The 71,484-nt window shown below is 34.8% G+C and overlaps 5 protein-coding genes and 2 pseudogenes across 5 annotated transcripts; 4 read left to right on the plus strand and 3 right to left on the minus strand.

Moving 5' to 3' along the window:
• Positions 1–6,754: 6,754 nt before the first annotated feature.
• LOC113763347 lies at positions 6,755–9,213 on the minus strand. Its single transcript, XM_027307121.1, has 7 exons — positions 9,117–9,213; positions 8,910–8,996; positions 8,554–8,775; positions 7,846–8,007; positions 7,697–7,750; positions 7,470–7,616; positions 6,755–7,360 (listed from the first exon to the last, which is right to left on the minus strand). The coding sequence occupies exons 1-7, from the start codon at positions 9,204–9,206 to the stop codon at positions 6,983–6,985; spliced, it is 1,140 nt and encodes a 379-aa protein (XP_027162922.1). The 5' UTR covers positions 9,207–9,213; the 3' UTR covers positions 6,755–6,982.
• A 6,736-nt stretch (positions 9,214–15,949) lies between these two features.
• Positions 15,950–18,066, minus strand: LOC113771687. The gene is made up of 7 exons (XM_027316259.1): positions 17,980–18,066; positions 17,773–17,859; positions 17,404–17,643; positions 16,842–17,003; positions 16,665–16,718; positions 16,430–16,576; positions 15,950–16,327 (listed from the first exon to the last, which is right to left on the minus strand). Exons 1-7 carry the CDS (start codon positions 18,064–18,066, stop codon positions 15,950–15,952), a joined length of 1,155 nt encoding a protein of 384 aa, XP_027172060.1.
• A 2,918-nt stretch (positions 18,067–20,984) lies between these two features.
• On the plus strand, positions 20,985–21,347 carry LOC113771696 (non-specific lipid-transfer protein 1-like). The gene has a single exon (XM_027316268.1). The coding sequence runs from the start codon at positions 20,985–20,987 to the stop codon at positions 21,345–21,347; it is 363 nt and encodes a 120-aa protein (XP_027172069.1).
• Positions 21,348–34,817: 13,470 nt separating this feature from the next.
• On the minus strand, positions 34,818–36,572 carry LOC113771707 (DELLA protein RGL1-like). Its single transcript, XM_027316279.1, has one exon. The coding sequence runs from the start codon at positions 36,570–36,572 to the stop codon at positions 34,818–34,820; it is 1,755 nt and encodes a 584-aa protein (XP_027172080.1).
• A 3,664-nt stretch (positions 36,573–40,236) lies between these two features.
• On the plus strand, positions 40,237–42,877 carry LOC113771717 (annotated as a pseudogene).
• Positions 42,878–51,614: 8,737 nt separating this feature from the next.
• LOC113771733 lies at positions 51,615–53,231 on the plus strand. Its single transcript, XM_027316302.1, has 3 exons — positions 51,615–52,789; positions 52,968–53,010; positions 53,085–53,231. Exons 1-3 carry the CDS (start codon positions 51,615–51,617, stop codon positions 53,229–53,231), a joined length of 1,365 nt encoding a protein of 454 aa, XP_027172103.1.
• Positions 53,232–54,428: 1,197 nt separating this feature from the next.
• On the plus strand, positions 54,429–59,063 carry LOC113771743 (annotated as a pseudogene).
• The last annotated feature ends 12,421 nt before the right edge of the window (positions 59,064–71,484 follow it).

The following is a 71,484-nucleotide window of genomic DNA, read 5'->3' on the forward strand; positions in this document are numbered from 1 at the left end:
AAATCAAAGTTTAAATACCTCCGAACCACCTCCAACTGGCATTCCGCAGACATTGGCTCTAATAGGATTAGTAACTTAACCTTGTTGTCGAAGCACAATTTCTTCAGATAGCGCAAAGAGTCCCTTCGCGAGGCCCCTCTGATATTCCACACTAGCATATTAATCGGATCTAACATGAGACCGCAATGAATAAGAAGCTTGCGCCAAGGGTACATTCATGCTATTACCCCCCCTTTCTTGGTCTTCCTCGTTGCCGTTTCAGAACAGTGGCGGTATCATCCTCCTCCAAGTCATTGCCTAAATCCCCTTCAAGAAGAGTTGAAGAGTCTAAAGCAGTTCCAACACCCTGGCCCCGTTTCGCCTTATCATTGAAAGCCCGTTGAAACGCCTTCAAATCTTCTATCGACACTGAGACATCTCTCACACTATCCACTGATCGCCCTCGCGGATGGCAGTCCCGTTTCCCACCTTCCGACGCTGACCGTACAGGGTTCCTGTCTCTCTGCTCCTCATCTGCAGATTCACCTTCCAACTCTCCCAGAGCAGCGAAAGTATTTGTCACACGTATGCTCCCCTCCTCTTCGATGCCCAAGCGAGACCCTCCTTGCAGCTCTATCCATAAGTGACCAGCACGCCCGTGGCTGCACTCGTCCCTCCCCATACCGGCGGACTGAAGAACTAGCGCATCCTCCATCCCCTTAGCCCCAATACTTCCCAGACTGAAGGACTGTACCATCTCATTGCCGTCTGCAACAGGCTCCAGAGACGATGCGCCCGCTGTCGCAAATGCTCCTTCCGACTGAAGCAGCACACAAATTCCAGAGTCGATTCTACCATCATGCAGTCCCTGTTCACCGTCCGCAGCCACCTGGTTACTCTCCAGCAACACCTGGTCCTGCTGCTGTTGTTTTGTTTGCAAGGTTAGTGCTGGCGATGCCAACCCACCCCATTCCACGACCCCTCCATCTTCCGTTTTATCCCCTGCCTCCGTGGCCGACAGCGCCGCATCTCCTTCCCCCTCCCCCAGCAATGGTTTGTCCTGCACCACCGTAGATTGCTGCAAGGCTGGCACAGGAGAGCCTGTCCCCTCCCCGTTATCCTTCGCCCCTCCCACCTTCGTGACCACCAGCGTTGCCTCTCCTTTCTCCTCCCGCAGCACTGGCGATTCCTCAGTGCCAACCGCATCTGGTTGCTGAAGGAGACGCTGTGGACCTGCTGTCGCCGCCATCCTTCCCGTCTCTAATATCACCCGTGGAACATATCTCCGCCGCTGCTGCTGGCCAGTAGCCGCTGGCCGCAGAGATGGGTCCTTCCGAAAGCACGATCCAACCCCATGGCCAAACATACTACAAAAGGAGCAGTACTCAGGCAATCCCTCCACCTCCACCGGCTGCCAAAACCCATAGTTTTCGTCACCTATCCAGACCCGCTGCACTGGCGGCGCCGATATGCAGAGTTCCACCAATACCCGCGCTACAGAGGGGCGCCTGAGATCACTGGTAGCAGCATCTACTCGCAACGGCCTCCCCAATGTTGCCGCAAGCCGCAGCAGTTGTTGTTTTTGAAAAAAGGGTAGGGGCAACTCAGGAAAGGCTACCCACACCGGAGCAATTGCAAGTTCCTGATTTGCTTTGAACTCCAAAGACCATTTGGAAATTGACATCGGAGAGCTGCGTACGTACCACACCCTTCTTGCGAAGAGCCTGGTGTAATCTTCCTCCAACGCCGGCCGAAGCAGCACATGCTTTTGATCCAGCAGTCCCACCGCACATTCCCCTTTCAGGCCTAGTGATGTGATGAACTTTCTGATGAAATCCATTGGAGGCCTGGTGAACGCAAACCTCCCTACAAGAGCATTCTGGAAAGGTTCGGCAAGCTTGGCGATGTCCTGTTTTGTGAGTCGGAGAGCAGGTTCTCCCCTGAAGGTGGATACCTCCCCCAACGCCTCTGAGGCTGCAACAACAGCCCCACTCGAGACAACCGCCGCAAACGACCTGCCCTGCGGCGGCCCTCCCCCTGGAGGCGATTCCGACGGCCCGATGGCCGCCATGCACAAGTTAAGTTAAACCCTAGCTGCCTGTTGAGATCCGAAGTTTTCGCCACTGAAGAGTTATTACTTTCACACAAACATATCCATGATACTTGTCACCTTGAACATATGCAATTGCATGCTACACAATTGCAAAAGAAAACAAATATACAACAAGATGAGACCACAAGTAAAAAAAGAAAAAAAATGAGAAATTCAGATTAAAAGAAGAAATAAATCAATTCAAAGAGGGGCAAATTACAATAAAAAAAAAAGGAAAAGAAATCCCCCCAAGATATGATTCTCACTTTATTCTCTAACATAATTGTTTGTTTCTCACTTTGTGAGACCCAAGACCATTAGTCAATTCTAACTTTACATAATGGCAACCTTTGAATAATATTTTTACTTAGGATAATTTAGTTGATCCACTTAAGGTGTGGTGTGTTTTGTATTTACCCCTTAAAGTCATCTTTTTTTTTTTCTATTTTTAACTCCAAGAATGTTATTGAACTCTAATATTTTATAACGTTCATGACAAATAATGTCCGAAGAATTTTCTATTACATTATACTATGAATAGAATAATATACTGATGGATTTGGATTTAGTTAAATTTTGTCCCAAGATTACACTTTTCCGAGATGAAGGCAACGTGTTGCTTATTTCATGTGAAAATGGGAAAAAAATCTAGAAAACCATAATCTAAAAAATTAAAATGTGAAAATATTATAAAAAAATTTATAAAAGCCTAGAAACGGTCAGCCTCACTTTCCAAGAATTTGGAACTAAAAAATGTGCATATGGGTGCTTGTATTTCTTTTAGTAGTTAGAGCACCCACTTTATATATATGTTTGTATGTACGTACGTATGTGTATGTGTGTGTGTATATATGGTTTTTGTATACTTAGAAAAAAAAAGGGAGAAATAAGTTTGTTTTTAATATACTGTGCCTATAGGTACTTTTGTCAAATTTAGCGGTTGATGTGACAAGGGCATTTTGGTCATATTGATGAGTTTATTAACAAAGGAAGCAAAGTGAGAAAGACAATATAAGGGCTGACTGATTCCACTTTGCATTTCCAAATTTATATCGCTTTTTTACTTTGTATTTTAAACTTTAATTTTAGATATTTTATACCATAAATTCTTAATTTTAAACACTTTGCATCTTAAACTTTTAAGTTTGTCTCATTTAAATTCAATCAATGATTATATTTACAAAATTTAAGAGGGGAGCGTTTTGTGATTAATTCTTCAAAATGCTTGAATTAGCATCATCTAATGAGAATTCACTCCTCCAAAGTTGCCAAAACTTTTTCAAATTTTAATACACTCAAAAAGTAAGAGTACTAAATATATGTAGATAGATATCTACGTATGTGCAACAAGAAAATAGTAACATAAACATAATATACTTTTGTCATTGTTTCAAGTGACTGCACCATATGTATCGAAACTTCACAATTTTATAAAAGCAAAAAAAATTCATGACATTATCTACAGAAGAATATTCCTATTGTTTGTGGTACCTCATGAGTGTACGGGTCAAGAGACTTCATATCATCATCTGAAGAAGACTGGGAAACAGTTTTGTTCTGCTTCATCACATATTTCTTGGTTTTTCTTGCATTTTGGTTTCTCAAAATAGGAATAGTATTATCCGGGCATTTCCCACTCAACTGCCATGACTGAGTAATTGAATTTGTATTCTCTTGGCCATGAGCTTTGAGTAGCTCTGAGCTTGGATGAAAACTAGGCCTCATCTGCAACATCCAAACATATATACATGTATGTAAATATACAGTTTTATATTCGTCCAATAACAAAATCATGTGTACATATTTGATTTTCTATGTGACAGGGGGATAAAAAGACTCACCAGAATGGTATGATTTTTCAGCAAAGGATGGTCAAATGCTGGTTGATCATAAATATGAATACAGTCAATGATATCACCATCTGGGCTCTGCCATTTCAAGGAACTAGATTTATGTGAACCCCCAAATATGAAAATCGTAACTTTTAAATTTATCGTGCCAGGAAAAAAAAAACAAGATTTGAAGATGCACTAAAAAAAAAAAAAAGCACATGGATCCATACAAGGAGGGACTACCTTGATGGACTTGATGGGGGTCTTGTTTGAAGCATCACATAAACTCATCACGAATAACAAAATGAAGCAATAGAATTCCTTCATTTTCTTCTCACTGCTAAACAGCCTATCCACGATTTTTTTTTTTTTTGGAGCTGCATAGTTGATTCAATTGGTTGGTAAAATATGTAACTATCCACCCCAAATACGGAAACCATTGTTGTCTTGTTCAATGTATTAAACATGAAAATAGAAGAACAAAGTACGAGGAACGCATACAAAAAACAGAAATAGAATCAAGAAAAAGAAAAAAGTCCACAATCGGATGACAACCCGTTGCAAGAACATTAAACTGTGAACAAAACGAATATTTAAAAAGTTGAAACCATTACTCTTTCCACCATTAGTGCGGATCATATGAATAAAATGATGGTTTCTATCGGAAAAAAAAAAAAGAAAAAGTTGAAATCGTAACTCTTTTTGGAACGATTGTCAATTCTAATTAAAGTAAGTTAAGTGATAAATATATCCAATGAACGTGAATAAATCCCTAGAATCTCATTACTAGTTCAACATTAGTACAGGTTGATGGATATAGTTCTAGGCATATATAATCAGATACAGACAGACACATATATGATAACAATTATAAAAACAATAATAAATAAACTCCACTCTTAAACATCAGTACAGGTGCAATAGGAATTCTAGCAAATGCAAATGGTCGTGTAAGCACAATTTTCTCTGTCAAAAGACATGAGATAATCAATCTGCCATTTTACCTTTTTTTTTTAATATAAAAAGGAAATCTACTTAATTTATCAATGAGGGGCATATCTGGTGCTGAAAATAACTAAGGCCGAAACCATAGAAAAAGAAAATCCTAAAGTTAAGTCTCCTAGTCTGAAGTTTGTAGCCCAATGAACATTATTAATCTCACTTTGTGACTGTCATTCCATATTGTAATCACCACACGCCCTGTTTTGGTCCTAACAAAAATCCATCCACTGTATAACTATCTCAAATCACAGTTAAAAATGTTGGTTCAGTGTAATTAAGTTATGCAACCATTTTACAAGGTAAAAAATGATCGAAAATCTAAGTTGAAACCAAAATTTATCGATTTGATTTTGTAAGAAATGTAAATTTACTATTTTAACAGTAAAGGATGATAATATTCATTTGATTAAATGTGAGAGACATTTGAACGATTCTTTTAAAGATTAATTTCTACATATAACATGAAATATATTTTAAATTGATAACTTAATCTGTTGGACTCTTTCTCAATTGTAGTAATTTCATCAAAGTATGTATAATTTGCTAATTATTATTTTCCGCACTATGGTGAGACATTTTTTTATTCTACTTTCATATCTCAAGTTTTACTTCCTTTTTAATTACGTATCTTTGACTTGATATAATGTAAAAGAAGATATTTAGTTTCTAGTTAGGTATACATTTCAATTGCATAGATGTACCATGTTGTCTTTGAACTATGCTCTTTGCACCTTCAGAGACAATGAATAATACTTCAATGGAACTTTTTGCCAGATATCATCCTTGTTCATTTGTTTATTCATTTTCATCTGTGCAGCTGAAAGTTACTTAACCAATTTGAGTTACAATGCATGGAACTTAAACAATTAATCAAAAGATGCAACTCTTTTAATTTATGCATCAAAGCAAGAATTCGAAACATAGTGCTAATAACCGAAATACTAAAATGTATCATAAAATTTTTCCAAATAAACAAAGAAAATAATGGGGTAAGACGAATGGATTTTACAATTGTTAATACAAAACTATTTTGCTGTTTTAACCTTTTAGTAAGACATACGAGATCCAGTATGCTACATAGCCACAAACACATCTCCAGATAATGGATTCGTTCCTCAAGAAAATTCAGACAGCTGAAAACATCATATCCAGCAAAAATGGAAATAGAGTTTAAAGCAGGATATTGGCATTTAATTTGGCAATAGAACATGGAATGAATAAGATAACATTTGAATCTCATACATGAATGCAGCATGTTAGGTTGCAAAGTGATTGCAAAAAAAAAAAAAAAAATCTTCATTCCCCTGTAAAGATGTGGAAACAAAAAAAGAATTTGGTTATAACGAATCGTATTTCTCTTTAAGGAAGAAATTTTCAATTTGATAGCAATGGATCCTCCATGTATATGTTACTGGACCGTATTTGCTCCAACAATCTCTCGATAAATATAAAAAGTTTATTTGCAAGTAGAAAAGTTGAATTATCCTATGACGGGAAGTGGAGAAAAAAAAAACCGGTTAATCCAACAAAAACTGAACAACTTAGAAATTTATTTTATCACATTCGATTTTTCAGTCCAGAAGAAAGAACATCTGCATGGGGTTATTAGTTTTTGAAGGACATCACCTCCTCACTAAGACTTGATGACAGGATTTGATGGTTCAGTTTGAATAAAATTCCTTGAACCATATTGGATACCGAGCAATTGAGTACCAAAAATTAATAAAGGAAACAATCCAGTTCTCCATTGGTAACTCTCATTTCCCCAGTCTCTATCATTTTATCATGGACGTTATTCGGTTTCATTTTACGTCTTAGGCGTATATGACATGGAAAGAGAAGGAGGAGGTTGAGAATAAGAAGGTTATTTATTCAGGCATACAGGTAAATATTATGATGATAATAGAGTAGTACAGTTTGATTTTTCTTGCTTCTGAATATGTGTATTGCTTTGGCATTGTTTGCCTTCTACAATTTGATTTAATGCCTAAAGAAATGTAATCAATTTCTGTATTCAGATGATCAAATGCATATCAAGATTCTGCCTCTCGCATATCAAGATTTCTGCATCTTTTGGTCATGGACAATTAGGATTTCTTCCTGGTCCACCAAAGTAAAAGTAATCTCCGGCATCATCACTCTTTCCAGATACTATGTTGTAGCAATTCGGCTTCTCAGATACGGTAGTGATATCACCAGGAGGGACTAAGGTGTTGGATTGATCAACTACTTGAAGATTCTTGAAGTAACTTGCCCCTCCAGCTTGTTCTTCAGCAAAATGGCCACTGCCCATTTGAGTTGTGGTGTGTTGCCCATCTTGAGCATTATTTATTATCTCTCCACCCCATTCAATTAGTGAAGCACTGTCTGCTAGGTCTGTAAATAAGGAAGCAGGCCAATAACCAATTACATCGTCATTCCCGTGTTGTAGCCACCACACATTTTGCTTTGGGTCCTAAACAAAATTATACCACTATATTATGAGTTTTTCAAATCCCAGAAAAAAATTAGGGTTATGTAGTACATAAGATGCTGGGATCTTAATCAATTTTGGCTGTCATTACCTTAAAGATTTGTAGGATGATTTCATGTTGAGCACCATGATAGGTAGAAACTGGTGAAAGCGCAACATCTAATGCAATTGAATTACTGGTATGAACAAAGCCAGGGCAGTCCAAGTTGTAGCACCCAGTGGATTGATAACCATCACTCTGTTAGTATTACCAAATTTTGATACATACATATGATAAAAATTTAGATTCAGGTAAACATATTATATTTTGTGACTTACAGTCCAGTAAGTGAAAAGTCTTGTGTTGCTATCTCCAAAGTGACTTGGAAATACCTATTGTATATATTAACAAACGAAATAAGTAGACTATTTATTGTTGATGAACAAATTGAATTGCTTATTGACTATTTATTATAGGGAAGAAGTACCATCCAACCAGCTTCAACGGTGTTCAGATCTGAATTAGCACCTGCAAGAACCCATATTTGAGCCAAGCTAAATTCACCACTGCCCTGAACTTGGGGTTGCCAAAGGTTTATTGTTGCCTTTGCTCCCAAATACTTGTTACTTTGGACATATGCATATGCATGCTAAAGAATTGAAGAAAAAAGGAAATGAGAAATCGATAAAATTAATAAGCTAAAAATGAGAGAGATTTAAACAAACTCAAAAATTTCCTTCCTGTTAAAGGAATTTTGATATATAATACTCCAAAGGAAAATTAGCAGACACCAAGTATTAAACCTATGTAAACATGCAGGCGTGTGTTGCTACAAAATTCTAGCAAAAATATAGTATGAGTAGATGTTTCGAGTGACTCTGTCACAGCCGTCGCACGTAGTAGCTCTCTTGCCTTCGCTAAAAAACGGCCTACCAACGATTCTCGTTGGTTCTAACCGCCAGTGCATGATACTCCGCTGACAACGTTAAGAAATGTACGACGATCGTTCTCATGGCTAACTAGTGAGTCGTGAAATGCACGACGGTGGTTCTACCCTTTGATGGCATGGTGTACGACTACGTGACACGGAATAGGTCATCCTTCCGATAACGGTGCATATCAACACTTAAAAAAAAAATTCTACAAGAGTCGTATTGTTTATGGTACACAACAAATTTCCAATTGTTTATGGTACCTCGTGATTGGAAAAGTCAGCGAGCTGGGGAAAGTTTCTGTGCTTCTTCTTTGCATATCTTGCTTTCTGGTTTCTTCTAATAGGAATAGTTCCTTCAGGGCATCTCCCACCCAACTGCCATAACTGAGCAATTGGTTTTTTATCCTCTTGGCCATGAGCATTGGATTTGAATAGTTCACCCCCACCAATTGGTCCTTTCCGAGGCTGCAAACTCGGCCTCATCTGCAAACGTGCAAAAATATATAAAATTTTTACTTTTAATTACTTGCACAATTATGTGTACAAATTTCAATATACACATGCACTTGTAGAGATTTTTCCCTTTTCTTGCTTTTTGGTGGGATAGAAAGTCTCACCAAAATGGTATGATTTTTGAGCAAAGGATGATCAAATGCTGGTTGATGATAAATGTTGATACAATCAATAATATCACCATCAGGGCTCTGCCATTTAAAACAATCATGCATCAGTTATTCAAGTACTCGAGTCCTAAAAATGTGGACAGCGTACTCAACTTTTCAATTAGTTATGTAAGAAAGTAGAGCAAAGCTAGCAGGAATGACCTTGATGGACTTGACAGGGATCTTGTTTGAACTGCTCAACGTTTTCCTGACCTGAATCTTCTTGTTGGATGCATCACATAAATTCATCATGGATAATAAAATGAAGAAATAAAATAGCTTCATTTTCTTCACACTTCTAAAACTGCCAATGCAAAATTGATTCACAGGTTGGTGGTATGTGTTTGATTTCATTACTGGGTGAATTTATAAGCTTTTAAAGTATCGTTCGTGGAATTCTACTGGTTTATTAAACGAAACCTCCCAAGTCAATTGACTCATAATTCTTCGGACCTCTTCAATCCTGGACCCCAAAACTACTAGACGAAAGTACGACTTTAATATGGATTGTGAATGGCCATATATTCATATAATCTTTCTTTTCCTTGTTACCATTATTAGGCGACAAACTTTCTTGTTTTTTCATGAACAAATATCGAAAGAGAATGCACTATCACTTGGTTTTCATATTACCACCAATTGCGGCTAACAAGAAGAATATATTCAAGAACAATAACTACGGAAAAAGTAACCAAAAATTAATCAAGAACAAGCACTCAGAACTCAAGTCAAGATGGAACTTCCAGAAGAGAGGGAAAAAAAGAGTTGAAATTAGACGTGTAGAGTCCAGTTTCTCTCATTGGATCCCACATCTTAAAAAAGTGTGATTTGTTGAATTTTACTTAGTAACAAAATTTCACTGACGACTTCAATTCGTGGACTCCAAAATTGATAGTTTTTTTTTTTTTTTAAAAAAAAGAAAGACTTGACCAATTAAGAGTTGATCATGACATATCAAAACCAGTTAATTTAACATTTATTTTGTGATATCTGTAGAAGATATTAAAATTTTGGTCAACATACACACTTTTATAAAAAAATGTATATGACAATTACTTCCAATTTTTTCCTCCTTTGCCTTTCCTTATTGCATAAATTATTATTATTATTTTTTTGTTTCAATAAGGGTACACATGATTACAATCGAAATCCACTGGGATAATACAAACGATCTACACTTGGAACATCATCACAAATAATTCAACAATAACTCACAAAAGGATGGGAATAACAACCCATATATAGTGAGGAAAATATTCACTTATTTGTTAGAATTGAAATTTGAACTCTGACCTTGGCAACGGGTAACTTATTCTTCATTTATAAGGATTACCCGCAAAATACGGAATCAATCAACTTTAGTGCTCTAGTCATTAGTTGACTCATGACTGCATTGCTTTGTGGAATGCTACAGGTCTATTATTATTGGAAAGTGAAAACCTCCCAAGCCAATATACTTGAGATTCCTTCCACACAGACCACTTCAATACGAGTAACGACTTGAGTAATTAAGATCTGATCTTGATGTATCAAAATGCTAAGTTAACATATTCATATGTGATATCTGTAGATGATAATGAAAGATTGTTTAATAACCACACTTCTATCAAACATCTGTATGACAGTTGATTCGAAATTTTCCATCTTTTGTCGTTGGTTACAAAGAATCATTTACCTTTTTTTTTTTTTTTTCCCATTAGAGTCCATCTGTACATGATTACAATCAAATGCCACGGTAGTGGAATGAATGTAAAAGAAGTATAATGGGACAGCAATACAGATGACACCAACTGATCGTCCATCAATAAGAGAAGTCTTAGCAATGCTAGATGGTGATCTTGATGTAGGTTTTTAATTGCCTCCCAAACCAGTATTTTATCCTCAAGATTTACCTCTATAGGTGCAAAGAAGCGGTTGTTGTTCTTCTGATGATTCAATTGAACCTTTTTGTGAAGGGATAATTTCAAAAACCTCCCTTGAGGTTTTGACAATTGCACTGAATCCCTTGAGATTTGAAAAATTACACATACCTCCCTTGATTTGATAGTTTTAGTAACAAAATCTTAAAATAATATTTGACTTGGTCAAAATTTTAAATGAATACTCAAAAATGCCCTTGTATAATGAGTTTTAAATTACTTCCCCATACAATTGTAAGATTATCTAGTATAATTAAAAGGAAAAGGTGCCAAATTTTTTATATCCATACGTACTATTTGATAAATAATTATAATAGTAATTTTATCACTATGATCGGATACTTTTGATGGTATTTTATTATTGATTTAGATTTATAAGATATAAAAGAAAATGTGGAAATAATTCATTTAGCGTTTATGAAATTTTTGAATAGTGGAATTATCATAATTTAGTAGTGAATTTGGGCCATTTCTTTTTGAATTATTGTTAATTTTAATACCAAAAAATAGAAAACAATGATCAACAAAAACGTTGGATTGCATATAAAGTTAACTTATAAAAAAAATCAATAGTTCGACATTTAATTACAATAGAAACTAGAGCTAATAGTAGTAGTTCTATAGTTTTATTGGCAAAAAATAAAAAAAAAAAGGAATAAGAAGGAAAAAGAATGAAAGAAATAATTTTAAAAATCATTTTAAGTATAAACATACAAAACAAGGGAATTTCATTAAAATATTTAAGGGCAGTATTGTCAATTCAAATGATAAGGGAGGTATGTGTAATTTTAAAACTTTGAGGGAGCTGAATGAAATTGTTGAAAACCTCAATGGAGGTTTTCTGAAATTATCCCTTTTGTGAATCTATAGCTGATCTAGAAATGGAGCAGGTTGGTGGATCAATCTCAATTAAAGTTGTAATAACGAATTGGAACTTTTAAGTAGGCCACACTTTCTGCATTTGATATATGTACCACCTGTGTATTTTGTTTGCCAATCTCTGATTTTCATTTGACATTGTAAATAGGAAGTATTCAAGCCAGCATAACGATAATTATGCACCTTGAGAGGCAAGGTATTAATGAATTATGTTTATTATTTTTTTTATTAAAAATTATTATCAAGTTACTCATATCACATATTCTATTAAATTTCCACTGACATGCGCGGGGTATACATATATCAATTAACTCATCCACATTCAAGTTTAAATTTATAATTCCTAAATACCCTACACGCGATTTATCGCAAGTATACGAATCGTGAGCGAGTATAGGGTATTAAGGGTCGATCCCACAGAGAAGATTGCAATTACCGGTGTTTTTCGAACTCCTTTATTATCTAGACTACCATAAACATAAAAGAAATCAAAATTAGCACTAGAAAGCTCCTAGAGATATGGAATTCCTTACTACTCTTACAAATGAGATTACTGGTTAAGTGAATGCTATTATCTTGGCTAGTTATGGCGTAATTTCCTAATGTATGTGAAACCTACTCTCGTAGTGAATCAACTATACTTGTAGCTAAACCATACCTACTCTCGTGGTTATGAAATTAACTACAAGTTCATTTCTTCTATGAAATTACATGAACAAGTCACTAAAGCCACATAGGTGCACCTCTACTCTCGTGAGTGTACTTCCTAGGTTTATAACTTCCTTGAACTAGTGTTAAATTCCAATTCTCATTGCAATCTTAACACCTTTAGATAATCACAATTAATGGCCGGTTAATCATGATTAGAAAAGCAAAAGTGATAAATAACTTGCTCAAAATAATACCATCAAATAACCAAGTAAACATAAAAAACAAGATATAGCACGTTCAACCATAACTCTAGGCATAAACTTTAACTAAACATGTTAAAAACACAAATCCAAACTTATATTATAGCTAAACATGAAATCTAATACAAGAGAGAAAGTAGTAGAAGAGATATCACCCTTGTCACATGAGATCAACCTCTCCATCTTTGCTCCTCAATCTTCATCCAAATCTAGTTACAAACACAAGATGGATAAACTACACTACCTATACTATACTAATGAACTAAGAAAAACTAGTGAAGACTACATTTTTTGTGAGTTTCTCTAGCCTTCCAAAGTTGTGTAAATGTTCCTCCAAGGCTGCTATTTATAGAGGAATTCAAGCTCATGGTGAGTTGTTAAAGTTGATGTAATTGCTTCTTGGACTCACCAAAAGATGCTTCTTGAATTCTCTATACTTGCTTGCTCAATTCCAGCCGGATTTCTTGCAGATAAATTGGTCAAAAAGCTTGTGTGAATAGAGCACAAGTTGCAGAGCCGAAATTGGGGATCCGAGGGCAAGGTCCGAGCTCGGATTGATCAAAATACCCCTCGGATCGCATTTTTCTTCATTTTTTCCTTCACTATTCATTGGGATCCGAGGCCTACTATAGTGGATCCGAGCTCGGATCCTCTGGTCTCGGATCCACTTGTCCAGAAGATCAGACGAGGGATCGGATCCTATTGGATCCGGGTTCGGATCGATTGCTCTGTTTTGTATCCATTTCAACTGATATTTTCTCAATGTTAGAGGCTGAACTAGCTCTTGTATAAAACATGAAAGTTGTAGCTATTTGAGTTAGCTTTCCAATGCATCAAGAATCACCTAATTTAGAGCTCCGTGGACTGAGAAATGACCAAATTACCCTTGACTGGTCAAAAACTTGTTTCAGCTTCGACCATAGAAAATGTACTTCAGTATTTCGACTTTTTGACTATGAAAACCACCGAACTGGACTTCAATGTCTTCATACCAAATGTAGATCTATCTCTTGGCTTCAAAATGGTATAAGAAGCACCTCAATCCAATCATTTTCACTCAAGATATTGCCAAAATACCACAAGGTGTCAAAGCTGTGAAACTCCTTTTCTTTAGAACTTGATTGCATTTCATCTCTTGCACTTCATATTCTCTTTTTATCACTTCAAAACATCATCAATCATCCAATTCTTTTCTCAATTTACTCCCTTTGATGATTGAATTCTTAAACCTACAAAAACATGAAGTTTTTGCCATAAAAGTTCATAGAAATACAATTTTCACACTTTAAACCATAAAATGCATATTTTCACTAGAATCTTAGTTTATTAGCTATAAAACTAATTAAAACACACCAAAACTAACTAACAAAACACACTAAAAGCACGTAAACTATGCACTTATCATCCACCAATAATCAAAGTAAAGGCAAAAATTTTGTACAGCCAACACCTGGAATCTACAATTTTGTCAATCAATAGGGGCATATTGATAAATTAGTATTAACAATCAAGAATTTTTTTTGAAATTCTATATCTAGACTTGGATTTTTCACAAGCCCCCACGAACCAATTTATTAAGAAGCAGATCACCACCAATGTTGTGGCTCTCAAAACATACATCTATTAATTTAATTTATGTCAATCTTTTTCCCTTTTTTTTTCCCATTTTGGGCTAAAATGCCCATTCATAAGTCTTTACTGGACTGCCTTAAAAGAAAAAAAGAAAAACAAAAGAAGTTCAAATTAGATTTGTACTGTGAAAGGAGTTCAGCATTTAGTTTTTAATGCATTGGAACCCAATTAATCCTCAAAAAAGGTTTTTTTTTTAAAATAAAGATAATTTGTTATAACTACTTTTACTTCATCATGCATCACAATAATGACGTGACTCTGAATTTACAATATAACATGCGTATCAGTAGACCCAATAACAGACTACACCTGTATATTTTCCGTTTTTTTTTTAATTTTCTCTTTTTGGGGTTAAAATCTTGATTCATAAATCTATGTTGGACTGCTTAAAAAAGAACATCAAAAGTCTAGACTGGACTCCCTTAAGGAAGAGAAAAGCAAAAAAATAAATAAATAAATAAAGTATAGTTTTGGAACTTTGATATGGATCATGAAAGGCCACATCCAAGTCAGTAGAACAATATTTTTTTTTTTTTTTTGACAAGGAAACCCGTAGCTGCTATTTGAGAGTGCGTACTGGATAAATCCCGTCTCGTGCAATAGACTGTCAACCACACGGAGGGGAAAGATGCACTAGGCAAACCCTGTATAATGGGCATGTGTTTTCTTGAATTTAATTTGCTACATATTTCTCGTATTTTCATGCACAAATATTGAAAGAAAATGTATTCTCTTCATGTTCATGTTACCATCTAACCAATGTAGGCTAACAAGAAAAATATCTTTTTTTCTTACAAAACAAACAGCAAGAGAAGAGTAGGCGGGAAAATAGAAAAAATGCAAAAAGTTAGAACCAAGTCAAGATGCAACTCCCCCAGAACAAAAAAAAAAAAAAAAGGTATGGTTCAAATTGGTCTTGTATTGTGAGAGTAGTTTAGTATTTAGCTTCTAACGCATTCGGTTAGCAGCAGTGTTTTAAAAGGTAAAGGTGTTGAGTAAAACACTTTGTTTTCACACAGATGGGGCAAAAGCCTCACAAATTTTAAATTTTAATGTATAAAAATTATAAAAATTACAAATAAATAATTAAAATACAAATAAATACAATAAAATCGTAGATAAACTATATAGTGGTAATAATAGTTATGAAAAACATGGTAAAAGTTCATGATAAAGGACTATGACATTAAAAGGAAGTTTAGATATTAATATTACTGCACGTAGTAGTGCTATATAAAGATGGTAAAATAAAAAATAAAATATGTTTTTTTGGGTTCATCACAATTTAGATAACATGTGAGCCAAAACACAAGGAGCAAAATAATAATGACTAAAAATCTAATCAGTCAAAGTGCAAATCACAAGACTTGTCATCTTCCCGAATCCGTTATCTACATCGCTGCAACTTCAGAACTTGCACAATGAACGATATGAATGAATCATTTTACCATATATCACCCCTGTTCAATGTTCTGTTCATTTTCATCGGGTCCTTTAGAAGTTCAAGGATTCAACTTGAGCTACTTGAAAAGGAGCTTAAACAATGAAAAAAAAAGGTACTGTTATCTGCATAAAAATAAAAAAGATTTCAGAAAAAATGCTTTGACCGACTAAGAATAAACTAATACAGAATTAGGATTTCTTTGCCTTTTGGTCATGGACAATTAGGATTTCTTCCTGGTCCACCATAGAAAAAGAAATCTCCGGCATCATCATTCTTTGCAAGTAGTATGTTGTAGCAATTCGGCTTTTGAGCTGTAGATGTGATGTCACCAGGAGGGACCAAAGTGTTGGATTGATCAACTACTTGAAGATTCTTGAAGTAACTTGCCCCTCCAGCTTGTTCTTCAGCAAAATGGCCACTGCCCATTTGAGTTGTGGTGTGTTGCCCACCTTGAGCAGTATTTACCACCTCTCCACCCCATTGAATTAGTGAAGCACTGTCTGCGAGGCTTGTAAATAAGGAAGCAGGCCAATAACCAATTACACCGTCATTCCCATATTGTAGCCACCACGCATTTTGCTTTGGATCCTAACAAAATTTTACCATTATATAAGTTTTTCAAATCACAGAAAACATTTGGCTATGTTCTGCATAATATATTGGGATCTTAATCAATTTGTTTGTCATTACCTTAAAGATACATAGGATGATATCATATTGAGCACCATGATAGGTAGAAACAGGTGAAATGGTGGCACCCAATGCAATTGTTGTATTGGTCTGAACAAAGCCAGGGCAGAACAAGTCGTAGCACCCTACGGATTGATAACCATCTCTCTGTTACAATGACCAAATTTTGGTAGCAACTTAGATTCGGGCAAGCATATTGTATAAACAATTGGATTGATGATATTTTGTGACTTACTGTCCAGAAAGTGAAGAGTCTTGTGTTGTTATCTCCATATAGACTTGGACTTACCTATTATATTAACAACTGAAATAAGTAGACAACAAAGTACAAGGCACATGCATGGCCAGATATTTTTATTGTTGAAGAACAAATTGAATTGCTGATTGACTATTTATGATAGGGAAGAAGTACCATCCAACCAGCTTCAACGCTGTTCAGAAATGAATTAGCACCTGCAAGAACCCATATTTGAGCCAAGCTAAATTCACCACTGGTCTGAACTTGGGGTTGCCAAACGTTTATGGTTGCCTTTGCTCCGAAATACACGTTATTTTGGACAGATGCAACTGCATGCTAAAGAATTGCAGAAAAAAGAAAATGAGAAATCGATAAAATAAGTTAAAAATGGGAAAGATTTAAATAAACTCAAAAACCTCAAAAATTACCCTCTTGTAAAAAGAATTTACTTGTACAAAGTTGCCAACACTACATATATATATATATATATATATATATATATAGCTTAAACCTATGTAAACATGTATGTGTGTGTCGCGCGCGAACACAGTATATATAAACCTATGTAAACATGCATGTGTGTTGCTACAAAATTCTAGCAAAAGAGAAAAAAAAGCACTATATGTAGATGTTTCAAGTGATTCTGCCATGCATATCAACACTTAAAAATTTGTACAATAAGTGGTCAAGTTTAGTGCCATTATCTACACAAGAAATTTCCAATTGTTTATGGTACCTCGTGAGTAGAAGGGTCATCAAGCTGGCCATGGGAAAAGCTTTTGTGCTTCTTCTTTGCATATCTCTTGAAATTTCTTGCTTTCTGGTTCCTTGTAATAGGAATAGTTCCTTCAGGGCATTCCCCACTCAGCTGCCATAACTGAGCAAATGGTTTTTCATCCTCTTGGCCATGAGCATTGGTTTTGAACAGTTCACCCTCACCAATTGGTCCTTTCTGAGGGTGCAAACTAGGCCTCATCTGCAATGTGCAAAAATACATAAAATTTTTATTTTTCATTACTTACACAATTATGTGTACAAATTTGAATATACACATGCACTTGTAGAGATTTTTCCCCTTGCTTTTGGGTGGGATAGAAAGTCTCACCAAAATGGTATGATTTTTGAGCAAAGGATGATCAAACGCTGGTTGATGATAAATGTTGATACAATCAATAATATCACCATCAGGGCTCTGCCATTTAAAACAATCATGCACCAGTTAGTCATGTACGCGAGTCCTAAAAGTGTGGACGGCATACTTTACTTTTCAATTAGTAACGTAAGAAAGTAGAGCAAAACTAGCAGGAATAACCTTGATGGACTTGACAGGGATCTTGTTTGAACGGCTTAACGTTTTCCTGAACTGAATCTTCTTGCTGGAGGCATCACATAAATTCATCATGTATAATAAAACGAAGAAATAAATTCGCTTCATTTTCTTCTCACTTCTAAAATACCAATGCAAAATTGATTCACAGGTTGGTGGTATGTATTTGATTTCATTACAAGGTGAATTTATAAGCTTTTAAAGTATTTAATTTGTTGGATTGTCGCTCAATCAGAAAAATTAATGTGTATACAATTTATGTCTGAAATATATGACTCAAAAATAGAAATTTCTATATTATTATTTAGTAGTGTTTTAGTCAAGTTATGATTTTAGTAATGACTCAAAATAGAAATTTCTATATTTTTATTTTGTAGTCTTTTATTCAAGTTATGATTTTAGTAATTTTATTTGAGTCCTGTTATGGTAGTTTTATTACGTAGGAATTAGTATTTTATTAGAAAATTCTTGTAGTTGTAAGACTTATATTTTTTGTGGAATTTTTTGGGTTTACAATTACTATTTAGTTTCTCATTTGGTATACAAATCAATTGTATAGATATACCATGTTGTTTTTGAACTATGCTCTTTGCACCTTTAGATATAACTATTATCTTATGTTAAGACATAAAAGATCCATTTCTACGTACAATAAAGAAATATATTTTGAATTGATAACTTAATCCGTTGGACCGTTGTTCAATTGTAGTAATTCCATCAAAATATGTACAATTTTCTATTTATTATTTTCCTCACTATGGTAAGACATTTCTTATTCTACTTTCATATCTCGACTTTTACTTTCTTTCTAAAGTAAATAGGTCCTAAGGCCTTGTCCTTTTTTAATTACGTATCTTTGACTTTATGTAATGTAAAAGCAGATTTTTGGTTTCTAATTTGTTATAAATTTCAATTGCATAGATATCCCATGTTGTATATGGACTATGTTCTTTGCACCTTTAGAGAAAATGAATAATACTTCAATGGAACTTTTTGCCAGATATCATCTTTGTTCATTCGTTTATTCTTTTTCATCTGTGCAGATGAAAGTTAATTAACCAATTTGAGTTACTATACATGGAACTTAAACAATTAATCAAAAGATGCAGCTCTTTTAATTTATACATCAAAACAAGAATTCAAAACATGTTTGGACAGCCAAAGGATAAATAAATATATAGCTAATAAATTGAAATACTAAAACTTATCATAAAATTTTTTCAAATAAACAAAGATTATAATGGGGTGAGACATAATGGATTTTACAATGGTTGCTTAATAGAAAACCTTTGAGCAAGCAATGACGGAGCCAAGGGGGGCAGAGGGGGGCCATGGCCCCCCCTAAGTTTTGAGAATTTTAATTCATAATATGTAAATATGTGTGTAAAATAAAATTGGCCCCCCCTAAATTTTTTCAATTTTAGTTTATATTATGAGAGTTGATATATATATATATATATATATATATATATATGAATTAGTCATCTTTGAATGGAATTTCAATTTTGGCCCCCCCAAAAAAAAAATCCTGGCTCCGTCACTGTGAGCAAGACATATGAGAGGCCAGTATACTACATAGCCACAATGACATCTCCAGATAACAATGGATTCGTTCCTCAAGAAAATTCAGACAGCCAAAAAAGTCATAGTACCCATCAAAAGTGGAAATAAAGTTAAAAGAATGAATAAGATAACATTTGAATTTCATAAATGAATGCAGCATGTTAGGTTGCAACGTGATCTAAAAAAAAAATTATCTTGGTTCCCTTGCAAAGATGGAAAAAAATTTTCTCTCCAAGAAAGAAATTTTCAATTTGATTGCACTGTGTTACTGGACTGTATTGCTCCAATAATCTCTCGATAAATATAAAAAATTTGTTTGGAAAGTTGAAAAATCAAATCGTCATATGACCGGATTTGTAGAAAAAAAAAATGGTTAATGGAACAAAAACTGAACAACTTAGGAATTTATTTTACCAGATTCGATTTTTAAGTCCAGAAGAAAGAAGATCTACATCTGGTTAAATGCTTGAAGAGATTGGTTGTTGGTTTACAGATTCATTATTTTTAGTGTATAGGGTTATTATCACTTTACCCCCTTAACGTTTGATATAACTATTAATTTCTCCCTTAACGTTATCTTTTAGTCACTTTACCCCCAAAACTAACGGTCAAACTTAACAGAGTTTGTTAATTAAAGTAAAAAGACAAATTTAGCCCTTAAAGTTATTATCACTTTACCCCCATAAACTATAGTTTCATTGTCAATTTACCCCATAGAGTTATTTTTTAGACAATTTATCTCACTATTAAACTAACTTAGCAAGTTAAAAAACCTTAGAAGAAAGTACCCTCCTCTTTCTATAATAAAAATAATAAAAAATTTAGAGTGGCTCTTCTCCTCTTTAGTATCAAGAAAAAAAGTCAAAGTATTAATTTTTTTCTTCTTGACAATCTTATTAGTAAATAATGTTAGGAATTAAAGCGATTATATCACTATAATTTAAAGGAATAAAGTAATAATAACAATATAGTAATGCTATAGAATAAAAGGGTATTTTTGTCCAAAATTTTTTAACATGTTGAGTTGAATTACTAATGGGGGTGAAGTGACTAAAAGATAACGTTAGGAAGTAAACTGATAGTAGTAATATAGTTGAAGGGGGTAAAGTGATAACAACCCTAGTGTATATTAATTGTAACTTTCTTTACCATTGATACTAACTCCTAGACCTTTTAGAGTTCGATGCCATGCACCTGGTTGACTTGTTCTTCTTAATTTTCAAAATCTTAAAATTCTTGTAAATAGACTTGTATGATTTTTACAATCTGCACTGTGGTATAAAAGGAAACAATTTTTACCCCAACGCATCACATTCTATTGGCTAATCACCTCTATAAATTGTATTCAAACTGCTGAAAAAATCCAGGTCCAGAAGAAAAGATCAATTTCTTTCTTCACCATTCTTACTTTGAAGGCAAACTCAAGTATGGCTAATTCATCAGGACTCCTCAAACTAGGGACTCTTGTAATGTTCGTATCCATGCTTATCATGAGTTTCTCCCATGGAGGGCAAGCACAAATCTCCTGTGACACTGTTGACAACGACCTGCTTCCATGCCTTAGCTTCGTCCTGATTGGAGGAAAAGTTGCACCTGCTTGCTGCAGTGGGATTCAGACTCTACTCAGCCTGGCTAAGACTAAAACTGATCGCCAGAGTGTTTGTTCTTGCTTGAAATCTGTTGCTCAGAGTGCTACTGATGGTCAGCTCAAGAATGCTGCACAAATCCCTCATCTCTGTGGTGTTAATCTCCCATACAACATTTCTCGCAACATCGACTGCACAAAGTAATGTTCTATCTTGCACACTCTTTAATCTCTATAATTTTCATTATAATCACTAGTGCTCTAGGCATACAATTCTACTGTAATGAAATTTTCGGAAAAAAAAAAACTTTTAATTGAACAAGATGACGAAAAAAACATAAAGAAGAAACTACAAAAAAGTGCTTCATAAGGTTTTTATATATTGTACAGATTTCGACATCAGAGTTTACAGGTTTGAGTGCATGAAAATAGAAAAGCCAAAAAAGAAAATGGTTATAGTCTTCATAAATGAATGCAGCGGCAAAAATTATCACGTATAAATCATTCAATAATCAATACAATTTAAACATGATCTTTACAATTTGGTGGGGGAAACTGACGATCTTTCAAGTGGTACTTATTTGAAAACTTTCTAAAGTCTTAGGGGGACGACTGCAGCCCTTCCTAGTTATCTCGTTGAATGCTTCTTGAGGAGGATTGATTTGTATATTGAGTTTTACAATGTTTTCTAATTAAATACATAATGTGCCTAACTGCAAAATTGCATTGCAGGGTGGGGTGAAGTGAGCTTGACGGACAATTGAGATGCGTTGCATCGCTTTGCAATCTTGAATGGATTGTAAAAATTTATCAAATGCCTAATCCAGGATGTCCAGTATCATTATTAATACCAGTGAAGGAATATGCTAAATGTTATGTATTATGTTATCTCAAACATATATGTATGAATTCATATATATATATATATATATGGAAAGTTACTCATCACTTAACATAATATTGTTCACTTATTCATTATGGGAAATATTCACATTTATGATATGTCTATATATGCCATATTTTCTGGAGACCCTTGGCTTGTTCATGGGGATGATATAGCCAAGAAAGGATAAAAAGACAATATACAGCTTAGATTTGCCAATAAATTGTTCACACATTTGAGTAATTGGAATCCCAAATTAAGACTCAGTTCATCTACATCATTGATCCTAGGTTTTGGGGGTGGATTTTGTGCCTATAAAAGGCTCCAAAATGCAAGAAAGGACAACAAGAGAGCATGGGGCGGCGGAGAGATCAAAGGAAAAAAAAAACAGCAAAAAAGGAGAGAAAATTAAGGGAGGAAAAAAAAGTGCAGAAAATTATGATGAGAAACTTGAGAGCTGTCAAATTTTCTACCAAAATTCGACCCGAGTCTAAGTCTTTTAGGCATTCTTTTGTCATTTGCACTATCTACACTTGTAGTAGTGTAACCTTTGTTAAGAAAAATTCTCCAAAAAACATCTCCAGTACCCCCAAATTTCAGCTCCAAGTCCGCCCTAAAACTTTTGCTTAATTACACTATGGCCCAAAATCTAGGAAATTAATCAATTTTGCCCCCTCCTAACTTTAATCATCTTTTTCATATTTTAAGTGGTTTATTGGGTAGGTTATTTCTGTGATTTGGGGTGTAATTAAACCTTAATTTGTTTTAGTTGATTTATTATCTTGTTGGGTTTTGGTAAAATAGTTAGTCATTTGGGTTATGGTTTGATTTGGTTGGATTTTGGTAGAAAAATCTGGTTCATTTTTGGGTTTTGGCTTGGGCTTAGGAGGTAAAAGCCAATCCTTTTTGGTTGGTTTTGTTTGGGTAAGATTATGGATTGGCCTGTGCATTTTCCTTGAACTTTTCGCTGGGCTTGGAAGGATTTGGCCCGAAAAATAAGAGAAATGGCCCAGAGGCCTGTTTGCTCAAGTAATCAGGTAACGCAAATTGCAAGTTAGTCCCTATACTTTCTAGTAATTATATTATGGCTCTAAAAACTTTAGTTTTCTTTCAATTAGGTCCCTAATTTAATTACACCTTGGTCTCTAAACTTTATTTTTTAATTGTGACCCCCTAATTTTTATAATAATTATAATTTGATAATAAAAATTTCTTAATTTTTGTAAATAGGTCCCTAATAGTTTTGATTTCTTAAATAAAAGTTACTTTGCTTCTTTAATTGCTAGATTGCATGATTATTTCCATTTATTTACAATTAAATTAGTGCCTTGATCATTTTGTTGATTTTGAAACATAAGTAGGACAAATTTCACCCCCACATAACCACCACTTCAAGGGAGGTAACCTTTTTTTATTATTTTAAATTCTTTTATGTGCTTCACTGTGTTTTTTTTAATGTGTAATTGTATGTTTTGAGTACTTTTTTTTCCTTTAATTATTCATTTTTATTTATTTTAAGTTTCATTTGTTTTATCTAATTTTGATGATCATTTGAGAGGTTTTAAAATGCTAAGTTGTAATAGATAGGTGCTCAAGACATGTGTTTAACTAGCTTATGTAATAGATAGGTTTTAATTTTTGTTAAAAATGTATTTAGTTAGATAAATGTAATTGTTAGGTTATTATTTTTAAAATTCCCCCTTAGATTGTAGTTAGGGTCCTGAATATAATAGTTAAGCTCTTATTTGCGTTTATTTGCTTGGGTGCTTGCATGCTTGTGTGCTTATGTGTTTACTCACTTTCATTAGGGTTTTGTATCTAGAAATTATGCTTATGTGTTATGTGTTCTATGTACATTATATGTTTACTTGCTTTAATTATGTTTTATATGATTTACTCAATTATAATAAATGCATGACGTCACCACACTAGTCCTACGCTAGTTCTGGCCATTCTCCCCGATTTTTCACTAGTCCAACGCTAGTGAAAAATTGTAGAAATGGGTTAGTCAAATGCTAAACCCTTTAGACCGTCCACGTACTAGAATCACATACTTGCGTGACAATCACTACATTGCATGCATATTTTCTACTTTTAGGATCTTTACCATTTTGCATGATATTTCCTCTATATGTATACCCCTTACCCCTATGTGTGCAAAGCATGATATTTAGACTTGTATTCCATTTAGGGAATTAGATATAGATTAGTTCATTTGCTTGACTAGGATAGGGGAGTACCCTTCAAATATGGGAAATGTACGAGTATGGTTTCTTAACCTTAGCAAACTCGTATCTCCTCTATAAAAAGGAAAATTGAATCACGAATCTTAATCCCCCGTACCCGTTATGTTGCATGCCTCTTTTTAGGTCACATATATTTATATATTATAATTTTTTCTTTTCTTCGAGTTTCACTGTTTGCATATTCGTGACCTTTTCTAAGAATCATTTTTGGCATCACATTTAATGTGATTTGCACCGATTAAACTTTGAAAAGATATTTCGACCATTCCGATATCCATTAGGTCTAGGTTTGCATCCATAAAGTAACATCTAAATGTGATAAGTTTTATAGGTTAAATTAAGAAAATTTTCGACTAAATCACGCAATTGGCCTTGGTTAGGTTGAAAGGGTGTCTTGGATTTTATCCTTGTCTTCCCTTTCTTCAACTGTGACTCCCGAGCCCTTTTCTCTTGTGTTTTGAAAACTTGGAATCGTCTAAAAGGGTTTTTTCTATTTTTTATTTAAAAATTCATTTTTAGGTGACTTGGTACATCTTAACTTAATACCAAGTGGCGACTCCTATTTTTCTTAAAAACCCTTTTTAGAGTATTATATTAGACCAAAATCGTCGCACTTTTTAAGTCCCATTTTAGATCCTTTTTCTTTTGTTTATTCTCTAAAATAAGAAACTCATTTTTCAAATCAATTCATTTTCTAACACCCTAAATACGCTTGGATTTTATTTTTTCCAAAAAAAAGGGGCACGACAGTAGTTATTAGGATCTTGGTGATTTGAGAATCTAAATTTTGGAGTGGGAAAACATATCCGTTGATCTGAAAATCCATGAGATCTTATTCGATCTGTTTTGAGAAATAGAGTATCTAATCCGTATTATATGACCGAGTAAGAGGATCATGTATCCACATATATGTGGGATGGTTTAGAATCAGAAGTGATAAGAATATATTTTATGTATTTTTTTAGTGTGTTTTATTAGTTAATTTTGGTTTGATTATTTAGTTTTGTAAGTAAAATAACTAAGGTTTTGGTAAAAAACTACATTTTATGTTAAAGTAGCTAAACATTGCATTTTATGGATTTTTATGGTAAAAACTTCATATTTTGTAGGTTTAATGATTCAATCATCAAATGAAGGGCATTGAAAAGATATTTGGATGATTGAAGATGGATTAAAGTGGTGAAAATAAAATATGAAGTGTAAAAGGAGAAATGCAATTTGGATCAAGAAAAGTCAGCTTTAACAACTCTGCCACGTTTTGGTATTTTAACTATATCTGGAGCTACACAGATTGGATTGAGGTGATTTTTATACCATTTTGAAGCTAAGAAATAGATCTAAATTCGGTATGAAGACATCAGAATCCAATTCAGCCAATTACTCAGTCAAAAAGTCGAAATACCAAAATTCAACACTGCTGTCCAAAGTTGAAAACAGGGGTTTGACCAGGTGTTAGTATTTCGGTCATATCTCAGTCTACAAAGCTCCGATTTGGATGATTTTTGAAGCAATGCAAAGCTAATTCAAAGGACTAAAACTTTTGTGTTTTACACAAAAGTTAGTTCGGCCTCAATCATAGAGAAAATTGTAGTTGAAGTGAAGCCAAAACACAGAATTGAAAACGCAAGTTAAAAACACGCGACTCCAAGCCGCATTTTGTGTAGGCGCGTTTTGAAGCCGAAATTCTGCAATTTGCTCAGCCATTTCTCTTGTGTTCAGACTACTTTCCAGCTATAAGTTACAAGGGAATTCGGTGCACATGCTTCAGAAGACAAAAGGGCAAGAAAGGTGGCTTATTTTCAAGTCAAAAACATTTGTTATTGACTATCTTAACAATTTCAGATTTGGAAATCAAGTGTGGAAAGTTTGACCAGTGAAAAATGAGCTTTGGAGTAGTTTATATGCAGAGACATTTGGGAGGTTTGAGATGATCATACGGGAGAAGCTTGGAGTATGCAAAAATGTAGCTTTTCCATTCTCTTAGTGTTAGATTAGTTTAGTATAGAATAGTAATTCATCCTTCTTGTTTATTAGCTAGGCAAAGATGAAGAAGGAGATGAAGAAGGCAAGGAAAGAGCTCATGTGACAAGGGTTATTTTTTCTTTCCAACTCTTTATCTTTTGTACTTGATTCTAAGTTTAGTTAATAGACAAGTTATGGATTTATATGTTATTATGTGTTTCTAAAGTTTATGCCTTGGGTTTGGTTGAACTTTCTATAATTGTTAGTGTTTATTATTTGGTTATTTGATTGCTATGATTTGAGCAAATTATTTAGCACTTTGGCTCTTTAAATCATGATTAATCTGGTACCATTGATTGTTGAGATTTAACACTAGTTCAAGAAGTGCTAAACATAGGGAGTACACTCACGAAAGTAGAGGTACACCTATGTGGTTTTTAGTGATTCATTTCATGTAATTTCACTGAAAAAATGAACTTGTAGCTAATTTCATAACCATGAGAATATGTATGGATTAGTTATAAGTATAATTGATTCACTACAAAAGTAGGATTCAAATGCATAAGGAAATTACAACATAACTAGCCTAGATGTAGTGCTCAATGATCCAAAAATGGCAATTGCATAAGTAGTTAGGGATACCATAACTTAAGGAGTTTTTATTTGTTATTTTGTATAATTTCAGTAGGTTAAATTTGTTATAATTCATTGATAGTCTAAATAATAGAGAAGCTTTAGTAATACCGGTAATTGTTCACTCTTCCCTGTGGGATCGACCCGATAGATACCCTAAACTACCAGTTGACCTGTATACTTGCAGTGAACGGGTGTAATTTCGGATTTTTTAACTTGTACGTATGTAAAATACCCGTCAAGTTTTTGGCGCCGTTGCCGGGAAAGATTTGGCAATATCGGTGTGAAAAATAACTTTATTAGTTTAGACATTTTATTAGTTATAGTGTGAATGTTATTTTATGTTATTTTAGTGTTTTTTGTGTGTATGTATTTCATCACCTATTCTTCTTACTAATTTTGCTCTTAAGTTGTTTAAAAGTAATTTTAGGTAATGAGAAGGGTAGGTCAATTTGGAGGACAATGCTTGAGAAGTGGAAGATTGGCAAGGGATGGTTATCAAGTGCAAAACTCCTTCAATAGAGGTAACCAAGAAATTACTGGAGGTATGTCTTATGAAGATGGGTTGAAGTGTTTAAAGGAAAATTTTGATATAATCATGTTACAAGTTTAAATGGACACAATTATGCATGAAATTGAGCAAGGGAGGAATGTTAATGCTTTTAATTCTTATCATGTGATTTGTGACTTGTGTGGAGATTATCATGATACTAATACATGTATGCAAGCACAAAATGTGGATTATTATGATGAATTAGAGCATTACAATCCTTGTTTTGATCAATATAGTGCTAAGTGGAGCAATTCTCCTGCTTATGGTTGGGATAATCAATGTACTTATAGTAATTCTTCATATTTTTATGATTACCAACCTGAATGTGTCCAATATGAATCAAAACCATCTTGGGAGTTGGCAATAGAAAGAGTAGCTAATGATTTTAAACCATCTTGGGAGTTAGCTTTAGAAAAATTAGCTAATGTGACTTCTGACCGTTTTGATAGGATTGAAGAAAGAATAGATGAATTAACTTCTCACTTTGGTAGAATAAATGAGCAATTGAATGCATTGTGTGAGATTATTTCTTCTAATAAATTGCAAAATGATCCTAGCATGAATGGTAGGAATGTTGTATGTGAAAATGGATTGCATTTTGATGAAAATGATGAATCTCAATTGTGTTTTAATGAGCAAATATCCATTTCACATGATAATATCTTTGGAACTAATCTTGAATCTCAAGAGGTGAGTTTTAATGACTCATTTTTCACCCCTCTTGAGGAGTGCATGGAAGGTATAGGTTCTAAGGGTATTGCTGCCTAAGATACTCTCATGGCATTCCCTTTAGTAAGTTCTCAAGTGTTGCATTTTCAAGGTAATATTTATGAAACACTTGGAATAGGTAAGTCACTTCCATCTCTTATATCATTAGAACATGTGACTTTTACTATAAAGTCACCTTTTAATGATCCACCACAACCTAAAATGGTGGATTATTCTTTAACCAAGCCTCCTTGAAAAATGAGGTTCAATAGTCGAGCTAACGACTATAAATAAAAGCGCTTATTGGGAGGCAGCCCAATGTTTTGGCTATTTATGTTATTTTGGTGTGATTTTATGTTTAAAGTATGTGTTTGAGTTATTTCGTTATTTTTCATTTATAGGTATTGGAAATGAAAGCAAAAGTGACCAAATGAGGTGAAAAAGGCAAAATTTGATCAAGGAACTCAACTCCTCGATTTGAGTAATTGTTGTTTTTGATTCATTAGAAGGGCTTAAAATGCATGTTTTGATCATTTTACATGTGCATGCATTGAGAATTTTAGCAAACAAATGATCTATGATGCATTTTGGGAAATTGGGGTATCATTTGTAATTATTCAAAAGTTGAATTTCTGCTAAATTTCACAGCAGAAAACGCGTTTTTCTATAAAACGTACCAGTGAATTGCGTTTTCATACAATCGCGTTTTCAATTCTGCGCCCATACTGAAGAAAACGCGCCTTCAAAACGCGACATGAAGTCGTGTTTTCTACCAAGTCGTGTTTTCCAGCTTGTTCAGAAACCATAAACGCGCCTTCCAATACGCGACTTGGAGTCGCGTTTTCTCACGTAGTCACGTTTTCAATGCTGCAAATTTTGTGAAGAAACGCGACTTCACAAAACGCAGCTTGATGGCGCATTTTGATGAGTCGCGTTTTCTGAGCATTTTTTTTTTAAAATGCAGCTTCCTTGATTCTCTTTTTCTTCTTTTCCTCATATATTTTCTTGTACCTTGAGTTGCTTATTGTGTATTTTTTTATAGGTACATCACGAAAACAAGGGCTTGAAGTTACGGATCCCCATTTTGTTTTCTTAAGCCTTTGTTATCATTTTGTTTCTCATTTTCCATTTTTAGGTTTATATCACTAATGGTTACCAAATGGAACTCATGAAGCGATGAAGACAGACGAACAACGTACCTTGAAGCTTCATATTCAATCATATCATGGGGGAGTATTACTTTCTTTATCTTGATTTTCCTTTTTACACATTGAGGACAATGTGTATGTTAAGTGTGGGGGAGAATTGAGATTATATACATTGTATGTGATTGACTTATTAGTTGCAAATATTGGACTTGTGTTAAAATTCAAAATTTTTCTAAAATCTTGTCCAAAATTGCAAACTTGCCCAAAATTTTTTTAAATTTTTTCGATTTTATCCAAGAGGTAACAAGTTCCATACCATTAGTAGTTCAAACTCCTTCTACATTTGAGATAAATATATGTGGTTTAAGCACTTCTTTTCTCATTTAACTTGAAAATGACTATTATGTGATTATAATTTTTGCATTTGTAAGAAAGTATATCTTTTAAAGTGGAGAAAATTATGCCTATATTTTTTTGCATATTTGATGAAATTTCTTCGCTTTATTTGATTTTATAAGTTAAGTGATAAATATGGTCAATAATTGCAATACTCTTCTCATGATTATGCTTTCGAGGGAATGTTATTATCTTTACTTTAAAAAAAATAAAAAAAAATGAAAAAATGAAAAAAAATGACGAGAAAAAAGAAAAAGACAAAAATACAATAAGATTTGTTCTACTCCAATGATTCTTGTACTTAGTAACCGGGTGTCTTCATCTAAAAATGTCGACTTTCGCGTAAAACGGTACTTGAATTAAGAGTATGCAAAGCAACTTGAGTATGTGAAGTGTTGAGTAACCGGTGATCTTCATCTAAAAATGTCGATCCTCGCGTAAAAAAGATACTTTCACAACTTAAGTAATATTTAGCTATATTATATAAATAAATCCCTCTTTAAGTTAAATAAGAAGATGATCATGGGTTTAGGAAGCATTTTATTGATCATATGAGTTACTTGCTTGTGAAATTGAGTAAGAATGAGAAATTGAATTAAACTTGTTATAATTATGGTATAATTGACTCTCCTTTACTTGATATTATGAGTACTTGAGGTTATTGAATGATTGCATAGTAGTTATTTACTTTGTTTTGAGGAAATGAAGTTGAAATGCTACATATGTTTATTTTCAAATTTTGGATCATTGTTGGTTTGTATTTCTTATTGCTTGAGGACAAGCAATGGTTCAAGTGTGGGGGTATTTGATAAGAATATATTTTACGTATTTTTTTAGTGTGTTTTATTAGTTAATTTTGGTTTGATTATTTAGTTTTGTAAGTAAAATAACTAAGGTTTTGGTAAAAAACTACATTTTATGTTAAAGTAGCTAAACATTGCATTTTATGGATTTTTATGGTAAAAACTTCATATTTTGTAGGTTTAATGATTCAATCATCCAATGAAGGGCATTGAAAAGATATTTGGATGATTGAAAATGGATTAAAGTGGTGAAAATAAAATATGAAGTGTAAAAGGAGAAATGCAATTTGGATCAAGAAAAGTCAGCTTTGACAACTCTGACACGTTTTGGTATTTCAACTATATCTGCAGCTACACAAATTGGATTGAAGTGATCTTTATACCATTTTGAAACTAAAAAATAGATCTAAATTCGGTATGAAGACATCAGAATCCAATTCAGCCGATTACTCAGTCAAAAAGTCGAAATACCAAAATTCAACACTGCTGTCCAAAGTTGAAAACAGGGGTTTGACCAGGTATTAGTATTTCGGTCATATCTCAGTCTACAAAGCTCCGATTTGGATGATTTTTGAAGCATTGCAAAGCTAATTCAAAGGGCTAAAACTTTTGTGTTTTGCACAAAAGCTAGTTCGGCCTCAATCATAGAGAAAATTGCAGTTGAAGTGAAGCCAAAAACACAGAATTGAAAACGCGAGTTAAAAACACGCGACTCCAAGCCGCGTTTTGAAGCCAAAATTCTGCAATTTGCTTAGCCATTTCTCTTGTGTTCAGACTACTTTCCAGGTATAAGTTGCAAGGGAATTCGGTGCACATGCTTCAGAAGACAAAAGGGCAAGAAAGGTGGCTTATTTTCAAGTCAAAAACATTTGTTATTGACTATCTTAACAATTTCAGATTTGGAAATCAAGTGTGGAAAGTTTGACCAGTGAAAAATGAGCTTTGGAGTAGTTTATATGCAGAGACATTTGGGAGGTCTGAGATGATCATATGGGAGAAGCTTGGAGTCTGCAAAAATGTAGCTTTTCCATTCTCTTAGTGTTAGATTAGTTTAGTATAGAGTAGTAATTCATCCTTCTTGTTTATTAGCTAGGCAAAGATGAAGAAGGAGATGAAGAAGGCAAGGAAAGAGCTCATGTGACAAGGGTTATTTTTTCTTTCCAACTCTTTATCTTTTGTACTTGATTCTAAGTTTAGTTAATATACAAGTTATGGATTTATATGTTATTATGTGTTTCTAAAGTTTATGCCTTGGGTTTGGTTGAACTTTCTATAATTGTTAGTGTTTATTATTTGGTTATTTGATTGCTATGATTTGAGCAAATTATTTAGCACTTTGGCTCTTTAAATCATGATTAATCTGGTACCATTGATTGTGATTACCTAAGGTGTTGTTTCTGCAATGAAAGTTGAGATTTAACACTAGTTCAAGAAGTGCTAAATATAGGGAGTACACTCACGAAAGTAGAGGTACACCTATGTGGTTTTTAGTGATTCATTTCATGTAATTTCACTGAAGAAATGAACTTGTAGCTAATTTCATAACCATGAGAATAGGTATGGATTAGTTATAAGTATAATTGATTCACTACGAAAGTAGGATTCAAATGCATAAGGAAATTACACCATAACTAACCTAGATGTAGTACTCAATGATCCAAAAATGGCAATTGCATGAGTAGTTAGGGATATCATAACCTAAGGAGCTTTTATTTGTTATTTTGTATAATTTCAGTAGGTTAAATTTGTTATAATTCATTGATAGTCTAAATAATAGAGAAGCTTTAGTAATACCGGTAATTGTTCATTTTTTCCTGTGGGATCGACCCGATATATACCCTAAACTACCAGTTGACCTGTATACTTGCAGTGAACGTGTGTAATTTCGAATTTTTTAACTTGTACGTATGTAAAATACCCGTCAAGAAGATTAAAAAGTCAAAAGTACTTCACACCTATAATTTGTTTACAAGATTCATTTGTAGATGTCATGATCCTTTTTAATAAAAAATTTAATTGATATAGAATATGTGTCAAAAAGGGCAATGCTTATAACAATTATCATTAGTTTGGATTTATTGGTTCTGAATTCTTTTTTTGCATACTCTTTGGATATTTGTTTATGGCATGACACTTTTTTCTAGGTAAAATCTATATTGAACATTTGATGGATATGTAAAATATAAAAATAAATTAGTGTAACTTATTTTTTAAAAACATTAAATGATGAGAAGGGTGGGTTGGGTACTTGATAATCGAATACCAATTGATACGCAGAGTGAATAAGATTTAGAAAATGACAAAATACGAATCAAGTCAGTCAAATGCCCACAAGATGGGTACCTAGCCCATGTCCATCCCCATCCAAATTTACGAATTCAATCCTAATCCTAGTTAGACAACTAATATTCTACGACTAAGATCTAGTAATTTACATCTATAAATTTAGAGAATATTATGATGATTCATTTTCAAATCTTACGTTTCATGAGGTCGGACCATTTATATTATTCTTCTTAATTTTATGTGAAAAGTAAATATTTTCCACGATGGCTTGAACTTTTACACCATTACTGTATGATTTGGGCATGGTTGAACAAACTTATTAAGTCATATATTTTCTATATCTCTTTGTAATCTGTCATTTTGCTTTTAACTTAAAGATTGCAATGGAATGTGATTTTGGAAGACTATTGGCATTCCACCAATCGGTATTAGAAAATATCAGGCAGTGAAATGGATGGTTTCCGAATGCCTCATTTATCAAAGATATAAGTTACCATTATAGTTTTGTAGTAAGAAATCATGTTTACAAGACAGAGATTTATGTTTCGTTTTGTCATTACTGGTTTTTAGATAACAATTACTGTGTCGACGCAATAAAACATCATCAAGATTCTTTCCATAACTTTAGGAGAAGCCCTACGGTACCTAAATTTCTAGAGTTTTTTTTTTTCCCAACCCACTTTGTTTTACTTTACGTACTTTATTTAATTTTGATGTATTATAACTAATAGAGTTTCCAAATCAATCCGGTCTTTCATATCAATTAGTTTACTTTAATTGAAACCATCATGCAAGAAATTTGCGTGTGTTTAACATTCCACATTTATGCTCATTAAGGTTTTACAACGAGTATAAATAAACACAAACACGTTACATACAGTTATTACATTAATCTTTCAGTTTTATCCTTCAATTCCAATATAACCCCCTAGGTATCTAGATTAGTATTCATTTATTTATTATTTTGGTTTGCTAATATCTACCAAAACCTCTTTTTTCTTTTTGAGAGAAGTACAGTTTTAGTTTCAAATGTTTGAGATATGAGTGTTTTTAGTTCCTAAATTTTAGATGAAGGCAAATGACGTCCTAGATGTTTCAGCTATCATGCAAATTTGGTCCTAATGACTGGTTTTTCCCAATTACTACTGAAATCTGTTGATAATTAATTTTTGAAAAATTTTAAAATTTGATAAAATGTTACTAGCTATAATCTGGAATAAAAGATGACTGATTATGTGATCTACATGTGAGTAATTAATCATCTATTACTGCAAATTATGGCCAACAATATTTTTCTTCAAAAAATTAATTGCCGGACATAGTAGCACGTGATTGGATTCGGGTAGCAATTGGCAAAAATCAGTCAATAGGATTAAATGCATTTAGAGATTGAAATTTTGGGACTATATTTGTTTTCGTCCAAACTTTAGGAACTAGAAACATTCATGCCCCGAACATTTGAGACCAAAAATCCAATTCTCTATCTCTCTCAGCAAAAGTGAATAGAGTAATCTTCACTGAGGTATGTATGATCCCTTAATGTATATTTCGTTGGTTCTAAAATATTTGTATTCATGATCTACAAACAAATATTCAATACAAATTAACTCTCCGTGCTCTCAAGAAGGTTTTGGTTAAAGAAATGCAATTTGGATCAAGACTAAGATAGCTGTATTTGTGTTCTTATGGGATCCCAATAACATAATAATTGGGCTTTCCAACAATGCATTCGATGTTTTGAAAAAGCAATTGCATTTGTTTCCGGTATCCTTCTTTAGATTTTTGGCCATGGTATGGAATGAGATTAGGCGTAACCTGGCTTGGGAGTTCAGGATAGAAAAGAAAGACGACAAAACTTAAGTCACGAGAAAAAAGAAATAGAGAAGAGGAGAGATTTTCCTATTGTTTGGATCAAGAAGTTATATGTATATTATATTTCCTTCTGTAACATTGGCATTTTCCAAATAAAAATCTAACAGACATTTTTCACTTGCCCTCCAAATTGGAGAGTTTTGTTTCCTTCCTTATATTTTACTCTTCAGAATCAATCTGCTTAATTACATGAATTTCCAAGTAGTAAGAGAATGGATGGGAGTTCCCTTCCATCCAATGACTATACCTTTACCAGTATTGATAAGATTGCAGGAGCTGGCCTTATGGAACTTCTTGAGAATCATATTAGCTTGTTGCAGAGATGAATGGCTGAGTTCGACCTCCACCATCCCGTATCTTGTGAAGAACTCTCTCCAAACATCAATCATCACATTTCGGGTACATCTTTTGTCGCCCTCGCTCCCAACCATGTTTCTAATCCCTTCACCCAAATAGATTCCCTCAATCGTCTTCCGGTGCTCATTATTCCGCTCCATGCAGTCCTCCAGGCAATCAAAGAATGCGCTATAAAAGAAGAGGGATTCGGTGAAACGGCTAATGAATAGCGGTGAATTGTGGTTGGCTTCTACCTCGGTGACTACCACTACCGCCGGCTTCATCCTCCTGATCACTTTGATTACATTTCTCAAGCTCTCAGGTTTTGAGATCATGGTTCTGAGTATTAGGGGAGAGTAAACAGCCACGGCTTCATCAGGTGCTTTGCTGAGCATGTCTTCCTTCAACTCTTCCATGTCGGAGACCATCACTACATTGAAAGAAAGGGATAAATTCAGGGACTGAGCAAAGCTGATCAGTCTCTTGCCCGTTTCCTCCATACGCTGCTTGTTCATGGTTCCCACCGCCGTTATCCTGAGTGCTGGACGGTCATCCCGCTCAACCAGAGCTTGCATCAACACGGTCCATTGGACTCCGCTCCTGATGTGCAGATCAACCAGGTGGATCTTGGTTGCCGATTTGACGTTGTCAATGATTGCTTGCATCGCAGCAAATTGTGTGACCTGGGTGAAGGGGATCGCCTGGTGGCATGCCAGGAAGGAAAGATTGAAATCCAATTCAAGGTTCCTTGCATAGGCAAACCGTTCAATGATTCTCTCAGGAGTGATCTTTCCTGTCTGCATATCAATCCTATGCTGCAAAGCTTCGGCAAAGTGGAATACAATTCTCTGGGCAGCATTCCCTGAATCGGAGGCGATACACAGGCAGCGAGTGATCAAGCCGCTTGCGAGGTCAAACTTTTTGTGACCCACGCACTCGGCTGCAATCAAAAGAAACTGCACGAGTTCCACGTCTGCAGTTTCTGCTACTGAAATGTCCGTGATGGCAGAAGCGTATGGGTGGATAAGCCCCGAAAAGCCGTCAACATTTTTGGTGGAGAATTGGATGTACCTCGCTCCAGCCGCCCTGATGATCTCTCCCAGGGATAATCTCCGGCCCTGGCTGCTATCCTGATCAATATTTGTTGGGGAGTCGTTGCTCCAGTTTTGATCTTCTCTGGCCGCATTCTTGAAGCCCTTCCCATAATTGCTCAGAAGCTCCAGGGATGCTAAGGTAAACGAATGTGTTTTTCCCTTGAGCTGCTGCCATTTGCCGCCCGTTTCAGGAAGTCGTTGTTGCTGCGGCTGCTCGTTGTTCTTGGCCGTGGCCTGATCATAAATTGGTTGGAATGAATGCACTGCAGGCGTGCTGACCAGGTGCTGGAAATCATTCTGTACCCAATTAAACTGCGGCGGAGTACTCGTAGCTTGTTGACCACCTTCCAAGAAAGCAACCTTGCTGGGCGTGGGATTGTTCTGTTGCTGATAAAGGCCATAGAGACTGTTATCTTCCACATCGAACCAATCAGTATCCGGCGGCTGTGGTGGTTGTCGCTGTTTTTTACCTCCGTTGGCTTCTTGTTCATCTGCTTCGTAGTCCTCCATCAGATTCCCACAGTAACTCAATGATCTATGGGTTCGATTGTATTGGAATGATGAGGAGGAGGCACGAGTTAAATGGCTTTTTTTTATCCAACTTAGTTTGTCTCTTTTAAATAACTTGCTTATTCATAGAAGTAGCGTCGTTGAAACTGAGAAAGAATGCACTAGTACTTCAGTATAATTAGTAGCATCAATCAGCAAAGTATCCAATACACAAAATGCAGATAATAACACTTTGATGTGGAACTTTTTGTTTTCGTCCTTTCAACTCAATCACAAGTCACAACTCACAACAGTGTTGGCAATGGATTTGAGATTAATAAAATACATGGGATGATATTGAGGGACGGCATCTTTACATATTTAACAACAAAAATAACCTTGGCATGACATGGCAATTTTGGAAGAAATTTTGAAGTCTTTGATTTTAGGGTAAATTACATGTAACCCCCAGTAGTTTTATTTATTACCACATGGCCCTCCTAACATTTTAAAATATCTACTTCACCTCATAAGATTTTGTATAAAGTGAAAATTTGACGAAAAATAGCTTTGTAACATCGTAAATTAAAATATCAATAGTGCCTTTATTTAAATGCTAATAAATTAATCAATGGCTTAACCACCTCGTATAAAAGTATAAAGAGATTATGTGGATAAATACAAAAATCACAGAGGAATAAAGTGAATATTTATATAAATCATAAGGGGTTACATCGATATTAAGATTTTATCACACGCGCTTTTAAAAAAAATTTGGTATAAATGGCATAATTGATTGTACATTCTATCTATTTTTCATTTTGCATAAAACTACATGAGGGTTATGTGGCTATTTTAAAATCTCAGGGGGGTCATCTAGCATTCTGCAAAATCATAGGGGATAGTAAGTAATTTACCCTTGATTTTATACTAATGTTGAGTATTGACGTGAAGCAAGGGACAAAGTGAGAGGGACAATAAAGTCAGGGTGGGGAAGAAAATGTTAAAAAAAAAAAAAAATCATCTTGGCAATTGCGCAAAATTGGAAGCCAACAAATGTTATGTGTTGGTAACATGGAAGGAACATTGTACCATGTTGCATCTTAGCAAATAGCGATGCATCACACAAAAATTATGCTGGAATAATATTGTTTTATGTGGGTGCATTTCTAGATTTTCTGAAAATGAAAGGAAAAGGAAAAGGAAAGGGAAAACAACATTTCCCTTTTGGAATCATTCGCTTTGCACTTTTCCTTTCTAAGAGAACAATCTTAAATTGAACTTTTCTGGTCAATATTAAGAACAATTCTAAGGATTATTTGCACGCCACGCATAAGAGCAAGAGAAAGTAAACAAGAGAAGATATGCCACTTCACTTCACACGAATTATGTCACTAAAATTTAGTAGTATTTAGAAATAGTATCATAGTTTATAGCAGAAAATTTTCGAGAACTCTACCTATACATCATTTCTATCGCATTAATTCCTTCTGTTCAGCATATTCTAGTATTCATTGTTTTCGAAGCAAAATACATATTAACAAGAAAATACAAGAAATGTGAAAGAAAAAGTGTCTGTATAATGGGTGCTCAACGGGGCACTCATTAACATATATTAAAATTTTTAAAACGTAAGATTAATCAAGAAAGGTAAATAAATATAAGGAAAGGTAACAAATATTAGTATGTATATATATATATATATATATGTGACAGATTATGTAAAATTTAGATGTGTTAAATAAGTGTCCAATGGGGGTTCGATAGAAAAATTCAAAGAAAAACAAAAAGTAAAGGAGTCATTTTATTCTTTCTTTGGAAAAAAGGGCATCGTCATATTTAGCGGAACCAAAATGAAATGAAAAAGATCTTGTCACAGGATTCTTGTCGTCGCCATATGTTTGGGTAAACATGTATCACACTTGTTTGTAAAGACGATGGATGTTTGGAACTTGTTGAACACAATAATGCGCTGTCTTTCTTGTCTGAGTCTTTATAGGGAATCTAATAATAATCCATTGGATTTAGTCATTTTGCTTTATTACTATACTCTGTGAACGCAAGACATTAGTGCTGAAGAAACTAGAATCTAGCTTAAGTATTTGGCTGTTTGGCTTTCCTATTTGTCCTTTTCGACCATTTCTTATTCTTCAGCAGTTTTTCCGGCAGAGTATAATTGCCAAACCACGAAATCCAACCAGATGCACAGAAGAAAAAGAAACAAATAAAGATCAGTTTTGACTTTTCTTTCGGTGTTTTCTTTCTGCCGGCGTGGAGGACATACAGTTTCTAAGTCGAATTTCTCAAAGAAAAAAAGGCCAAAAAAAAAAAACAGCAACAAGAATGAGAATTAAGTAACTTTCATGATTTGTTAAACTACTGAAATAGTCCAAATTCTTGACTAATTTTCATGATTTGTTGAACTACTGCAGCTCAATTGTACTTTTTGGTCGCGATTTGGCAACGACCAGAGGCCTCAACCAAATCAAAGGGGGGAGGGGAGGGCCGGGGGTTTGGTGTCTGGGGGGGGGGGGGGAGAAGAGGAGTGGATGAGGAAGAGAGAAGGGGAATGGGGAGGGGGAAGAGGGAGGGGCGCTGGTTAGGCATGTAAATGGGTTGGATTTACTCAGATCTAATATACTTGGTAGGGGTTTGAATTTAATTTTTCTAGGTAGGATCTATACCTAGATACAAACCTTGTAAAAGAGTTATAGATCTAGATAGGGTCTAAATTTTTATAATCCATATCCAAATACAAACTCATACCGAATCCTACCCAAACTAATGTATATATAATCAAATTTATATATTAGTAAATTTATAAAATATTCTAATATTCTATGGTCATTGATCAATTATAGTAAAATTTCATAATTGTTTTCTTTTTTCAAACTAATTCTACTTGTCATTGTAATTAGTACAAACGTTTTTAGAAAAACAAGAAAAAGTAAAGGCAAATAAATGAAAATTTGGACGTAGATATAGTTGAAATTTTAAAAATAAATATAATTAGTCAATAATGGTTATTTTTTTGAATTCATAATATTGCATTCAACTTCTCGAATATTAATTTTATTATTTGAAAATAAAAATTGGATGGTATTTATATATATTTTTAAATCTATGTATTTTTAATATATTTTTACTTTAGTGTGTTTAGAAAAATATAATGAATACCTATTGGATACTTAGATCCAGGAGGATTTGGATTTGGACTTATTTTTAAAATCCATAATGGTCTGGATCAGGGTCTGGGTTTAACTAAATTTAACAGGATCTATGTCCTGTTTGATAATCTAATTTAGCACTTAAATTTAATAGGTTCAGATTTTAACATATTCAGATGCGTTCGATAACCAAAATTAGAACATCTGAATTCATGAAGTTAACTGAATTTCTAAGCAAAATTTGCTCCAAAAAATAAATGATAAACTATTCACTTATCACTTAATAAAATATACACTCAAATGTATCAAATTTAGTAGTTAATAATTTACTAATTTAATGGATTCAAATTTTAAATTTCAGAATTTAAATTTCAATTTTCGAACTTTAATTTTATCAAAAGCACCCTAAGTAAGTAAGAGGTTTGGTTTTGAGCCCTTCCTATTATATGGAAAAAAATGTCCACAAAAAAAGGCCTCGTATTAGCGTGAAGCAAATGATTACATGTACATATGCAAACATGAAAGATTCACTTCGGTTATACTCGAATGCATCTGGATACCGAAGTGATGATGGCCGGACGATGGTGGCGGGAGTGAAGCTTGATGCTCAGAGTAAAAAACTGCTCACTTGGGCTTTGGTTAAAGTTGCTCAGCCTGGGGATCGTGTCATTGCCGTTCATGTTCTTGATAGTAATGAAATTGTGGATCGTGATGGGAAATCATCTCTGCTGTCTCTTGTGAAAGCTTTTGACTCTGTTCTTGCAGTTTATGAAGGCTTCTGCAACCTCAGACAGGTGGATCTCAAGCTAAAGATCTGCAGAGGATCATCAATTCGCAAAATTTTAGTTCGTGATGAAGCAAAATCTTACTCAGCAACTGAGCTTATAGTTGGAACTTCAAGGAATCATCATACCATCAGGTCATCAGCCTCCGTAGCTAAATACTGTGCTAAGAAGTTGGTCAAGGATCGTTCAACTTTAGCTGTAAATAATGGGAAAATTATCTTTCATAAAGGGGCTCCATCTTCCTCCAATATCATCACAAAAGAAATTGAACATCACCATAGGAATGGTCTATTTAATGCACTTCAGAGGTCTCTGACTAAAAATAACAAAGCAATAACTGATAGCAATTTGGCAATGGGAATGATAGCATCTGACCACGTTACTAATGGGACTTTAGATTTAGCCCCAAAAAAATGCTGATTCTAAACATGAGGATGGTGTCTTAAAAAAGGGTTGTCCTATTTGTTCTCTTGCTACAGTATCTGAAGATGACCGCAATACACAATCAGCAAAAGAATCTTCCTGTGATGGCAGCAATGGAGACTCAATGGCGGTAGTGCCATTACAAAAGATAGAGGTTGCATCTAGTTCAATTTCGCTGTTGATGCGGGAATTGCCTGAAGTTAGACCTGGTTGGCCACTTCTTCACCGAGCAATATTATCAAACAAGCGAACTTAACAACTCCTCATTCCGTCAGATCTCTCTGGTTCAGTGGGCATAGGCATTTTCAGTCAATTGATTCAAATGAAAAAGGAAGAGTTTGTGATCATGATAAAGATCAATCCCCCAAAATAGATGGAGAATGTAGTGCGATTGTTCCCATTGGCAATGAGATACTTCTTCAGATGGTATATCTAAGGCCTTACCAAAGGAGTTGGAGGGTCTCCATGAGATGTATTCAGCAACTTGTAGATTGTTTAAATACGAGGAACTTGTCTCAGCTACATCATATTTCATCCCCGAGAACATGGTTGGTAAAGGTGGAAGCAGTAAGGTTTATGAGGGTTGCCTTCCTGATGGAAAGGAGCTTGCTGTCAAACTTTTAAAGCCGTCTGAAGCATGGTTCAAAGTCTCGGTTGTGGCTCGGATTGTTTCACATCGGTCTCGACATATCGATCGCGATTTTGACAAAACGCTAATTTTAAAGCATTTAATATTCTAAAAATTGTGAATAATATAAAAAATATGCTAACCAAAATAATAAAAAATTAGCAAAAAGAAAAGTAAAAATTAGCAAAAGAGTTGACTCGGGATGACTTGTGGCGACTCGGTGCCATTTTTATCTGTGTCAGAGACTTCTCGGCCTAGATCTTAGCGATCCATGTATCTCAAAATCATCTCGTTCCGGTATCAAAACTGAGAGCTATGTTCCGGTGATGACTCGGCCAAGTGGTCTTGGACTCGGCCGATTCTTTAAACATGATATGAAGTTGTGTTGACAGAGTTTGTTCTGGAAATAGAGATTATTACTGCTTTGAATCACAAAAATATCATCTCTCTTTTTGGGTTTTGTTTTGAGGACAACCACCTCCTTTTGGTGTATGATTTCCTGTCAAGAGGAAGCCTTGAAGAGAACCTTCATCGTTACAAGAAGGATCCACTTGCATTTGGATGGACCAGAGATATAAGGTGGCTGTTGGTGTAGCTGAGGCACTTGAACATCTTCACAATAGAGATGCTCAGCCTGTGATTCACAGGGATGTGAAATCTTCTAATATACTACTCTCTGATGATTTTGAGCCACAGCTCTCTGACTTTGGACTGGCTAAATGGGCTTCAACCACTTCAACTCATATAACATGCACAGATGTTGCAGGAAATTTCGGTTACTTGGCTCCTGAATTTCCATAATGACAAGATTGGCGTGTATGCATTTGGAGTGGTCCTTCTTGAGCTTCTTTCAGGAAAGCCTATAAGCAATGACTCTTCAAAGGGCCAAGAAAGCCTTGTTATGTGGGCAAAACCAATTCCAACTCCGGAAAATTTACTCAACTGCTAGACCCAAGTTTAAGTAGCATGTATGTTGGTGAGGAGTTGGAGAGGATGGCTTTAGCAGCTGCACTTTGTATTAGACGTGTGGCAAGAGCTAGACCTCAGATGAGCCTTATTCTGAAGCTCCTCCAAGGTGACATGGAGGTGACCAAGTGGGCAAGGCTACAAGTGAATGGTTTAGAAGGGACTAATACTGTAAAGCTAGTTGATAGTTTGGAGGGCTCTGAAGCTTTAGATGATGAAACTTTTTCACATTCCAATCTCCAATCCCATCTAAACCTTGCATTGCATGGTGTGGAGGATTCTCTTTCCAGCATCGAGCAAACTATCTCACTCTAGGACTATCTACGAGGCAGACGGAGCCGGTCATCAACGCTTTGACTAACTGCATTACTGCACAGAATGCAAGTAGACATTCTGTTCTCATTCTTTTGTAGATTGCCTTTTTCCCCCTTTGATTTAGCAATTCCCGATTCTACGCTGCATCTTTTTGTTGCTTATTGGTGGGTATGGATGAGAGGATGTTTGCGGGTTTGCCCTCCTCCTTCCCGTCGTATTCTATGTAGCAAATTGATGTGCTAGGATTTTGGTATTTTTGGCCAGTTCTCTTCTCAATCTGAATGATGCAATGTTTTTAAACTCGGACCGGTCACTGAACCGGAGAGGTTGCCGGTTTGCGGTCCGACCGGTCCAACCGGCCGGTTCATAGGTTCACTGTTTTTTTTTTTTTAGTACTAAGCAGGTTTCATTCTACACTTGAACTTTACCAACATAACTTAATTTAAGTTATGATAATAATAAATTTCGTAAAAGTTATACATAAAGCATGGAATGATAAATATAATTAAAATATCATAATTCACCACAAGTTTTCATAAATTCATTATAAACATAAATAGATACAATCCAAATGTTCACCAATTATCACAAATAAAAACACAAAAAATAAATAAATTAAATATTGAAATTCTTTTACAACCCTTAAAAAAATCCATAAAAGAGTTCAAGTTAAGACAAACCATTTGAATAGCAAACTTTTATGAGTGGCATGATAAGCAACCACACCACCTTCACAATTTAATCAACTTAAGCTGAAAAAGTTAAAATTTTATTATAAAAATATAAATCTAATTGCTCAAACTAAAAAAAAAACTAAAAATTTTTGAAAAACAAATATACAGTTAAACACATAAAAAATTAATTGCTACTAAACATTACTAATTAACATGTTATATTAAATTCAATGATCCTATACCATTAATTATTTTAAATTCAATTATCAATAGCTTCGATTATGTGCCAACTACCATATTTTTTACCAGCCCAATGTTATTATTTGTAATTCCTACCCAATTCCTACATGGATGTGCACTACTTTTGCAAAAATTTCATCCTTAATTAATCAAATAAAAATAAAACAAAAAATGAGGGAAACATATGAAAATTGAGGGGAAAAAGAAGAAAATGCAAAAAAATCAACTAAAGATAATAATATAGAAAAAAAAGCCTTGAAAAGAAAAAAATTAAACTTACCAAGATGTTGGAAAACAAGAAAAGTTGAAATTTTTAACTTGTTTACAATCTGCTAAAGATAATAACCTGATAATAATTGTGAAGACTTGAGAAAATCTTGTTGTGGATATTTGGGTTAAAAATGGTTAAGAAGAAAAAATTGAAAAAAAAAATAAGAGAAGAACTTGATGTTTTAATATATTTTTTAGTCAAGTAGAATTCTCAACAAATTTAATTATAGTCTAGCGGTAAGATTGTCATATGTAAACCTGGAGACCCAGGTTCGAATCATGGCTACACCATTCTTGATATTTTGTTGGAAAATTTAAAAAACTGCCGGTTCACGATTCTTAACGGTTCACACGGTTCGTCCGGGTTTCAACGGTTCTCCATGAACTTCCGGCTTTAGCATTAGACCGGACCGGTGACATGGCCGGTTCGCGGTCCAACCGGTCGAACCGGCCGGTCCGGTCCGGTTCTGAAAACACTGGAATGATGAACTGAACCTATTTTGATTGTGTGGTCTACCGTTTTCAAATATGGGTGAAGTCTCAAATGATTTGCATATTTAATGAAAATTCTCAAAGAGAAGGAGCATTTCAAGCAATACCAAATTGATATAAAATTGATAATAAATTTAGCTTAAAAAAGATCTCACACTTTTTTTTTGCCTGAAATTTCAAATTATGAAATTAAAGATCTTATCAATATTCTTACATTTCTGGTTTCTCAATTCTGACATGGAATTACTTTTGTGTGCTAAAAAATTATGCACATTGCACGAATATATGAACAATAGATTTAGTTTATGCTAATATTGATAAAATTGTCAATTATAAAATTGGTAGTTGATTTGTGCATGTTAAGAATTGATGAAGCAATTAGAACGGTGAAGAAGATAATTTTATGTGTTTGAATCAATACATAGGAATGAAAGCAGTAGTCCTCTAGCTTTTTTCATTCATAGGTCAGGTTCATTGCTTTTTTGCTAGGCTCTCTTTCATCTTTGCTAGAGTCGATATTGTTCATGCAATTTTGGGTTCTAGTTCAACTTTCAATATGTGCCTAATTTATCACAAATGCTTTGAATCTAGTGCATGCCAATTTGATATGGTTATCACAAATGCTATGGTTAGATGAATTCAGTGCCTATCACATGTGGGGAATCTGTACACGACAATATTTAATAGTAAGAAAGGAAAATTTCAGAAACCTCCCCTAAAGGTTTTTGACAATTTCACTAAACTCCCATGAGATTTGAAAAATGTTACAGAACTCCCTTGTCATTTAAAATGACAATTTTACTCTTAAATATTTTAATAAAATTCTCTTATTTGGTATGCTTATACATAGAATGAGTTTTAAAATTATTTTTTCATCCTTTGTCCTTCTTATTCCTTTTTTTTTTAAATTTTTTGCCAGTAAAACTGTAAAACTACCACTATTATCTCTAGTTTCTATTATAACCAAATGTCGAACCAGTAATTTTTTTAACGAGTTAATTTTATATGTAATCCAATGTTTTTGCTGATATTTGTTTTCTATTTGTTGGTATTAAAATTAACGATAAATCAAAAAGAAATGGCCCAAAGCACTACTAAATTATGATAATCCCACTACTCTAAAAATTAATAAACTCTAAATGAATTATTTCAACATTTTCTTTTCTATCTTATAAATCTAAATTCATAATAAAATTCCATCAAAAGTATCATATCATAGTAATAAAATTATTATTATAGTTATTTATCAAATAGTAGATATGGACATGAAAATTTTGGCACATTTTCCTTATAATTATACTAAATAATCTTATAATTGTATCGAAAAATAAATTAAAACTCATTACACAAGCGTATTTTTGGGTATTCATTTAAAAAATTAACCAAGTCAATATTATTTTAAGATTTTGTTACTAAAATTATCAAATCAAGGGAGGTAAGTGTAATTTTTCAAATTTCAGAGGAGCTCAGTAAAATTGTCAGAAAGCTCAAGGGAGGTTTCTGAAATTATCCCTAGTAAGAATGAAGCCTAAAAATTTAATGAATAAATAGAGACAACAAGAATCTATTGTGATAATTAAGTTTCTCTTCCTTCTCATTAAAACTCTTTTCTCTAGAACTTTTCTAATCAAGATCTTCTTCATCTCTCCCATGGGTGAGAGATCAAATCTGGTCTTTTTCCATGGGAAGAAGTACTCTTTATAGTTTTTAGTTTCTCTTATTTGAATAAATTCTCTCCTACGATTTCCTAATGAGAGATTCTTCTCTCCTAGGATCTCCTAGTGAGAGTTTCTTTTCTTCCAAATTATTTTAGTGAGAGTTTTATTCTTTTATAGGTTTTTTCTTGTGAGAGTTTTTGGTTTTATTTTGTGAAATTTGAGATTTTGTAGATCTAGAATCTAGTTTCTTAGATCTGTAATTTATCCATTATTGTCAGATCCAAATTTCTTTTTAGACTTGAACCAGTTTTAATCAGATCTGGTTGTTAGCAACCATGCACTGATGTATTGGGGTGTAGTGATTCATTCATATGGAAGATATATAGGAGCATCAATAATATTATCTTTATTTGTATTATTTTCTTAGATCTGCTATATTTATTGGTTTCAGATCTATATGTATCTGTGTTATGTTTGTTTGATGTATTTTCTGCCATTAATGTAGATTTGTTTGAATGAAATGATCTTTTCTATATATATATATATATATATATATATATATAAAGAATCTATTGTGATAATTAAATATCAGTGTCAAACTAAATAGTAGTTCTACACTAACAATTGACAGGTTCCAGAAGTAAACCGTCTAATTTGGTAGAAGATAAGCATATAAACATAATTGAACCTTCAAGAGTGCTCCATAAAATAAAAAAGCTGCCCAAGCACAAGTTTTATTTTTTTTCTCTTAAGCACAAATTAACTTTCTTTAAAGAAGAATTATATTTTCATAGAAACTTAATTAAATTGATCATCCTGAAATCAAATTCATCAAAAAAAACCTTTAGTTTCAAAACCCAATTCCAACTAATTTGTCATTGTTCTTTTTTTTTTTTCTTGATAATTCACAATAAACTCAATCGTACATAGACAAGTTTCTTTTGAAAGTACAAGACATTCAATACGTACCTACATCGTAAGCAACTGTAGAACATCCTGACTCAAATGCTTTGTCAGTATTCGCTTTTGTGGCTTCTTAATAAGATAACCAAACTTAGATTGTAGAGATCACTATAAGCAAATTAAAATTCCTCAAAATCGTATAATCAAATAGGCTATATGCATAATTCTACCTTGAATATAAAATCAAACGCCACAGCAAAGACAATAGAACAAAGCCATACCTGGGTCAATTAGTAAAGACTCATAATCCTTGTGCAATTAAAAAAATCACAAAGGGAGAAAAATTAGTAGCTTTAAGATAGAACGAAAATGATTGCTTGAGTTTTGATTTCTACCAAGTAGGGTGAAGAGACTAATGGGTCCGATTGAATTGGGCATCAGTAGCTTACGAGTAGATTTATTCTCAAAAATTATTTTAACAATAAAAAGAACTATTAGATTTTAATGAAATTTCTATTGTACTCACAAAATTTAAACAAAAACAACAAATAATTTTAAGATAGAGTAGGAGAAGAAAATAAACATGCCTAATCAAACAACCATACAAAAATTAATAAATACCAAAAGCCAAAGAGTAATATTAAAAAGCAATGGGAACCTGGAAACAAAAACGGAACAAGTAGAAAGATCAAAAGTTCAATGGCTCGATTAATGGCAATAACAGCTACTCTAACACTTACGAAATTCATTCATTAATAGAGGAAAGGAGAAATTACCAAAAAAATCTGAGCAGTTTTAGACAATCTCTTAGATTTCAATGAGCTCCTAGGACATTTGAGAAATTTCGTGCAGCATCTAGCCTTCAATGAGCTTTTCTTAACGCGATTTTAAAACTAAAATGAGGCACCACACCGGAGCTTAGATCACTTGTGCCTTATGAAGCAAACACGTACACAATTGCTACCAAATTATCACTTTACCTCCAAAGACGTAGATCATCTACTTCTATGGAAAATCAAGATTTCATCTTCAAGTTCTATGGAAAATCAAGATTTCATCATCAAGTTCTATGGAAAATCTTGATGTGGATAAATCAAGTAAATACAACCACAGCAGGCCTCAAAATTTGCACGGACCCGACTTCCTCTGTTGTGATAATTTAGAAGCATAGTATGGCATAGGCCACAAAATTTGCATGGAACCAGTATCCTTGTGAACTGGTTCACCGTTGTTGCAATCATTTGGAAGCATAGTATGGTGTGCCAAATTCAAACAAAATTTCAAAACTTGCAACCTTTCTAAGATGGTAAGCATCTATGTCTATGGCATCATATATATAGTTGCAAAAAGAAAAGGGAATATGAGCAATGTTAGGAGTTTAGAAGACAATCTAAAAAGGAAATGAAATTTCACTAAATTCAATGGCACAGATGTAAGGCAAATTAATGCAATTAAAGGTTTTAACAAGCTAATGTAAGGCAAAATTCCAATGTTGTTTTTCACATGCAAAAAGGCATGCCTATAAACATAGAAAAAACTAGTTAAACCATAGATAAATTGCTTCACACACCTATTTTGAGTTTTCAACATTAAATTGTAACTATTTAAGAATTAAGCGTTCCATTTACCTAGGAGGTTCACTTTGTACAAGGCATAGAGATTCTTTTTTTTTCATTTTTTTTTTACATTTTTATGAAGGCATTAGATTTAAATATAGCAAAAAGATAAGTAGCGGATGGCAAAGAAATGTAAAGCATTATAAGCAATAAATTTACGAGAAAATGTAATATTGATTTATGCAATTTGTCAAAAAAATTATTTTATGTAAAGACAGACTATCCTCATGATTGATGCCTAATGAAATCTTATATGATGCATTGAAGTCTTATTTGAAACGCTATATAATCTTATTATTTTGAAATCCTCTTTTCACATGTTAATAAAAATTCTTATTTGAATTAATGCCTAATGTGCATTGATATAGTACATATAGTTTTTAAAATTGATGTACACACTCATATTTATTAAATTTCGCATTTCCTTATATATTTATAAAGGATTTTGGTTTGGAGTAGTTGTTCTGATGAAGCAAAGGGGAACATCAAAAGCCTGGTTTCAGGGCTGAAAAGGATACATTGAACAAAGCTACCTGTGAAGTTTTTACGTAGTGGAATGTGGAGTTATTTTGGTTGCAGACAACTGATTCCATACACTTAACGACGGTGGCTCATTTGAATAGGGTTGCCTCTGATCATTCCCCCTTGTTATTGTCTTGTTCTTTGGCCATGGGTGGGGCGCCTAAGAGTTTTCGTTTCTTGGACGTTTGGAGGTCACATGCGGATTTTCATAATGTAGTTCGTCAAGCGTGGGAGGTGGAGTGTGATAGGCGGCCCATTCGGGTTCTACTCGCGAAGTTAAAGGCGGTCAAGCAAGCTTTGCGTACATGGAATAAGGAGACTTTTGGCAACATTTTTGACCGTGTCAAGGAAGATGAGGCAACAGTGTTGGCACTGGAACGCTCTTTGGAGGAGTGTCCCTCGGGGGAGGGTGAATTCCAGCTCCTCCGGGCACAAGGGGCGCTCAAGATGTCCCTGTTACGGGAGGCCGCTTATTGGCGTCAGAAGGCACGGCTTCGGTGGCTTAGGGAAGGCGATGCCAATTCCAAATTCTTCCATGCGCAAGTAAAGCAGCGGAGGGCTCGATCTTTCATCCATCGGATGAAGGATACGAATGGGGTATGGACGGAAGAGCCCTCCAGGATTGAAGAGATGGCGACCACTTTCTTTGCGGACATTTTGTCGCAACCAGGACATGGGCCGATGGATCTTTCGATGCTAGAGGTTATACCTTCGGTTATCACTGTGCAAGATAACATGGAGCTCCAGCAGTTTCCGACGGAGGAGGAAGTCAAGGCTGTGGTTTTTCAACTAGATGGTGGTAGTAGTCCGGATCCGGATGGTTTCACAGGATCATTCTTCACTTCATGTTGGGATATTGTGAAGGGGGAGGTTTATCGGGCTGTTTGTGATTTTTTTGCAGGTGCGGAGCTGTCTTGGGGGTACACTGCTACGTGGTTGGCCCTGATCCCTAAGACTCCTGGGCCGTCATCCTTCTTAGACTTTCGCCCTATCAGCTTGTGTAACTTTGTTAATAAAATTATGTCTAAGCTGTTGGCTCGACGTTTGGAGCGTGTGTTGCCACGACTTATCTCGCAGCAGCAGAGTGGCTTTGTGAAGGGTCGCCAAATATCGGATAACATACTTTTGGCCTTAGAGATGTGTTCAGCCTTGGGGAAGAAGGTACGGGGATCCAATGTTGTCCTTAAATTGGACATGACCAAGGCATATGATCGGGTATCGTGGAATTTCTTGATCCAGGTCATGCGTAGGTTTGGGTTTGGGGAGCAATGGCTGGATATGGTTTGGAGGTTAATTTCTTCGTGCCACTTCTCAGTATTGGTTAACGGAAAGCCGTGTGGTTTTTTCCATTCGTCTCGGGGTCTACGGCAAGGGGACCCATTATCTCCGGCTTTATTTATTATAGCGGCTGAGGTGTTGTCTAGAAGCTTGAATGAGTTACCGGGGGAGTCGAGGTTTGCTCCGTTCTTCGTGACGCGGGAATGGCCTCCTCTCACGCATCTTGCTTATGCAGATGATGTAATAATCTTCTCCAACGGTGGTAAGCGGTCCCTTGAGTGTGTCATGCGGGTGCTGGAGGGCTATCAGGGGGTGTCTGGGCAGTTGGTGAATGTTGCGAAGAGCTGTTTTCTGGTAGATAGGAGGGTCTCGTTGGTCCGTAGGAGGTTAATTGCGCAGGTCACTGGGTTCCCTGCAAAGAGTTTGCTAGTAACCTATTTGGGTTGCCCATTGTTTGGGGTGGAGAAGAGTGAGGTCTTTATTCGCTGAGTTACTCTCCAAAGTATCTCACCGAATTTCGTCTTGGCAGGGCCGATGGTTATCAATGAGTGCGCGGTCATTGCTTATTAAGCATGTATTGTCGTCCATGCCGATTCATATGCTGGCAGTTTTGGAACCTCCAAGGGGGGTTATCTCTAACCTCGAGCGGATGCTTGCTAGATTCTTTTGGGGCGAATCGGAATTTGGTGCCAAACGTCATTGGGCGAAGTGGGAGAGGCTTTGCTTCCCGGAGGAGGAAGGGAGGGTTGGGTTTCGGTCCCTCCAGGCGGTCGTTGCGGCGTTCTCCTGTAAATTATGGTGGATGTTTCGGTGTGGTCAATCTCTTTGGGCGAAATTTATGAGAGCACGATATTTTGGGTCTCGACACCCGAATCAAGCTCTGTTTCCTGCTCAGCTGTCTGCTAGTTGCAAGCGTATGCTTGGGGTCCGGTCGTCGATGGAGCAATGGTTAAAGTGGGATCTGTCTAGGGGAGAGGTGGCTTTTTGGTGGGACAACTGGAGTGGTTTGGGCCCTTTGGTATGGCGGTATCCTGATTTGGCGTCAAATGCGATGGTCTCGGATTTTTTACGAGAGGGTCAATAGGACTACTTGGCTTTAGCGGGGTTCGTCTCGGAGATTATAGAAATGGTTCAGGGGTCCTTCTTTTGTTTTGGATCGGACCCGGATGCTTTGGTCTGGAGCTTGGATCCCTCAAGGGTTTTTTCGGTGAGGTCTGCTTATCAGCTTGTTCGCTCGGCTCGGGCTCGCTCCTGGGTGTGTTCCTATATTTGGCAGTCGTCCGTTCCACGGAAATTTTCCTTCTTCATGTGGCGTTTACTAAATGGCCATCTGCCAGTGGATGATGTGCTGCGGAAATTCCAGATTCATGGTCCTTCTAAGTGTCATTGTTGCTTGCCGGCCCAAGGTGAAACGTTGCAGCATGTGTTCTCTACTGGTCAATTGGCGGGTGTGACTTGGATGTTCTTTGAGCGCTCCTTAGGAGTGTCTGTACGAGGTGTGGCCGTTAGGTCTCGATGTTCTGATTGGTGGATGTCCCCTGTTAAAGGGAAGGCGCTCCGCTGGGTGTCCCGGATTCTTCCGGTCCTTATTCTATGGTTCTTATGGCGTGCCAGGAATGCATCCAGGTTTGAGGGGTGCAAGGTTTCTGGGGTTCAGGTTCGGGTTTCTATCTGTTCCGAATTGCAAAGCTTAGCTCAAATCCACTTTCCAGGGATCGCGCTTTTGCCTTGCCAGTGGGAGGGGTTCCTAGAGGTTTTGTCTTCGGCCAGAAGGGTGTTAGTAGCTAAGGCGGTGAGGTGGACTTTCCCTGTGGAGGGTTCTTTTAAGCTTAACACTGACGGTTGTTCTACGGTCGGTGGTAGTGGGGGCGGTGGGGTGATTAGGGATTCGAGGGGAAAACTCATTATTGCTTTTGCGGATTCTTTTGGCTCTCTGGATTCCTTGCAGGCTGAGGCTCGGGCTCTCTTGTTAGGGCTTCAGCTGGGGTACAGCTTAGGGATTTCGCAGATGTTTGTTGAATCTGATTGCTTGGTCTTAGTCAATTGTTTAAAGGGGGTTTGGGGGGTTCCTGCGGTGATTCGGCCAGTTGTTCGTGCTGTTCGTCTGGTTACTTCTGCTGGCCATCAGTTTGGTCATTGCTATCGAGAGGGGAACATGGTGGCGGACTCGCTCGCAACGTTTGGGGTGGAGTGTGGCTCTCGATCTATTTTCACGTCAGCGTCTCAGTTGCCCCTGCGCTCCAGGGGGCTTTTATCTCTGGACATGCAGAATTTTTGTAGTTTTCGTTTTTCTCTTAGGATGTAGGGATCTGGATGATTCCTTGGCGTTGTGTTCTGGTTTTGATGAATAAAACAGGTTTGTTTTTTTTTTAAAAAAAAAACTAGTGCTAAAGGTAGAGAAAAAAGCAAAATGCATGTAGAAAATATAAACCAAAACACTTCAGTAATGTAAACAAATGCTTATTCTGACTTCCAACAGATATCCTATCAATCTAATAGCTATTACTGAAGGGCAACTCAAAGTTTCCAAATTCTTGAACACTTGAAAAAACTAAACTGCTATGTCTATTACTAGATTACCATTTTACATGACCAGTTTGATTTGTCAACTGCAACTGCAGAAAGTGAGAAGCTTCCCACTGGCTCCACCTGCAGCTACATGTATGGCATTCTAGCCCCACAAGATAACAACCTAGTTGCTATTGGCACAGACGATTCAACTATACTCGTCTACAACATGTGAGAGTCTGAGTTATAGCACTAATTTTGCACATGTAAAGCTTTTAATTATTTTCCATACATTTAACAGCTTGTAAATAAACTTACTCTCATTTGAAAAGGATTAGTTGCTTAGCCTTTTCTAACACGTTAAAAGTATTGGTCTCTACTACAGTAGATGCTCAAGTTTGTTCTAAATCAAATATGTCAAATAGGAATTTGTGGTCTTGAGCAGCTAATGTTATCTAATTATCTATGGGCAAATCATTCCATGTATACACAATTTGATTTCTTCACTTAGTACTACTATCTAAAAATTGTTAAAAGAGTAATTCAACAAAACAAATATGTTCTCGTCCTAGACTTCTTGTAAGATTTATTAGGAATTTTCTTGTTTAATAGGAACTAAATGTAGGTTTTGTTGAGTATTTGGTCTAAGATTGATAATTGAACCAGTAATGAAGAGGTATAAAATGTCATATGTAAGGATAAAAAAACTGACTACATCATAGTTTGCTTTGTCATACATAGGAAAGAGTCAAATTTCATCAGCACCAATTTGTAGTAATAACTATTGTTAGCAAAACACTAAACCAAGCCATTTCCATTGGTTAAGATAGGTTTCATGCATGATTTATTGTTTAGTTAATAGCATATGGTTGCAAGATTGGCTTACCCTTTCCTTCATTTCCTCCTTTTGCACCAACCATTTTCCTTTTATTTATTTATTTCTTGCATCTTGATTATGCATGTTGTTTGTGCAAATTATATGAGTTTAAAAATTTCCAAAAAACTGTTCCTGCTATGACCCCTCATGTATAAAATTCCTGAATCGTATGATTCCTCTTTGTTGAAAATCAATGTCTGGAATACAATTAGGCAGGAGAAAAAGAAAAGCATTTCAATTAAGATATTAATTTGGTGGTGGTTGTTGTTGCAAACATCAGAGACTGATATCCAATTTCACAAGGATCAAATGCACTTTCTTGCCACCACGAGACTCAACTTGCAATGTATGAATCAAAAAAGCCTGGAACCCATCAGCAGTGCAGTTTTTTTACCACTTCATCCTCCACAAACACTTGGAGAGGAGATATATTGTATTTGACTTCTTTAGACGATCATTTCTCAAATACTTGTAGTGGACCATTAGAGACTTCTGTTTAAGGATTTCAAATGGAAACATTTTAATTCATGTCGCAACTAGGTGGTATTTGCTACCATGAGAAATGGAGTTGTTATGGTACTCAACGCTTTAGATCTGAGTCCAAGATTAGAGATTGATCCCTCTGCTTTATCTTCCACCGAACAATGGGTACGTAGAACTAGCTATAAGGTAAGATATGGACATACTAAAACATTCACCTTGACTACATTGTATTTCTCACATCACTTATGTCTGTAAGAGGTTGCTTTTCAATCTACTACACTTTTATACTCTAGACACGCACAAAACTAATTCGTCATACATCTACTTTCTGGCAAGTTTCGATAAAATCTTGGAAAGTTCTGTTTGTAAACGCTTTTAGTTTCCTATTCATGATATTTTCTTTAATCTTAAGAATGCCCATTACTTTTGTACATTCTTAATTATTTGAATTATCTTGAGATTACTAATTTGCTTTTCTAGACTTTTTAGTTATGGTCATTTATATCTTTCTGAATTATAGTCATATATAAGTTTGCTAAGATTTCAATTTGAGGTCATATGTAAATTTAACATGAATTAGTCAACTTTAGGAAATGCTAATAATTGATAGCTTCAATATCATAAGTATATAGTCAAATATTAAGTAATTTTATCTAATTAAAATAAATCAAATTCTATGAAAAAGAGATGGGTAGTTGGGAGCTTTTTAAGAGCTGGAGTCTGGAAAGTTGTTTTCAATATATATATATATATATATATATATTTATTCATTTATTTTCCACAACCATGAGGATTAAACCCTTGGATAACTACCTCTTCATGTACAAATATTAATCCTGTGGTAAATTTTTGGGATAAGTGTAGGAGATTCCACTTATTTCGATTATTTCCCTTACATTTGGTAAACATATAGTTGTCCGATTGAGGCTATTTAGTGTTTGAGATTTGTTTCCAGTGGGATAGTGTACTAGCTCCTCAATTTGTAATGATATACGGTTGCAAAATGGTAAGCCATGCCTTTATTAGATTGTTTAAGTATCCAATTATGCCACTAAAATTTCTCTTTTCAATGGTAAGTTCTACATTAGTCTATGCCAACAAATTATATACTTCAAATTATGTGTCTTTCTAAAACATCAAGACATGTTTAGAATGGTTGCATCCTAAAGATATCAGGTTTACTCGTTAACAAGTACAAAAATGTTGAAGTAACTCTCTACATACCTTAAGTTTCAAAAAATAAGTAGTAGGATTTGCACGTGCATTATTTGTGCATTATGAAATCACAATTAGCTCTTTACAAGCATAAACTAAATGAATGGATTCTTGTTCTTTCCAGTTGTCACATGTTTGAATACTTGTCCAACTAATGTTGAACTTATTAAGTACACTCATGCTTTTCAAATTTAATGTCAATTCAAAAATATCAAAAGAATTTTGAAAAAAAATAGAATATGGTCATCAAAAGTATGGAAATTTATTAATAAAGTTTAAATTTAGATAAATTCATATTCAAAGGAATTGGTAACTATTCAATAATTATAAAAAATGGTGGGATGTGTGTCAACTTATTATAAAATCCCAAATAAACCGGTAATACAAAAGGTAAAATATAGAAAACCTCCTCGTGGTTTCGCCAAAAATCAATCGGACACCTTATGATTTTGAAATGTCCATATAATCCTCTTAAACTTTAAACAATATGGAATTTCACTTGTAACCTATATGTGACCTACAAGTGATGTATTATTATTATTATTATTATTATTTAATTTTTTTCTTTTTATATTTGGTGCTTAAATTCCTTTGCCTAAACTATCTTGGATGCTTTTACAAATTTTAAAATTTTTGAGATACTTATAAAATTTTTAGAAAGTATTCATCCCCCATCTTCTTTTTTCCTCCCCCCTCCTCCACCAGCTGCCACCATTACCCATCACCACCGTCTTCTCATATCTCTCTCTCTCTCCACTTCCCTTTCCCTCCTCCTCTTTCCCTTTCCCTCCCTCGTCCTCTCTCCTCTTCTCTCCACTATAAGAAAATTGGCCTTTTGTGACAACATTCTCTGTGACAACAGAGAAACTTGTCACAATTGAAAACTTTAGTGACGAGTTTTAATGTCGTCATAGTTGATTGTGGGTTCACCCGTCAACAGTGACAACATGGGATAAGTCGTCACAATATGGATGGTGCGCAACTAGCCAGTGTGGCGGGAGATCACTATTGTGACGACTGGAAAATAGATTGTCATTGAAATTGGTCCTACAGTGATAACTTAAAATATCGTCACAATATAGTTGTCAGTTCTAAATTAGTGACAACAACTAGTCGTCACTGTCCAAAGTGTTTATTCCCAACTTACTTTCACTAATTCTACTATGTCACCCTAATTTTTTCATTATGGCATATATGTTATAAATAAATTTTATTAATTCTACTATGACACCCTAATTTTTACATTTTAACCCCACATACCACTTTAATTTTTTCAATATGGCCCATATGTTGTAAATAAATTTTATTAATTCTACTATATGACACCCTAACTATTACATTTTAGCCCCATATGCCACCCTAATTTTTTCTATATGGCCCATATGCTGTAAATAAATTTAATTAATTATGTTATGACAACCGAACTTTTATATTTTAGCCCCTTATGTGGTAAACTAATCTCATTAACTCTACCATGACACCTTATCTTTTGTAATTTAGCCTCGTACGTGATAAACCAATTTTATTAATTCTATTATGGCACCCTATGCTTTACACTTTATTTTGTGTTTATCATTGGCAAAATAAGGAAGGTATTGTAAAAAAAATGTATACCTATTTTTAATTATTCCAAATTTAGCTAATACCTTGTTATAAAGTTAAAAAGTATCATGAATTCATTATTTAGTTCTCTTGACAACATATGGAAAATTACTGATTAACATAGTGTGAAATTAATGGCAAAGAATAATAAAATTTAATATGAAATTAAGTAAAAATCTTGACAATTGCATGACTGGCGTTTGTTATGTATTACAATTTACAATAATCAAATTTTTTATGGTGTATGAATCAGTACTTGTATCAAATAGATTTAGTGTTTCATGCATGTATTAGTAAACCATTTTGGTTATTTGATCAACTAAACAGATTGTTTGGTCTTGTCAAACCACAATTCGTGCATAATTGAAAAAATTATTAAATTGATACCAAAAATATTTACATTAAAAGGTCTTTTTGTGAATCATAAATATATTTTTAATAAGCCTTTTAGTTTTTGAACATTATTTTTTGTAGAGATCCTAAAAAACCTATGTTAGAAAAAAAAGAAAAAAATCAAAAAATACTAAATTTTCATATTCCAAAGTTTTAATATAACTTGTGAAATGAAAAAGCTCAACATAATAAACAATGTTAATTACACAAAGATTGGGAAAAGAAAAAGAGATAGAAGGCGTTACTTTTATTAAAAAAGGTTCAACAATTTAGAGACAAGGCGTATTTTTTAGTGTGCAATAGTAGAAGCGGGAAGCTGAAAATTGAAAGAGTAGAGGCGGGGTTCTAAAAGAAGCAGAAACGACGTCATTTAAAGTTGATTTGGAAGAAAAACACTCAACACTTAGCCAAATTTCAGACAAAACTCATTTCCCTCTTTCTTTGCCTGCGGACACCATCTTCCCAACTCCCTTGTCCCTCTCCAAAAGCCGCTTCCTCTAAAGCCCTTTTCCACACTGCTTCCTTCTCCTCCTCCTTACTATCATCATCATCATCATCGCCCAATTCCAACTCCTGCAGTTTCGTTTATTAACCCCCAAAATCACCACTCCATTATTTTCTCAAACGCCCACATTCCCCACCACCCCTCAACAACCCCATTTGGCTTTTCCCATTCCCTCAATTCTTCACTGTTTCTCCTCAACTCATTCTTCTCCACCTCAACCTTCTTCCGCATTTTCTCTGACCAAAAAGCTAAATCTTTCCACTGGAATTACGCTCTTGATGGAATTCACCCTAGAGAAAATGGGGTCATCGGGGATAAAGGGCCAATCTTTGCTGCAGTTTTGTTGGGATGGCTTGGGTCGAATCCGAAGCATCTGAGGAGGTATGGTTCCATTCTTGAGAATTTGCAAAGTAGGCCAGATTTATTGGAGAAAATCAAGGGAATTATTGTTGCTTCAGGAGGTGACGCTAATATAGATCCCAAGGTCTGGGCTGCTGGATTTACTGCAGCCCTGCTAAAGAAATACAATTCATCATCTTATCCATCAGTTGTAGTTGTAGGAAGAAATCAATTGGAAAGTGGAGTTGATACCTCAAAGTTGCGAGAAAAGGAGCCCCTGTCCGTTAAAACCTTACTTTTGTCAGCATTTGAGAAGCTCTTCTCTTATCTCCTAAACTTGAACGACGTCAAACAGCAGTTGACAAAGATAATCTCCGTCCTTTCAAAAAACCGGCCTTCTTTCCCATATCTTTATCTGTATAGTACAGCTAATAAGGTCATTCCATTCTCATCAGTTGAGTCATTTGTTGAAGAATAGAAGAGAAGTGGGAAAAATGTGTGGGCATTCAACTTTGGTGCATCACCTCATGTTGACCATTATCGGACTTTTCCTAGTGTATATACATCAGAGCTTGAGAGGTTTTTGAACGAGTGTCTGGTCATAGTGAAGAAGTTATAAAAGTTTTGCAATTTTAGATGATTTAGGTTGAAATGCTGCACAAGTTATTGTTTGCCCTGTGCAGTTGAATTCAGTTTCAAGCAGTGGAGATTCCTAACAAGAGGTAATTTTGGCCTAATGTTACTCAAAACTGCAAACTCTTGTTTCTGAATATTTCCATTGAAATATGGTATTTCATTTTTGTCCAATGGTAGCTGTTGGTACTCTTGGTTCTGTAATTTAGCAATGAGGCACGTATCATTCTCAATAAACTTTCCCATCATCTTTGTGAAAAAAAAAAAGAGCTACCCAAGCTGATAGGGCAGCTTTAGTAGAGTAGTAGATAGCAAATATCCCTAAATTGAGCCAGTACCATGAATTTTGGGGAAAAGCCAGAATTTGAAGACTGAATCAGAAGGAAAACAAGACCTAAGGTTGTCATGGCATAATTTGAGGTAAATGATCTCAATATTTTCCATTTATTTTCGAACATTTCTGTCTAATGGTTGTTTGTTAATGTGTCTTCTGCCCATTATGTGTAGGCTTATCACAGTCTGTGCTTGGATTTGAGTTTAGTGTTGGGTGTTGTAAATATCTGTTGATTGTGTAATGAAGGGATTTTCTGAAGAGTTTTTATTCTATAATTTTAGATTTGATATTGGTTGGTTCCTGTTTAAAAGGAAAATGAAGAACCCGTTTCTTGACTCGATATTTCTATTCCTATAATGAGTTGGACAACAGTAGGTTGAGGCCAATTTTTCTGTTGAACATTTGAACCGACTGATTTAATTCAAGGACTTCTTCCCCATTGCCCCCACTATAATGGTGGGTAGTGATAAGAGAAAGAGTTTTTCATAAGAGGACATATGCAATAGACGTTTCTGATGATCATTACAGTTTATGTCTTCGGAAATAGGCAAAGGATGCAGTATATTTATCCAAAAAACAGAATGAATTTGTTTGATCAGGCACATGTGTACTATGAAATTTCAAACGATTGTGTAGCCTTTCTTGCTAACTATGATAGGAAAGTAGATGCCAACGTCACATTCAAGGGGAATTCATATTTCCTTCCTGCTTGGTCTGTGAGCATTCTTGCAGACTGCAAAAATGTTGTTTTCAACACAGCAAAGGTAACTTGTAGAACACTTGCATTAAGTTAGTTATATGCAGGATAGACACAGCGAAGGGCCAAGTTTTAAATCACAGCCCCGCTTAAGTTTAGAAATTTTTGCAACTCTTTCAAGATTTACTTATTTTGAATAGAGATTGTCCTAGTGCTGTATCTTCTTCTCATCCACTCTGCCAAAGAGAGAAAATCTGTTTAGCTATGATGACGGCCTGCTTGTGAATGAATGGAGCTTCTTTTTCAGTTTTAGAATTTCTTGTCAACAACTACTGCTGACTATTCTGCCAAGCAAACAGAATTCTCTAGTTGGTTTTGATGTGCTTTATATAGGATTGCACTTAACCTGTAAAGAGTCCATCTATGGTTCTACTAATTTAGATAAAAGCATTTAATGCCAAAGATAAAGTAAAAACATGGTACTGACAGAAGCTTTATGGTACTGAATCATTAATGAGGTTATTGTTCTTTAACAAGTCAACCACAAGAATATAGTTAAACTACTGGGTTATTGCTTAGAGACAGAAGTTCCTCTATTGGTCTATGAATTTATCCCTAATGGGACCCTCTCCAGCCTCATTCATAATTAGATAGATGATTCATTCTCCTTCACTTGGAACTTCAGACTAAGAATAGCAAGTGAAGTAGCAGGAACATTGGCATATTTACACTTGGCAGCCGCAATTCCCATCTATCATAGAGACATCGAGTCCAACAATATACATTTGGATGGGAAGCACATAGCCAAAGTGTCAGATTTTGGAACTTCAAGGTCCATTGAAGCTGATAAAAGTCATGCAACTACACTTGTTAGAGGTACTTTTGGCTACTTGGTGATAGCACTAGGTTGGCTCCAGCTGCCTTTCCACTATTATGGGATACAATTTAACTTCGAAACCAAAAAATGTAATGGAGTTTTTGTTTTGACATCTGTTATATTAGTCTTGTTACCCTCATTCTCTCTCCTCTTTCTTTTTCTTTTTCTTTTTCTTATAATTTATATTGTAAAAGCAAAATGGATTAACGGCCCACTCATAAGCTTAGTTGAGCACAGTATATACGACAATGTCTCATCAAGAAGAAAAAATCTTATGAAAATGAAATACATTTTGGAAATGGACAAGATTCTTAAATTTGTTAGTCATAGCACATTTTTTATTTTTCCTTTTTAAGAGCCATGAATGCTATTACTGCTCTACTCAATCTATAAGTATAATTAATACTTTCATGTTCATACTTCATATGCCATTCAAGAATTGAATAGGATTCTCAAACTAAATAATAGACTTGTATATTTCCTTGTTTTCTGCTTCTTTTTTTCTTGTCATGTCTTCATAACAGCACTTAACTGGAATTGCAGAGAGGCTAGCTAAAGCCTAAAAGGTCAGCAATGGGAGAAATTTTTATCCAGATAAGAGTTTTGCTCAAACTCAATATTCTATTAAGGACAATATGGAACTCTATTGATCTAAACAACTACCACAGTTCACTAATTCGAAGAGTTTCTGTCATTATGAAACTGAAGTATACATAAAGGTGGAGAAAATGAAGACGATGGCACAAATATCTTTGTGATAGAACTTATCATGACATAAACTTGACCTGTATAAACCTCAAGTAAAAATTTTCTCTTTACCCATTTTTTCCTCACTCAGTCCTACCACTCCTAGTTAAAAATCTATCAGTACCATGTTTTTCAGTCCATTTTCCTCACTAAATCTTAGAAGCTTTATGCATGTAGTTTATTCTTTTTCTCAACTTTCTGTGCAACTGATTTTGTTCCTGATGGTAACATATCTAATCCCATTAAATGGGTTGTTACACTTGGTGCATTATGTTTGGTGTTCTATTTTCTGTATATTTGTTCACTAATCACCTTTTTCATTGGAGCCTCAATTGAAAAATGGCTCTCAGCTTTTTCATTGCCTTTTTTGCAGCTGCTTTACAATGGACTCAAGAGACAATTAGGCCTGTTATTACCTCTGTTCTTCTAATTTTTCATTACTTGTCAGGTAACTTCTTTAAACTATGTTTTAATAGATTGTTTTTGACTTATTAGTCTCTCTTTCAAAGGATGCAACTGCAACAACACTAACAGATTTGCAGTTGCTGCCACTTAACAGTTCCATTCCTTGTTCCTTCAAAATGAAATTCATGGATGATTGTCTAAGCTAGCAAAAGTGTATGTTTAATATATAATCTGGAAAAAACACAGAGAAGTAGAGATTTTCCTGTTTTACCCCTTGCCTACTTATGCACATTAGGAATTGCACTTATATCTTTATAGATTCACCTCAAGAAATCTATTGTTTCATAACTAGCTTATCTATGCTTATTTCTAGTTGTAATGTGTAGATAAAAATTTGTGACTTATGTTCTGGATTTGTAACTCTAGGACATGGACAAAAATTGGATGAAACTTGATAATAGAAAGGATGAGTCTTATAAACTTGGGGTGGCTGCTTTCTTAAAATTCACATATTCTTTTATTTTGGCTGAAACTCTTTTTTTGACTAATTTTTTGACTTATTAAGTTCACAATAGTTGGATATGCTGAAACTCTAAAAAAAATGTTTATTTTCAATGCAGTCTAGCTTCATATTGATCGTGAGAAGACTGTTGGATATGCTGCTAGAGATGATTGAAATATGACATTGGTGCTATAGTCTATGTTTTAGTTTAGAAATCTAGTACTCTTATCTTTTGGGAAGGATATGTATTGGCCATTACTACTTGAATTGACTATGTGGGATTTAGGACCCAACATTTGTGGTTCACTTTTATTTTGATTAATTTATAGATGTGTTATGGCCAAATATATGAATTTGCAGCATATATTCTACGTTGATTTTGCCTTTTATCAAATTAAATGTTATGGTTGATTTTGCCTTTTGTCAAATTGAATGTTCTACTATAATTGTTGAAAATGCCATGGTAATACTATATTTGTAATGGCCAATTTCAACTCTTTAAGACAAACTCAGTGATAACCTTCAAAGTTGTCACTATCATGCAAATTTAATTTTTTACTATAATTGTCGGAAATGCCGTGACAATGCTATATTTGTAATGAACAATTACAGATCTTCCAAACAAAGTTGTAAGTTCACTAAGTGACGACTATTCTTGTCACTGAATACTAGGAATGATAGTGACAAGTTCAAGTCGTCACTGTAGAGTTCAAATTTGTGACGACTTTTGCTACCTTTTATGACAAAAAAATATGTGAAATAGTGACAAGAAAATTCGTCACAGAATGACAACCGTTAGTGACGACTTAGTTCTCGTCATTAAATAATAAGATTCAGTGATGACTTTAAAAGAGTTGTCACACGTACCTATTTGTGACATAGAATTAGTGACAACCATGTGACAATGGAAAAAGTCATCACTATATTCATATAATGACGACTTTTTGATTTTTAGTGATGACTTTTTATTGTCACAAAAGGCCAAATTTCTTGTAGTGCTCCTTTGTTCCCATGCCTCCCTCTCATTTCCCTTCCTTCTAGTGACCTTATCTAATCACACGGAGAAGATCTGGTTACGAACAGAGATTTAGTTGCAGCCAAATCTTCTCTCTAGTGACCAAATCCGATCATCAAGAAAGAAAAGGATAGAGAGAGAGAGAAAGGAAAGGGGGAGAGAAGAAGGGAGAGGAAAAAGGAAATGGAAGGAGGGAAATTAGGCAAGGAGAGAGAGTGGTGGCGGATGGTGGTGGTAGGTAGGTAAAAGATAGAGATAGTGGTGGTAGTATAGCAGTGGCTATTGTGTGGTAATGCAGGAAGACAGAAAGTGAAGAAAAATATATATAAAAAAAGGAAAGGAAAACAAAAAAAAAATGAAGGGAAGAAAGAAAAGAAAAAAATCAATAAAAACTGGGCTACCAGTACCATAGCAGGTCAAACAATGCTATTCCAATTTAATTTAACCACAAGAAGGTTATGTGGGTATTTCAAAATCATAAAGCAGCTCGTTGATTTTTTACGAAACCACAAAGGGTTTTCTGTATTTCATCTTGATCTTAACACAAAAGTAATTAATTCCTCCGTCCCATTGAAAGTGTCATATTTAGGGGTGGTAATGGGGCAGGGGATCCTTCCCCCATCCCCCGCCCTATTGCCTATTAATGACCCCCGTCCCCCACCCCCGACTTCCCCCGCCCCGCCCCACTTCCCTCGCGGGGGCACCCGTGGTGTTAAAAAAAATTATTATATAATTTATTATAATTAAATTTGAGCAAATAATCAAGTACTAAAATATTAACACATCACCAAATTATTATTCATTGTAACTTCACAATTGAAACTCATAAAAATAATTAAACAAAAATTATTTGAATACAATCTAATATGATAAAAAAATATAACTAAAATAATCAAGTTTTTACTTTTGATACCAATACAATTACTAAATTATTATTGTGTTTTTTTAGAAAAAAGTGTTATTGTATTAAGTGTAGTTAGGAATTTAATATAAGTGTATTAATAAATTTAATATAAATAATTAATAATTTTTATTAATAAACACGTATAATTAGTAGTATAATTGATAATATCATTATATGTATAATTATGTACATACATATATTTCAAACGGGTGGCGGAGCGGGGGTTGGGGCGGAGGAATATACCCCCGTCCCCTGCCTCGTTTCTAAACGGGGGGGAAAAAATTCCCCCCGCCCCCGCCCCGCCCCACCTCATTGTACTTTTTGCATTTCACTAGTTTATTTCTTCTTCTTTTCTCAATATATTATACTAATTTCACTGCAATTTGTATATTCCACATCCAAAATTGGGGAGATAAAAGTACGGTTGTTTGAAAATACAGTTTCATAGCTCTTATAAGTTGATGCTTGACAACATTTTTAATTTTGTGGCAAATCAGAACATGGACTCGTCTGAGCTAGAAAAGAATAGGCTGCTCAATAAATAGGATTGGGCTCTTGAGGGTGAGGCTTTGCCACCTCCCCCATTGGTTCCTTGAACTGTTACCGTTATCAAGGCTAAGCCAAAGCCAGTCAAGAAAAGGTTGCACGTTCCAATGGGAAGATTTGGCCTAGGAACCCAACAACAAAAGATTCAACTTTTAAATAAGTGAGCTATACTACCACCATCTAGCAATGGACCCAAAACTTTTATGATCATAGATTGAAATTCAGTCCATCCTCTAAGGGTTGTTGCGTTCAATAAAGTTTAGATATTTTTTAGATCTCAAAATAATTAGCTGAGATTTGGCTACAACATCAATAAAATGGCTTATATGGCTGAATGTGTAATTGTTCTACTTTCATGAAATGCCTTTGCCTTTGCTACATTTTTTTGGAAGTATTTGGTGATTTATTTATTTATTTTTCTTTATAAAACAATAGCAAAACTTGGAGCTCCATATGAGGTAGTGCCAAGAGAGAAAAAGAGAGGGTTGATGGGATTTAGTATGGATTTATTATAAGGGAGGAAGAGGGAAGGGAGAATTGCAAGGTGTTTGAAAGTGAGGGTGTTTCTTTGGTTTTTTATATTTTTAAATTTGAGTTGGCTGTAATTCTCACCTATTTTATTTTTTTTTATAACCGTAAATACTTCTTTCCTTGCCTTTATTCTATTATAGTTTTGTTCGTCAATTCAAAGATCAGCTGGAAGATATTCATTCGCTTCATTTTGTGGTGAAAATGTAGGTTTAATCCCATGATCTTAATTTTTTTCATTTTTATTACATTTTCCTTTTCTTGCTCTCTCAATTTTATTTATCATTTTCTGTTTATCACTAATCCATTTGGGTAAAAGTTATTTTTTTTTCTTTTTAATATATCTAATATCCACTTTACTGTAACAACGTATATAAAAAATTTTTACTATAAAAATTTTTTGAAATATTTGATATATTGTATGGATGAGATGTTTTTTGAGTTATTTTTAATTGTGTATTACTGTAAGATTGTATTAGAAAAACTTTTTTTTTTTTTTGGTAAAAAGATTTTATTTCAATTGATATTGATATATAATTTGTGCTCGAGTGTAATTAAAAATGTTTCTACTTTGCTTTGCAGTACAATTCGTTTTCCTTTTTTTTTTTCCTTTCTAATTACTTTAAATTGACTTTCGTGTTGTAATATTGTTGCTAATCTGATTTTATGAAATACAACTGCCTACTTGTTTAACAATTAGTGCTGCAAGTTTCGAAAGTTCACCTCTTCAAGGAAACAAGCATCCGAATCCCACAAGAAGAAGGAGAATATCTCTCGAACTGTTTCCTATTGCCGCAAGAAAAACGCTTTTGAGAAGGTTATCATCCTGGAAAGTTGATTCTGTATAGGATTAGGAGAAGCGATCTTCTCTAGGGTCTGCAACATGATATATAGAAACAGCCCATAAACGTTACTTCGTGCTTCTTATTACCATTAGTCCTCCTCCTGTTTTTCCCATTCGTTTATCAGATTCCCATCCTTCCTGACTATCAATTGTTGATCCCTACCACCGTCCAGCGAATTCAAAACATGGAAAAGGAGATGAAAAAGACAATTAAGCTGTTCGGAAAGGTTATCGACGTCGTTGTTATGGTCGAGGATGGCCTGGCTGATGACGATCATCTAGTGAATCAAGAACAAGGAACAGAAACTGCTTCAAGCAGCCGTGCATCAATGCCTCCTCGACGCGAGCGAGAACTTCCTCATGGAGCACGTTGGATACTCGAGAAAAGATTGGAAGCGTCCGATGTTGCTTCAACTCAAAGCAGATTTCTCTTTCCAATTCGCGAGGAAATCATGCAAGTATTGACTGAACCAGAAGTGATGCTGCTGAATCAGAATGAGGCTCTTAAGGTCACGGTGGTGGATTGCTCACAACGCTGTTTCGACATGAATTTGAAGAGCTGGCCGAGCGTGAACAGGTTGGCTCTCAACAGCGGGTGGAATAAGCTTGTTGATGACAATCATCTTAAGAAAGGTGATGTGGTAGAATTCTGGGGCTATAGGCAAGATGGTCTCTTGCGTTTTGCTATGAACATCTGCAAGCGAAGGAACATCTCCGTTGCCCAGCGCTGATTTATCAAGAACATTAGAACACTGAATTAACTTTAAGACTGAGGGCTTTATTTTTTGCACACGCTCCAGATTTATGCTTGACTGTAACTATTTTTTTTTCTTTACTCACTATTGTTGTATAATTCGTTTATCCTCTTTTGTGTGTTAAATTGGATTTCGTGTTACAATTAAAATAGTGCTTGTTTGTAATTTTCTTTTCTCTTGCGACTAAATCTGACTATATGAAGTTATAGGAATTGGCTCGGTTTTTTTTTTTGGGGCAAATTTCATAACTATATATCTTACTCATAAAAGTAATTTCACAATAAATAATAAAAAATCATATTGTACAAGATACTTGAGTTTTGGTTTTCCTATTTGTACTCACTTAAATTTCTTATCAAGTAAGCAGAACCCTACTTGAACTCAATCAACACTAAATTAAAGTCGAATCTTTGACCGAGTTACTCACAAGCTGAGTCGAATTGTTTGGTTATTATACACCCTTATGATTAGGTTTCATAAAAATTTCCTAATCACGCTAACGAGTCTCATATATCTTTTATTTTTTTGATTCAAATACAATTAAAAAGAAAAAGTTTTCAAAATAGGAAGAAAGTCCATCTTTTTTGTGTTCCATTATCCAAAAATGTGCAAAAAATGTAAGTTCCATTATGCAAACAAATTCTATCTGCCTTGAAGATTTTGTCTGTTCTGTGACAACAAGAAACTTCAAGTCATAGAAATTTTCCCCTTGAATATCCAGAAAGGCTAAACGTTCTACAATATCATCTTCAATCAAAGTTATGTGAATGTACCCTTTGTTTGGCCCCAATCGAACATTTGATACAAAGATGGGATCACAAATTCATGTATCAACCATAATATATCCTTCCATGACCAATTATCATCTTCTACTTCAGATAATTTGAAAGTCACTAATCCCTCCGAATTCTATGATTAGCTAGTGTCATACTTAGTAGTCTAATTGAATCCTATGACCAGCTCTAGGCAAAAGCTCCTGAAACAAAGCATTACTCTCCCCTCCTGACTCAAACATTGCTTTCACATTTTTGACAAAATTGGATATTTTAGCTTTGAATTATTCACAGCAAAACTGTTTTGATAACCTTTAGAGATGAGTCATCTACTCGAAGACACAGATAGGACCTTTGAATCATCAAGTTGTTGTCCATCACACATTAGGCTCTGCTCATTCACAGGGAAGCCAACGATGCTCTCCACGATTGCTTTAACATCGCGAACAGTGTACAACGACTTGACTTCCCTCTTCAACAACTCTTCATTTTACATTTTCACAGAGATTGGCAATACATCTCTTGGCCAAAGCACCATATGAAGAGTTGATTCACCCTGGATATCGAGAGAGGCTAAGGTTTCATGATCATCCTCAAGGGGCTTACCGGAATAAATTAGACTGAACTTATCACAAGGGATCCTGACAGGTGTCGAGCCTGTGCAATAATAATTACCTACTCAAAAAAAATACAAATTTTATATATAGGCGAGTATCGAATCCACAGGGACTAAGGATAATTTATTTCTTTTAGAATTCAGAGATGGGGGTTTTTACAAAAATATAAAAATAACTAATTAACTAAATAAAAGCAACTCACAAAAATAAATAGGAATTAATCAACAATAGATACGATTCTAGGCAAAGGTGTAACTTTTTATATATGGTCCATTCAATTGATCATCGATGTAAAGATAATTCAATTATTAGTTAATAGATTGGTTATAGTTGCTATACACGCGATAAACAACCAACTTTTCCTTACTTTATTGATAGTCAAGATACAATCGTTAACTATTTGCCTAACCAAGAAATAACCCTAGGTGCGACCGTAGGATTTAATTCCTCGATTGCATTAAGAATTAGAAAAGTCCAACTTTAATCAATAAACACGCTATGGGGATTTGTTTAAATTAGATTATACGTTTTCCTAACATGGGACCAATCACGCTAGTCGTCATTAGTATTAACCAATCAAACAATTACAGATTTAATCGGTTAATTTGGCGGTGGATTATTAAGTTAATTCGAATATCGGACCCTTGACATTCAAATAACAAAACAATCATAAGAAGTTAAACCAGAAAACATACGAATACCAATGAATAAAATAAATAAATAAAAATAATTCAATCTCACAGATGTTTGGAACCGAATCTTCAAGTTGACTTTCGACTAGAAAACGAGAAGTTAGTTCTTCGTTGTTGGGAAAATTGCCAACGTGAAGACACGCGGCCAACCGAAACAAAGATAAAACCTAATCTAAGTGACTAGTCTGCTAATATATATAGCTGACTGACCCTTTTCCTCCCTAAGAAGTACTAATCAAACGGGACTCGGCGGACTTCCCTTATTCTTTTGCTTCCTATTTGATATCTACTACTCATAACAAAGGCCTATTGTCTAATTAGAAAAAAGGAAATAAAAAAATAGTAACTCATGTTTTCTAATTCAACTCTACAACTAACAAAGATAATTAAAGTCTTTCAAATTCCACCAAAGATGTCCATATTTGACTCGAATTAGGAAATCCCATGCGTAGTAAATTCCCGAATCATCTGGACTTGACAGTAATTCTTGAAAAATCACCTCTTTTGTCACTTTTTACTCCACCTCCCTACAATTAACACAATTAATCAAATATAGGTAGAATCTATTAATTAAAATAATATTTGGTTAAAATCAAGGGAAAAATAATTATAAATTTAACAACAAATTACATCCTATCAGATCCCGTCTTTGGCCTCAATTAAACATTTGATATTAAACATTGTGGATGGTATCAGAAGCCTCTGCATCAATCTGGAGGACTTTCTGATCAGATGCTCTCTTGATAAACAGTCTCGTTGACAGCAAATTTTGAACAAAAAAATGGAGATTAGTATTCTGCTGAATCCCAACTGAGCCCAGATTTTGATCATCCTCCCATGACCAACAGAAAAGAATTCCAGAAGACATTCACATATTCTTTTCTTTTCTTTCAACATTGCTTTCACTTTTCTAACTGTATCTGATTTCTTCACTTTCAAAGCAACCGGTTTCATAACAGGCAAGCATATATTTATCTGCAAAACAGTAACAACAGCCAAAAAAAGAGTACTCAGAAAATCTACTTAATTCAAATTTGATAGTGACACCCTGGATTGCTTGCTTTGCCACTAAGAATTTTGACGCTCCAATTCTTTTAGCACTTGTATTTAATCGAAAGAAAAAAAAAATCTGAAGTCCATGAATTCAAGTAAAATTCAGGAGGATAAAGGGAACAATGTGTAATAATAAAAATGATGTCACCCCTCGAACCCATTTGATCATCTATTTGGTCTGTAGATCCTGTACATGACTTTCAATCTTCCCTTTTTTCTTGTCAAATTGGTGATTTTCCGATGGACTTCCCAAATATTTTTTTACAAAGACTTCATCCTTTTTATATTGCTTCTGAATAACAATAACAAAAAATTGCTCACCATTGCTTGGTATGCTAATTTAAATATTGAGTGCAAAGTGTAGCTAAACCCAAAGGGGGAGAAAAAAATGTCCAATGTATGAAAAGAAAAGGCAAACCAATAATCTCAAAAAAAAAAGAAGTTTTACACTACTACAACTTGAGCCGGTATAGAGGTATTGTCTTAGAATTTGCACATTGAATTGAATTATGTTAGACAAAAAAGCTAAAGTAATTATTCAGCTACATTGCACTGGAGGAAAAGAAACACAACATATTACATTAGAGACATCGTCATCTGTAATTTTATTTGTTTTCTTGTCCAACAACTAGGGACTTGTTCAGTCACATAGCATGGTAATACTTCTCGAATGAGCAAAAACTTGATCATATCATGAAAAGTTAGCATCAACTGTTGCCCTGATTAAATCAGAAATCATCTCTGAGTTTAATACAGTTAGCATCTTTTGTCAGGCTTTCCTCATATGCAACAAGTTTAAAGGAGGAATAAATTTGTTTTAGCTATAAGAAGCCCATTTCCAAAACAAATACCAACAGTTTCACAAGAAAATTAGAAGAAATGAAAAGCTATGATCAACACCCCAATTTTTTTAACTACCAGCCTTTGGGCTGATGGCTACCACTAAGCCATTTAAGGCTCCTTTGCCTCCCATCAATTACCACATTAAGTGGTTTCTTAAAAAAAATCATACGGGTGCGTAGTACATCTGTCTAGTCTGATGGTAGTTCAGTCCCTTCCGGCCCCTCTAGACCCAGTTGGATGACTTGTGTCTCCCTCTTAGATTAGGATAGTGTAGGATACTATAGACAAAGTGACGATTGATAAAAAAAA

This window comes from Coffea eugenioides, chromosome 1 (genome assembly GCF_003713205.1).
Source record: "Coffea eugenioides isolate CCC68of chromosome 1, Ceug_1.0, whole genome shotgun sequence".
In the NCBI taxonomy this organism is placed as follows: Eukaryota; Viridiplantae; Streptophyta; class Magnoliopsida; order Gentianales; family Rubiaceae; genus Coffea; species Coffea eugenioides.

Excerpts from the sequence above, each read along its gene's own strand:
- LOC113771687 (XM_027316259.1), bottom strand. The coding sequence starts at position 18,066 with ATGAATTTATGTGATGCCTCCAGCAAGAAGATTCAGTTCAGGAAAACG. Across the intron at positions 17,860-17,979 it reads TCCCTGTCAAGTCCATCAAG|AGCCCTGATGGTGATATTAT; the intron begins GTTATTCCTGCT and ends TTTAAATGGCAG. Across the intron at positions 16,719-16,841 it reads GCGTTGAAGCTGGTTGGATG|GTAAGTCCAAGTCTATATGG; the intron begins GTACTTCTTCCC and ends TTAATATAATAG.
- LOC113771707 (XM_027316279.1), bottom strand. The coding sequence starts at position 36,572 with ATGGAGGACTACGAAGCAGATGAACAAGAAGCCAACGGAGGTAAAAAA.
- LOC113763347 (XM_027307121.1), bottom strand. The coding sequence starts at position 9,206 with ATGATGAATTTATGTGATGCATCCAACAAGAAGATTCAGGTCAGGAAA. Across the intron at positions 8,008-8,553 it reads CTGACTTTTCCAATCACGAG|CATGCATATGCATATGTCCA; the intron begins GTACCATAAACA and ends TCAATTCTTTAG. Across the intron at positions 7,751-7,845 it reads CCGTTGAAGCTGGTTGGATG|GTATTTCCAAGTCACTTTGG; the intron begins GTACTTCTTCCC and ends TATATACAATAG.
- LOC113771696 (XM_027316268.1), top strand. The coding sequence starts at position 20,985 with ATGGCTAATTCATCAGGACTCCTCAAACTAGGGACTCTTGTAATGTTC.
- LOC113771733 (XM_027316302.1), top strand. The coding sequence starts at position 51,615 with ATGGTTCAGGGGTCCTTCTTTTGTTTTGGATCGGACCCGGATGCTTTG. Across the intron at positions 52,790-52,967 it reads TTTCGTTTTTCTCTTAGGAT|ATATCCTATCAATCTAATAG; the intron begins GTAGGGATCTGG and ends GACTTCCAACAG. Across the intron at positions 53,011-53,084 it reads TTACTGAAGGGCAACTCAAA|TTTGATTTGTCAACTGCAAC; the intron begins GTTTCCAAATTC and ends TTACATGACCAG.